At 36.5% G+C, this 72089-nt stretch overlaps 6 protein-coding genes and 1 long non-coding RNA gene across 8 annotated transcripts in view; 5 read left to right on the top strand and 2 right to left on the bottom strand.

The window, feature by feature from the left end:
• LOC131440729 (peroxiredoxin-2) overlaps positions 1-567 on the top strand; it is a 7099-nt gene extending 6532 nt beyond the window's left edge. The window contains exons 5-6 of the mRNA XM_058612258.1: positions 1-17; positions 77-567. The exon at positions 1-17 is cut by the window's left edge and continues 125 nt beyond it. Of these exons, the coding sequence (XP_058468241.1) occupies positions 1-17; positions 77-536 (477 nt within the window). The 3' untranslated portion in view covers positions 537-567. The remainder of the gene's footprint in view (positions 18-76) is intronic.
• An 8405-nt stretch (positions 568-8972) lies between these two features.
• Positions 8973-20022, bottom strand: LOC131440728 (nucleolar protein 14 homolog). The gene is made up of 2 exons (XM_058612257.1): positions 19468-20022; positions 8973-11044 (listed from the first exon to the last, which is right to left on the bottom strand). The coding sequence occupies exons 1-2, from the start codon at positions 19913-19915 to the stop codon at positions 8997-8999; spliced, it is 2496 nt and encodes an 831-aa protein (XP_058468240.1). The 5' UTR covers positions 19916-20022; the 3' UTR covers positions 8973-8996.
• Positions 20023-21396: 1374 nt separating this feature from the next.
• Positions 21397-22223, bottom strand: LOC131439456 (uncharacterized). Its single transcript, XR_009231133.1, has 2 exons — positions 21583-22223; positions 21397-21515 (listed from the first exon to the last, which is right to left on the bottom strand). It is a non-coding gene; the product is annotated as an uncharacterized LOC131439456 (long non-coding RNA).
• A 6760-nt stretch (positions 22224-28983) lies between these two features.
• LOC131440727 (uncharacterized) lies at positions 28984-33436 on the top strand. The gene is made up of 2 exons (XM_058612256.1): positions 28984-29967; positions 32910-33436. Exons 1-2 carry the CDS (start codon positions 28998-29000, stop codon positions 32954-32956), a joined length of 1017 nt encoding a protein of 338 aa, XP_058468239.1. The 5' UTR covers positions 28984-28997; the 3' UTR covers positions 32957-33436.
• A 2315-nt stretch (positions 33437-35751) lies between these two features.
• LOC131440726 (SOSS complex subunit C homolog B) lies at positions 35752-36539 on the top strand. Its single transcript, XM_058612255.1, has 3 exons — positions 35752-35907; positions 35963-36078; positions 36306-36539. Exons 1-3 carry the CDS (start codon positions 35880-35882, stop codon positions 36537-36539), a joined length of 378 nt encoding a protein of 125 aa, XP_058468238.1. The 5' UTR covers positions 35752-35879.
• Positions 36540-36548: 9 nt separating this feature from the next.
• LOC131440725 (rRNA N6-adenosine-methyltransferase Mettl5) lies at positions 36549-37344 on the top strand. Of its 2 annotated transcripts, XM_058612253.1 has the most exons (3): positions 36549-36812; positions 36870-37093; positions 37150-37344. In XM_058612253.1, exons 1-3 carry the CDS (start codon positions 36549-36551, stop codon positions 37301-37303), a joined length of 642 nt encoding a protein of 213 aa, XP_058468236.1. In that variant the 3' UTR covers positions 37304-37344. The 2 variants fall into 2 exon arrangements, with proteins under 2 accessions (XP_058468236.1, XP_058468237.1); XM_058612254.1 differs by lacking the exon at positions 36870-37093.
• Positions 37345-54396: 17052 nt separating this feature from the next.
• On the top strand, positions 54397-66449 carry LOC131440724 (transmembrane emp24 domain-containing protein 7). The gene is made up of 4 exons (XM_058612252.1): positions 54397-54758; positions 55165-55275; positions 55330-55549; positions 66214-66449. Exons 1-4 carry the CDS (start codon positions 54594-54596, stop codon positions 66369-66371), a joined length of 654 nt encoding a protein of 217 aa, XP_058468235.1. The 5' UTR covers positions 54397-54593; the 3' UTR covers positions 66372-66449.
• The last annotated feature ends 5640 nt before the right edge of the window (positions 66450-72089 follow it).

Genomic DNA, 72089 nt, shown 5'->3' with positions numbered 1-72089 from the left:
TTCTATCCTTTGGACTTGTAAGTGTGAATTATATGTTGCTTCAAATGAAAATTTCAACTCATTTTTTTTGTTTTAGTACATTTGTCTGTCCAACTGAAATTATAGCATTCAGTGAGCGCATTAAAGAATTTCATGATTTAAACGCTGCTGTTGTTGGCGTTTCTGTAGACTCGCATTTTTCACACTTGGCTTGGATAAACACTCCTCGTAAAAATGGAGGTCTTGGGAAAATTGAATATCCCTTGTTAGCAGATTTGACAAAAAAAATATCTGCTGATTATGGAGTCCTTTTACAGGATGGTATATCTCTGCGTGGACTTTTTTTAATTGATCCCAATAGCATCGTTCGTCAAATTACAATCAACGATTTGCCTGTTGGACGTTCAGTGGACGAAACACTTCGGCTTATCAAGGCATTCCAGTTTGTTGAGAAACACGGTGAAGTTTGTCCAGCCAATTGGGACCCGAAGACCAATGCAGATACAATTAAACCAGATACAAAAGGATCGCAAGATTATTTTCAGAAACATGGCTAATTGTTTAATATACATGTAGTTTCAATGAGTATTTATAGTTTTTTGCATTGTTATTGAAGAAAACAGTCTAACATCAAATTTTCCATTCCGTTATTGCATTCTTTCAATTCAGTTCTGTCTCTAGCACGTTATTAGCAACGTAGAAAAACGTTTCCGATAAACTGAGGAAAAGGGTCGGGACTCTCCTCCAGCAGCAAGTGGTTCTGCGGAGATGTTCTATAATTTCCCGAAAATTATTGAAGCGTAGATATAGATCCAACCAACGAAACCACGCAAGAGGAATTGAGATCCTGTTTGGTACACCAAGCTCCAACAAAAAACCTAAGCAGATCCAATAGGAGCGATTTTCAAAGATGACATGTATCTTGTTGATACTCCATTATACCGTCGTTATAACATAGTAATCAACCAAGATCAATTAAACTAGTTTGGCCACTCCTCGTCAACATTTCTTGATCCTGACAAGGAGCTTGAATCTATTGATTCTCAAAGTGATAGTATGACGAGTTTGCGAAAGAATTCTCATTTCCAGACATTTATTTCGGACATCCACGCACTTTCAGGACTGATCTTCGTGTTACACCATTTATGATGGCTGCCAAACCGAAACATCTGTTGTATATAGTGGCAAAAATTATGCGACTTCGTGTTTCAGGAGGTTTGCACAGCAGTTCATGCGAAATGTTAACTAGCGAAATGTTGAAGAACCGAAAGCGAAATGTTGAAGAGCTATTGGAGACTTGCATTGAGCGTAATTTATCGTTTCTCAAGTCTATCCCAAATTCAGTTCAATATTGGCAACAACGTAAGCATGATGTTTTCGCTTCAACTTGGAAGACCAACAATATTCATGACATTGAGCGCCAACGAAACTCGATGGCCCGAATTGTAAAAAAAAAATATATAGACTTTCTGATGAACATATCGCTAACTTAACTGAACAACTGACTGCTTTGCATCGAGCTACACTCGTTAGTGAGGATCCAGTCACTTGTTGCATTCATTTCAATAAACTCGTAGAGATAGTTTTATTTGAGAAATAGGTCTGATATAATAACCTCTCCTGTGTACTCTACAATACCTTTCAACATATTCACCCTCATTCTTGTTTACGTCCGTATCCGCAATACGACGAACGGGTGCTTTCGAACGAATACGAATAAGCCATTCTTGTTTTCACTCGAATGAATTCGAACGCGACTCGTTTGCCACAAAATATTCAAATATCAGTAAACTTATTAAAATAAATGCTAAGCCTTGATGTAATCAGTCCAATTCATGTGATTAATCATATGCGAAACGCTAGAATGTATACCATTTTAGTTTCAAACGAAACGTGTATTCGAACATCATTCGTACGAACGAAATGTCCCATTCCCGTTTACGGACGAATAGACGAAATGCCGTGGTTTCGATTCGTCAGTTTAATGTTGCGAATCAACCGTTCGAACACATTGAAAAAAGTTTAACCGATCTCTAACAAAATTATTTTCGAATCTAAAGGTGATTTGTAATCAAATCATAAATTTGTGTTTTGCATAAATCATTTAGAAAGCATAGCAGTATAGTAAAATGCTGTTTTTTGTGGGGAGCCCATATGCGAGGTTCAAAATTTTTACGCATCAATTTTGCATCTATTAAGTACTTTATGGAAAATGCGCCATGGGTAAACATGCTTTATTTTATATTAAATGCATGATTGTACCAATGAAATAAATATATAGGCTATCGAAAACATGACAAAATTGCAAGAAAAATGCAACATATTTTTCGCAGATACTACTGATCGGACTGCTATTTCAAATGCTTTTTTTTTACTTTGCACGAAGTTTAATAATTGGTCCTGAGTACGATATTTATTTATTATGTAGCATTCGTCACTTTCTTGATGCTTGGAATCTTCCTAAAAAAAACTACCTGCGCTGCTGATCCTTCTTTTGCACAGGAATCGCGTACGTACACGTTCGAGTGAAAACAATAATGGCTTGTTCGCATTCGTTCGAAAGCATGTGTTCGTCGTATGGTCGATACGGACGTAAGCAAACATGATGATACAAAATCAGTGAAAAAAACAAGTCAAATAACAAATGATGTCAAAGATTTTTATTTACAACTCAAATCTGTACCAGAACTGATAGTTTAAAGTTGGATGGGCGTTGTTTTTATGCATGTACGATGTTTAAAAGTGTGTTTGATTCGAACGTAAACGGGAATACGAATTTGCTATACTTTCGAACGTATCGCATACGGCCGTAAACAAGAATGAGGGTGATTATCTTCGTCAACATTTAGTCCCGTTGGCGAATATTATGTCGTCGATTTTTTCAAAAGAATAAAGTTTCAGCATCGTGGCAGTCCACATGCACACATTTTGCTGTGGTTGGACAATGATCCTAAAGAAACAATTTCAGAGGACATGCCCGCCACAGTTGTACTTATTAATAGACTTTGTTCCATCAATTCTAACAGAAATCAGGTACATACATTACCCGATCAGATGCACATAACAAAATCATAACACAAATATATCAACAGTTGATCTGTATAAAAATTTGTGTTGTTTTGAGGTATTTAACAAATAAAAACAGTTGAAAGTTAAAACTTATGATAACAATATAATAACAAAATCAGTTATGATGTTTTATTTCCATTTGCAAGACTCATGATAAAGTTCATTAATTGAAAAAAATACTTTTTCCGTTCCTTCATATCGAAATATAATGATCAGAATTTTAAAACACCCTTCTTAATCCACCTAGTGTTGTGATAATGCCTTTCTCTTCTTTCATAACAGTATCATGAAAATATATTTCAAACTTTTATTAAATAATTTCGAATAATTTTGATACCAATTAATTAATTAATTAATCCACCTAGTGGTGTGATAATGCCGTTCTCTTTCTTCAAAGCAGTCTCTGACACTAATTTTGGCTCATTTTTGACACCAATTAATTCAGATTGATTCGAGTGATATATAATTCAAGTAGTAGTAGTAGAAGATGTTGCACCAAAGATTAGTGCTTCACCGTTCCCTCTGGTCAATTCCGTTCGTCATCATCCTCCACTACATATTGTGCTCGATTCAAATCGCTTACAGAACGCCTGCATTCCAACGGACATCATCTGCTATAATTTTAGTAGAACCGACTACACCAATATGACCGACTTCTTGACGCAAATCGACTGGGATGAAGTTCCCGACAACGATGATGTCAATGCTGCTGTGCAGACGTTTTCTAATGTTATGAGCTACGCAATCGACTACTATGTACCGAAACGATCGAGACGGCAGACCCGGCATCCACCATGGCTGACTGCGGAAGTGAGACATCTGAAAACGACCAAAAGAGCCGCTCTAAAGAGGTATTCTAAACATGGAGGATTTTCCCTGCCGCAGCACTTAACGTTCCCGCTGCCGCAGCACTTAACGTTCCCCTGTCTAATAACTCATTGAACTGCATCAATATTGACGAAGACTCAATACGGACGGCAATTGTAGGAATGAAAGCCTCAAATTCTCCAGGCCCTGATGGAATACCGGCAGTTATTCTTAAAAAGTGCTCGCGTGGAGTAATCGCCCCCCTCTGCAAATTGTTTCGAATGTCTCTCGCTACAGAAGTTTTCCCCAATTTATGGAAAGCTTCCTTTATGTTCCCAGTCCACAAGAAAGGCGATAAAAAGGATATAAACAACTACCGCGGTATCACTTCCCTTAGCGCTATACCAAAGCTGTTCGAAAAGTTTATACCGACGACACGACCTGCCACTCGCTTTTAAAACTGTATCGCAAATCGAGCTACCCCTCAGTAACTGGTAATGTCAAAATGATATCTAATGAAAAATGTTTAAAATTGGGAACGCGGTCAGAGAAATTGTTGTTTTCAAAATAACAGTTACAGTAACCCTAGTTACCATTGTTTATCTTTTCAAGGTAATCGTTCTCGGTTTCATTATTGCATATGCCCAATCTAGAGCATCTCAGAAGTTCAGATGAACAGTATGACCGCGAATGTTGGTATTATGCTGCAATTTTGATGATGTTGCTACTTGTTAGAATCATTTCGATCGTGATTGCAATTATTTATATACTTTCAAATGTACTAATCAGCATTCACAAATTTTATATGACTTTTTCACCAATATTTCAATTATATAAAAGTCCTACACAAAATAAATGTTTAGTTACCGGTGAAATATGCTGCGATTACAATTTCAATCAACTGTGATCTGCGCTTCGCTGATATGAATTGCATTTAATGATATATGTACGTAATTACTCAACCGTAGGTCGAGTGGCCTACGCTAAAATGCGGAAACGGAGTGTCCCTTTTTAATTCTTCCCTTATATCGAATTCATATAATGAGGCCCTTATTACCAGTATCACTACACGGTGAAAACCCTTATTATAGGTATCACTTCACGGCGAAAATCAAGTGAAGTGAATGTAGGTATTTATCACGAAAGTCGCTTCAGAGGAAAAAGTAATTACTTTCATGAGCTTGTGGTTATTACGAACATCACATAATTTTTTTGGAAAAATGATTTTTTTCACTACAGTGACTACTTCAGTGTGCGTAACAGTTCAGTAACAGGGAAAATCAAGTGAAGTGATATAAGTGTGAAGTGAAAGTGGAAGTGAGAACGGTTATTAGGGCCTGAAACTCTTTTTAAACGCCAGTAGAAGACGAGACAATCAGTGGGAACGACTTGACAGGGTATTTTGATTATTAGAATGAAATGCAAAATCGCGGTTCTGCACGTTAAGGAAAAAACCAAAATCCCGAAACGACATTATCATTCCTGTTGTCATTCAAATATTTTTGATAGATACGTAGATAGCAAACGAAAAATTCAGTGGCAATATATATATATATACGGATATGTTCCATTTTGCTAGATCACCATTACATCGCCATATTGTTAGCGCCATGAAAACTGGTTTATTCCTGCAATCAATATAATTAGCCTAACTTGAAATAAACTGTTTTACTTATAATACATCTTTTAAAGTATTACCTGTTTGTTTATTATGCTGTGCATGGTGACTATTTCGTAGCAACCACAGCAGTGATGCTTGTAAAATATATTTTCATTATTACCTAGGGGTCTTTCAATACTTCGGTAACTGATAGTGATCGCGCATGAACACTTTTTATTGCGATTTTTCTTCGAAGTGCCTGGTCGTGTCGTCGGTTATACTGACACCAATTTTCAATCACTGCAAGCAATATATCGTCGATACTCAACACGGTTTCATGCCTAACCGCTCAACAACCACAAACTTACTATCGTTTTTGTCTTATGTGTTTGATGCAATGTCTAGCGGTTTACAAACGGACGTTATCTACACAGATCTTTCCTCCGCTTTCGATATAATCAACCACGACATCACGGTTGCTAAGTTGGACAGACTTGGATTCAGGAATCATCGTTTTGCAGTTAAAATTGACGATCATACTTCCGGAGAGTTCCTCGCATCATCCGGAATACCACAGGGTAGTCATCTAGGACCGTTAATATTTTTACTGTACTTCAATGATGTCAATTTTGCCTTGGAAGGTCCTCGCTTATCGTTTGCTGATGATGTCAAGATCTATCACATCATCCGCAACTTGGAAGACGTAGCCTTTCTCCAGCGGCAATTGTTAATCTTCGCAGATTGGTGTAAAGTTAACCGTATGATTGTAAATCCAGACAAATGCTCGGCCATTACGTTCACGAGGAGAAAAATGCCATTGCATGTCGAATACTTTCTGGATGGATCCTCGATTGGAAGATCTACTAGCGTTAAGGATCTTGGCGTCCATCTCGATGAGCAACTTACATTCAAGCATCACATCAGTTACATTGTAGCTAAAGCTTCCCGTAGCTTAGGATTCTTAATGAGAATAACTAAGCACTTCACAGACATACACTGTCTAAAATCGCTTTACTGCTCGCTTGTTCGTTCAACTCTCGAATATTGCTCGGCAGTTTGGAACCCATGCTACCTGAACGGTGCTCATAGAATTGAGGGAATGCAGCGTAGATTCGTTCGCTTCGCTCTTCGTCGATTGCCGTGGACCGATCCTCATCAACTACCTAGTTATGAAAGTCGCGGGTTATTAATGGGTCTCGACACATTACAAGTGCGACGAGAATTATCACGCGCTTTGATAATAGCAGATATATTCAACGGTAGGATCGACTGTCCCGTTTTGCTCAACGATATTAATATTAATGTGCGACCCAGAGCTCTCCGCAACAGTGCTTTTCTTCGACTTCCTATACGACGTACCAACTATGGCGCAAACGGTTCTATTATTGGTTTACAGAGATCGTTCAACCGCATTTCATCTGGGTATGATTTTAATGTGTCACGAAGCAGAATGCGTACAAATTTTCTGAATATTATTAGGAATTATCATTAGGACCAAAATGTGTCTGTTGATTGTAAATAAATAAATAAATAAATAAATAAATAAATAGCATACTATGGGTCCATTCAAACGTCGGTTTTTCCAGCAATTCTAATACCTTTCTATAGAGAAAGGCAAAACGACACCAATAGACTTCAAAGTTTCAATCAATAAAGTATTGATTCCTAACACTTATCCCCTACCGACAGCCCAGAATTTGTTCGCATCTTTGGCTGATTGTAAAATTGGCTGATTGACGCCTCTTTTACTGGTTCGGAATGAATGTTAATAAAAATAAATGTGATGTTTGTTGTAAAATGGCAATTATTCCAGGAAAAAGCATAACATATGAATGGGCGCAAACAACTCGTTCTTTCAGTAGGATACATGCCGACTTCTTTTATTTCGAAAGGCACGTTTTCTTACTAATTGTTGACAGTTTTTCGAATGGGCTTGAGGTGATTTGTATGAAGTTTGATACAGATGCTGAAAAAGTATTAAAACAGTTTCAAATTATTTTCGCACGATTTGGTCTTCCAGACGTAATTGTTACGGACAATGGTCCACCTTTTAGTTCTCAATGTTTCAGAACTTTTCTTGAGAGGCAAGGAATAATAATAATGAAGAGCCCTCCATATAACCCGCAAAGTAATGGACTGGCTGAGTGCTTAGTTCGGGTGGTTAAAGACGGTCTAAAAATTTTTTTCATTGATCCTGAAATGAAACATTTGAGCCTTCAAGATAGAATAGATTCCTTTCTTTTCAACTACCGCAACAGCTGTTTGACAGATGGAGGGGATTTTCATTCAGAGAGAGTCTTAAGCTATAAACAAAAAACATTGCTGGATTTAACTAATCCCAAAAATAACTATAAAAAGCAAATTTGATATAGAAACACAAATGAACAATAAAATTTGAAAAAGAAATGATGGATCCTTTTTCTAAGCTTGTTGCAGGAGACAAGGTTTTCTATAGAAAGCATAAAATTAATGAAACACAAAAATGGTTAGAAGCCAAATATATTGAAAGAATTTCTATAAATGTTTTCCAGATCGCGATCGACTCAGCATTGATCTCGGCCCACAGGTGGCAGATTAGAATCGCTGACAAAACGGAACACAGGCGCAATGTGGCGCTTCAGATGGAAGGATGCACATCTAGGCCTAATCAAGGCAAAAAGAGCCAATACGAGGACGCCAAAGACGACGAACCATTCCGGGGATTCTTCGTGGTACCGCCTCCGGCTAGAAGCGAGGCACATCCAGATGTTTTGCGGGAAAAAGACTCTGCGAGATCGAATCATGAAATTAATCCAATTGGAACAACTGGATAAATTCTGGAAAATCAGACCTGGGAATGGCAGATCAACCTTCAATGTGCAACTTCTGGTAACCCCGAAGTTTATTGATCAGTACCGGCGCCGGCCAGGTCCGGTTGTAGGTCCGCTTAGGGATAGGAAGGTATGTTAGTCCAACACTTGTTGTTACTAGAGGCCGTATATATTACTGCACACTCCACAAGTGTCACGGGAGAAGGATATCTGTTAGTAAAAAATTCAGTTATTGTATTCGCGCGCGACTCAGTATGTTCCGGTTTCAAGATGCTCGGGTGCACCACTAAACTCACTGACTTCCCGAGTGAACGATTCAACTATATTCGATACTGGAATCCCGGGAAGTCTTGATTCCTTGTTCTTATTCGTGAAAACTGATTATTTTTTCCGCCGGATTCTACACGGCATCTAGGCTGGTTCTGTCCGGAGAAAGCTAACAACACCACACAACTCCCGTTTCTTTCTCTTAAAAAGAAAAATAAAAATCCCTACGTGTGAAAGAAGAAATTTTTGCAGCGGCGAAAATTCTCAGGTTTCATCGCATTGTACGAAAGCAGGGTTGGTCGTTTGAACGATGACGATTTGCTCTGTACACGGAATGTGTCATCGGAATCTAATCGAGATAACACGATAATCTCGAACACAGAGATTGAAGCTTTTTGTAGTAAGGGACCATTTCTCATTGGATGATAATTTGTCGACAGTATTGGCTAAATATATATTTTGACTTATTTGTAATTAGCTTTCCTATCAAGTGTTTTGAGCTCTCCTTGCTGCAATGTAGCATCGGAGAAAATACGTTTGACTTTATCGAGCCGTATACGGTCATTGTTTGCCCGTTGTTTAAACTGCATTTTGGCGATGAATGTATTATCTTGCCGAATTTCACGAACAGCAGCACGGGATTCCTTTTTAACTTTCAATCGCAAATTTTTCTGTTGTTCTCTAGCAGTAAGTTTAGTTGTCGGTCGCCGCCGAATATCATCGTACGTTGACTCAATCTTAGGTTCCAGTAGTCTAAGAATTTTTGGTTTTCTCTCTACGTCGATTAGATAGTGCAAAGGGCGAGAACGAGCTAGCTTAACAACTTCAAATACTTGTTCTAATTTGGTCTTTAATTCCAATGGTAACAGGTAATCTTGAAGACTATGCAATTTTTGGAGAAAGTTATCGCAGATATAATGTACACCTGGTGAAACGGTGAGCTGATGGCAAACAAGTTTCACCAATCCCAGTACAGAATATAGAGCTCGTACCTTAAACGATTCGTCAATATGGTCCACGATAAAATCTTCCACTTGAAACTTGTAATCTACATTATTTGTTTCTTTTGTTACATCTAAAGCTAGCAAATCATTCCATGGTACTGATGTTTTGAACGGAGGTACTATTGACGTTAGTTGAATCGATCGTTTGGGAGAACACATGTAAATAATGCCCGAGAGAAAATTCAAAGTTGCTGGGAGAAAACGTTTCGACTGTTCACCACATTCAAGTACTGTTGTTACTACGAACAGCCCTGCAGTAATGTCTTTTCTTGTTCGAATTTGACAACGGGACAGTAATTCACTAGCAAACACTAACGCTGGAGAAACCACAGGATGACGAAAATCAGACGCCGAGAAAAAAACCGGGATTAGCTTAAGAAATACTAATGTATCAAGCTGTGGGTAGTATCGCGGCTTCTTACGAAATTCGTGTTGCTTTTCTTTCAAAACTTCCAAAAAACATTGCGATGTCTCTGATGGGTTGAGTTGCATTAAATCATGTAATGATGGTATTAATTTCTCGACAACTTGGAATCCAGTGGAGATACAATTTAACTGTTTTCCAAGAAAGAGGTCATTTACATATTGCATTATAAAAGCGAATAATGATATTAGCATTCGCCTTTTTTCTTGAGAGAATTGATTGCTGTTGAATCTTATCATTCTTTCTATAATTATGGATTGCTCATCAGGATTATATTTGGAAAGAAGTTCATGTAAATGTTCATATCTTGTTGGAATTTCGAAACTATGCGGCATTTCATCAATAGCTTCTTGACGTTTGTTTTGGTTTACTAAATTAAGCTTTTTTGGTTCACTCGTTTCTGGACTGTTCATTCTCTGTGCATTGTAAGTTATGCTGTCTATCTCCTCGCAGTCAGTGTCATTTTTTAGGTCAGACAATTCATCGTTGTCATCTGAAGTATCATTACTTCTATTCATTTCACTACTGCTTTCTTCGGAATCATATTCAGGTGCATCGCATGCTTCCTTAGAAACGGTTCTGGGGTTATAATTATTATATTCCGCTGTATCTGTTTTATTCCGCAATATTTCTTCGTCGTCCCCTACTGACAATAATATTTGCCCGTCATCCAAATCATCAGCTGATTTGTGGTTCATTTTACTAACTATTCCGCCTCCATTCATCCTTGCTAATCGCTCTTGTTCTTGTTTGGCGAACTTTTGCTGCTCAATTGCAATCAATTCGGCCTCTGATTTTAATCTGTCCGCTGGCTTACCCCTTCTTTCAAATATCATCTCCCGCATAATCACGTCATAATCCTCCAGTTTTGGTTTTTCATTGACACTTTTCATTTGACCGCCTACCACGGACACCAAATGCTGCCAATTTTTGTCCAGTTTCTGTGTCATCTCAAATATTTCATCATTTTCACGTTGTTTTTCCGCTTTTCTCCGTTTCGACTCAGCTATCATTTCATCAACTACTGTTTTCCTATCTTTCCTGTTCTCACTTCCACCAAAATGCATTTCTTCAACGAAGTCTTCTGTAATAAAAGAACACATAAAACAGGTGTTATATATATGAAGCAGCATAGTACTAAAGCGTTGTATTTTAATAACGTAGAAAAATAATAGTACTAATAGAAACCTGTTCTAATCCATATAAGGGTGCAATGATGCTTTTCTCATATTAATGATACCCTCATATATAATACGGGAGCGGGTCATTTCGCCGAAAGAGTCCCGTCGTCGGAAGCGCTTTAGTTAGCGGGAAGCGAACGAGCGGGAGCGAGGTCGGAAAGCACACTAATCAAATCGATGTTAAGACAATTGCAGGAATCGGCGAAATGATCCTTTCGGTGAAATGACATTTGGCGAAGTGGCCTATTCGGCGAAATGACCCTTTCGGCGAAATGACTTTCGGCGAAATGACCCTGATCCATATTATACTGTAGTATTCTATTCAAAATGTTTCTCTTCAATTCTTGAAAGAAACCGAAAAGATTGTTTGTGCATTAGCTATCTTTCTTTCAATTCCGATGAAGTACTCTTTCAAAGCACATATGCAGAAATGCTCAGAATTGTCATTGATTTCTCCCTCTCGAAACCGAAAACACTCCTTTTCAAATCTAGAGCCAGAGGAATCTGACTCTGATGAAAATAGTGAAGGTACATCGTTTGTTACTACTCAAGAGTCAGTTAAGAGAAAGAAGTCCTCACCCAAATTACCAAAAATGGTACCTAGATGTCACTATCAAAAAAGATCCCTGTGTACATCCAAAAACGTCAAATTTAGAACCAAAGACTGTGCCTCCTCGTTTGTCAAATTCACAAACCAATCCAGGAACTAGAACAAAAAAGACAATAATCCTGTGGACTCCGTTTCCCAACCACCAAACGGATTACTGAAGTTTTCGGAAATTGTAGACTGAATTTTTTCAGCATTCAATATGTCTGAATCTCTAAAGACCCTCATAACGGCATTCCTTCCCAATAGCTAGAAATTTTTTGAAACAGTTATCAGCTCAATGGCTAGTTCTCTCAGGTTTTGTATCATTTGATGGATAATTGCTTACATGGCTTACGTCAAAAATGGCTTTAAATTTTAATGACCTTAACATTATACGTCTCGATACCCGATCAGATGCACATAACAAAATCATAACATAAATATATCAACAGTTGATCTGTATAACAATTTGTGTTATTTTGAGGTATTCAACGAATGAAAACAGTTGAAAGTTAAAACTTATGATAACAATATAATAACAAAATCAGTTATGATATTTTATTTTCATTTGCAAGACTCATGATGAAGTTCATTAATAGTATAGAAGTCGTTGCTGGTCAAATAAACACTACAGGGAAAAACATTTATATAGCTTCGGTATATATTCCTCCAGGAGCTCAAGTTGAACAACGACAGCTTAATGAAATGTATTTGTAATCCAGTAAATATTCCATATGATTTGACAAAAAATATTGACTGGATTAAATGCCGAAATAATAACTCAAGTATCTTAAATTAATGGAAGAACTCCCCCCACTTGAAGAATATGACTTCCTCGTTTGTTTGATTCTGGACGCCGCATAACAAGCCCAAACCAGACGATTTCCTGGTTCAACGACTAACGGAAGGCCTCGCAACCCTTGGTGAGACAAGAAGTGCTCCGATGCGGAAAAAATGCTAGCAAGACACTGTTTAAACGGGTAGGAGGAACTCCTCAGAATTTTTAAAAATTCTCGACGGCTTGAAATTAGCAAAGTTACCCGGCAGATTTCAGTCATTTCAACAAGTTCAAATCCAGGATTTCAAAACGCGATCGAACATTTCAATTTAGCAGAAAAACGCTCTACCACCAGATAAGAAAACTGGAATTGTTTACCCCAGTTTAAGTCTCATGTTTATTTTACATAGTAATAAACCATTCCTTCAGAACAAGGATCAGCATATGCACACAGGCAGGATCGATTTTACAGAGCTGCGCGCTATGGACTTATAGACGATTCAATGTAGGAGGTAAACAAATGCCGGCCGAGATAAACAGGCAGAAATTATGTAAGCTAGACGCGCGCGTATGCATGAGCTAGGGAAGCGGGTAAACCGCCAGGACTCGTAAACCGCCAAGACTCGGTAATATGTTGCGTAATATGTTGCGCAACATTTTCATTCGACGAAACACTTTTCCCATTATAAATAAGTCTTGTCCACCCTGAACGTATCTCGTGTGTAGTAAATATCACCTTCATTCTTCAATTTGATGCTAAACAGCGGTTGTCTTTTGTCTCCAGCTGAGAGAATCATCACTTGCTGATTTTAGTGTCGGATGGATTTGGTTGGAAGCGCCTTTCTCATTCTCTGTTCACTAAAATAGGCGAAATTTAGTTACAAGCCATTTTCCACAAGCTGGACTCTGGCCGAGAAGCCGTGGAAGACCAGATTTATACGGCCTGCAATCGGCTCCGACGCGCACCCTCTTATAATCTCTTGTCACAAGCTGGCATTAGTGGAGAGGCTGGTAGCAAGAGTTTACTCTAGCTGATTCGAAGTGGCCACTTCTGTTAGTCTCAAACTGTCGATAGAAATACAGAACTGAGCTGATCTGCCAACAGGTAGAGCTTGGCGTGCAAGAGCAGCACGCTAAGATATACCTGCCGGACCGAAGGATTACGCCGCAGTTCGAACACTGAGTATGTTTTGTCGTGAATACGACTTACTTTACTATGGGGCGCCTTTTCCAAATTAGCCATATGAAAGAATGGGCAGAACTTAATCGTGAATATCTCGACTTGTATTAATGGCAGCAACATAATTATTTCACTATTTCATCAAAAATATGATTTAGGAGTTTAGGATAATATTTTGAACAGTGTGAGATAACCACAAACAACTCAAAAATTAAGTTTTCTGTAAAAATTAACAAGCGGTAGGTTTATTGGATTTTATGTGATGTAATCAAACTTGTAACCGAAAACATCAAAACATTCTTGGCCACCCGGCCACATCGAGTCATTTTACACATTTACGAAAGAGCATGGAGAGAAATGTAATACGCACAGCGAGCCACACGATTTTACGCTAACATCGATTGACCAATCAGAGCGATGCTCTCTCTTTGATACATCGCTTACTCCTTCAAAACCGCCGTCTATGGCAGGAAGATCCGGTATGCCAAAGAATTTTATCAGCCAAATAGGACACTGCTCGCTACTAATCAAAATTTTAATCATATATAATTGAAAATACGTGGCTTGATACATTCAAGTTGACTGTTCGCAATTGCTACCAGGGCAGTTTTAACCGAGCGCACCATGCGTTCCCATGCACCACCCATATGCGGCGTAGCCGGCGGATTGAAGAACCATTTTGTCCGGGCATTCGTAAAGGATTGTACGCATCCTGCGTTTATAACACGCATTTGTTCCATTAGTAGACGACTGGCACCTATAAAATTTGTTCCGTTGTCAGAGTATATTTTCTGTGGTGTTCCTCGTCGGATCATGAACCTGCCAATTGCTTTAATGCACGACGAAGTCGAGAGGCCGCACCGTAAGGCATGTGAAAAGTGCAATCCACGGTTTGGCCAAACTGCGTCCTACTTTAACTTGAATTGGTCCGAAGTAGTCAACACCCGTGAAAGTAAACGGCCTTATAAACGGTTTTAGTCCTACTTTTGGCAACGGTCCCATTTGCGGTTGCTGGGGTACCGCTTTATAGACTCTACAGTATTGACAATCTTTTGTTACACGTCGAACGATCGATCGAAGGCTAGGGATCCAAAAACATTGCCTAATTTCATTCACAATTGTCTCGTGTTTTGCATGAAGAAACTGTTTATGATATGTAGAAATGATAAGACTGGTCACTGTATGGGTCTTGGGTAGGATGATAGGGTACTTAGCTTCGTAGGGGATGTGAGGTGCAGCCCCTATACGACCTCCCAACCTTATCACTCCATCGCCATCCAAAAACACTGTGAGCTTGTATAGAGGGCTGCACCTCGAAAGCTTTCCACGGTAGACTCCTGAATCCTCGAGTTTCTGCAAAATTCGATACTCGTCGGAAATGAATCCGTCTGCGCCAAACGCCATAAAATATTTCGACCTTCTGGAACTCCTCTTGTGTTATTAGTCCAGTTGGATTGGTTCGATGACGTTTACCTTACCGTAGAATTCCAGTGAAGCGATATACGAAACAAACCGTTCGCAACAATCGCTCCCACGATGAGAACCGAGAGAGATCGATGATCGGTACAATTTCTTCGTGCAGAAAAATCTTTTTCAATTCAATTTTCTCTTCCTCCAAAATCAGGCATTTTGGCCAACTTTGTTCGCAGTTATACAAAAACGTCGGTCCCACGAACCAACTGCTTATCGGATTTATATCGGCTTCGCCTTTCCACTCCGTTACTTCCGACAATGAAAGGATCTCACCTACTCTGAATCCCACGAACTGATGATAACGTCGGCTATCAGAGTGCAACCACGATAGCACCGTCGTCGAGTTTGTCCAGAAGAACTTCCGTTTAATGGGCAACGTGAGAGCATCTCGTACACTGCTTGTCAGGCGTACACCAATCAGTGCGGCCTGTAATTCAAGTTTGGGAATGCTTAAAGGTTTCAGTGGAGCAACCTTTGTCTTCGATGCTACTAGACTGCAGTTTGGATGACCTTTGAAGACACATCGCAAATACACCACACAAGCATAGGCTGCTTCACTGGCGTCGACGAACGTATGAAGTTCACAGTACTCCAGCTTTTGGTAGAAAGCATCGTGAAACGAATATTTGATCAAGAGACTGCATAACTTCTACCCATCTTTGTCATTTACTTATCAAGTTATCGCTGATTAGCACTTGACGTTTTGTAGGTGTTGTGTCACTGTTCACCAAAGATTCGATGTCCAATCTAAAAGTCATAGAGAATGTAAGAGCATCACGTAGTGCGCACCAGAGAAGACCCAACACTGCTTCACTTGTGGCAGCTTCGTTGGGTTTCAAACTTTTGTTTTTCACGTTTGAAGATTCGTCGATCCTTCGTATAACCTATTCAGAGTTAGAAAGAAAATTTCGGATTTCGAATCCGCCTGCCTCGTGTATGAGTTTCACTTCCTTAATCAACTTCACCGCCTCTTCAGGTGTATCTACGCTGTCAAACAGGCCGTCCACGTAATGGCTTTTTAAAAACCCTTCGACGGCACGGGGATACTGTTCAAAAAACTCAAGAGCAATAACATTTTTAATATATTGTGCTGTGTACGGCGAGCAGGCAGACCCAAAGGTGGCCACGTCCATAATGTATACAGTAGGTTTCAGAAATGGACTATTCCGCCACAAGAAACGCTGCGATTGTTCATCCGGATGTCGGAATCGTATCAAGACGGGCGTCAATGACGTCAATAAATCCGGTCCTATTAAAAGTTTATTGTTGAACGACACTCCATTAGTTTCAGCCGCAGCGTCCCAAATCATATGGATTTTCCTGACTGTTGGTGTCGATAGAACACAATTCATCACTCGTAGCACGGTGAGCATACCCTTTTGTCTCGTAATCGCGAATTTGTTCTTCTAATCTACAGCGTAAGTACGGATCCCGTTGTAATCGTTTTTCTAGTCCTTGCAAGCGGTTAACGGCCATTGAATAACTGTCAGGAAAATGTACAAAGCCCTGATTCAAACCCACGACCAACTCTTCTTGTCGTTCTTTTGAGGATGTCTAATACGCCCTTGTCGGCGTCCGATTCCATATTTTTTGTGATTGTAGCACCTTCGATGGCGAAGTATACCTTTACTAACTGATAGAGATCTTCATCTCCGGGTTGCAGTAAATCGTGCAAGTTGTTAAATGCACTACCATCGGGAGAACGTTTTGTCGTAGCACGTCCATAGATGCAACACCCCAAACGTGTTTTTGCAGCGATCGGTTCATTTTCTCTAGCTTCACGAACTTTCAACGACACATCCACTCGCAGATTATCAATGCCCATCAGGATACGAGGTCGAACGGATTCATAACTATCTACAGGGATACCTCTCAAGTAAGGATATACTTGAGACAATTTTTTGTAACAGAGCGTTTGACACACTTATTTATTTATTTATTTACAATCAACAGACACAATTTGGTTCTAATGATAATTCCTAATAATATTTGTACGCATTCTGCTTCGTGACACATTAAAATCATACCCAGATGAAATGCGGTTGAACGATCTCTGTAAACCAATAATAGAACCGTTTGCGCCATAGTTGGTACGTCGTATAGGAAGTCGAAGAAAAGCACTGTTGCGGAGAGTTCTGGGTCGCAAATTATTATTAATTTCGTTGAGCAAAACGGGACAGTCGATCTTACCGTTGAATATATCTGCTATTATCAAAGCGCGTGATAATTCTCGTCGCACTTGTAATGTGTCGAGACCCATTAATAACCCGCGACTTTCATAAGTAGGTAGTTGATGAGGATCGGTCCACGGCAATCGGCGAAGAGCGAAGCGAACAAATCTGCGCTGTATTGCCTCAATTCAATCGGCGAAGAGCGAAGCGAACAAATCTGCGCTGTATTGCCTCAATTCTATGAGCACCGTTCAGGTAGCATGGGTTCCAAACTCATGAGCTATATTCGAGAGTTGAACGAACAAGCGAGCAGTAAAGCGATTTTAGACAGTGTACGTCTGTAAAGTGCTTAGTTATTCTCATTAGGAATCCTAAGCTACGGGAAGCTTTAGCTACAATGTAACTGATGTGATGCTTGAATGTAAGTTGTTCATCGAGATGGACGCCAAGATCATTAACGCTAGTAGATGTTCCAATCAAGGATTCATCCAGAAAGTATTCGACATGCAATGGCGTTTTTCTCCTCGTGAACGTAATGGCCGAGCACTTGTCTGGATTTACAATCATACGGTTAACTTTACACCAATCTGCGAAGATTAACAATTGCCGCTGGAGAAAGGCTGCGTCTTCTAAGTTGCGGATGATGTGATAGATCTTGACATCATCAGCAAACAATAAGCGAGGACCTTCCAAGGCAAAATTGACATCATTGGAGTACAGTAAAAATATTAACGGTCCTAGATGACTTCCTGTGGTATTCCGGATGATGCGAGGAACTCTCCAGAAGTATGATCGTCAATTTTAACTGCTAAACGACGATTTCTAAGATACGACTGCAACCAACGAAGAATGTTCGAACTGAATCCAAGTCTGTCCAACTTAGCAACCGTGATGTCGTGGTTGATTATATCGAAAGCGGAGGAAAGACCTTTGTAGATAACGTCCGTTTGTAAACCGTTAGACATTGCATCAAACACATAAGACAAAACGATAGTAAGTTTGTGGTTGTTGAGCGGTTAGGCATGAAACCGTGCTGAGTATCGACGATATATTGCTTGCAGTGATTGAAAATTGGTGTCAGTATAACCTTTTCGATAAGCTTTGGTATAGCGCTGAGGGATCTTAAAATCTGAATTCGAATTAACTGCGAATCGGGCTCTGTCCGCTCTATCTGACCCGTCCAGCCTAAACATAACGATGTGCGAGGGCCTTATGCTCCCAGATCAAAGGTTAGTGTATCCTCGATCATGGTGAGAGACGAACCATCGTCAAGGAAAGCGAACGTATCCACATGTCTCTTGTTCCCATACAACCGTACGGGGACAATGCGAAACAAATTGACAATGTGACACACAAAGGAAACGTGCACCAGAATAACCTCAATCGATCAGCGTGAATATTACATTTGGGCGAAATTTAGTTTATCTGAACACCGAAATTGTAAGATTAATTTATGATGAATTCCTAATATTAATAAAATATTATTTCAGCTTTGAAGCTTACCGTAAAGGTCTGCTATGAAGAACGTGTATGATTTTCGACAAAAAATAAATTCGTTACAATATGTATATATTAAATGCTAATTCTGTACGGGATTTGTATGTGCAAATACAAATCTGTACATTACGGATAAATCTGAGTAAATGGCAATTCTGTTGATGAATGAAAAAACTCAGTCTAAAATACGAAATACAGGACATAATCATAGGCAAGCATAATATGAGATGTTGAGAAATGAAATATTAAATGTTGTATCAAATAAAGCTATAGCTAGACGCCCAAACCTAAATAAAAAAAATTTTCAAGAAAAAAAAATGCGGAAAATAGATGTATAACACTAGAATTTTGTACCTGAAAGCAACAAAGGAGAAACCTATTCAAGGAATATCTATTTTTGCAGCCATGTACCGCTTTGCGACATTTCGTTTGATTGGGTCAACAAATGAAAAAAATACTGCAGTAACTGTTTGGAAATTGAAATATAAATTATATGTATTACAACTTTGCAAAGGTATTAGGGGATCCTTAAATTCTTTATACGGGTATAAAACACTCCGGTTTTAGCCTGACATTGTACCAAACGATTTTTTTTTTAATATGCAACATTATATTGTTAGTGAACAAATTTCTCTTACCATTCAGGTTACCATTATCCGAATCACTATCGCTATTCACAACATCATCTAGGTCTGTTGTTTCCAACGTTTGACCTTTATGAGTAAGTTTGACCGAATCGTTCAAGTTGAACAAATCCTTTCGGCGAGATAAACCGGACTTGCGGGTTATTAGATTGTTTGGTTGAATACTACTTTTGTTTGTCGTATGCATTCGTAGATCCAAAAATTTATTGTTTTTATTCTTCAAGAGAAATTCCTGACCGAGCGACTGCTTACGGCTGCTGACGGCTTTCGCTCTTTGCATACCTCGAATACCGGTGCATCGACCATTTGTTTCTCGATTTAGAATAGTAAATTTTTCTTTTGTTCTTTGGATTTCAAAGGGATTTGATTTTTTTTTAATTTGAGATGCTTGCTTTCTTAAAAGTACTTCGAAACACACACGTTTTCTTTTCTCTTTTCCCATCACTTTTAAAAAATCGCTCTTGCGAGTTACGGTACTAAAAACACAATTTCCAAAAAATAAACACGATATAACAATATACTCCACAAATCCGCGTGTTTCGATATACACGCTCGTTCAATGTTACTCTAAAGTGAGTACAATTTCACCCACTTTCGTTAAAAGTGGAACTACTCTATAGTGAGTAAAGCTTGTTCACTCACTTTTGAGAAAATATGGTATTTGTCAAATTCTGAGTAACATTTACTCAGTGCTACAAATGGTAAAATTAGCTCGAGTGAGTAAATATTACTCAATATCATGCGAATTAAATAAGGGATTCGAATATGGAATTCTTTGCTTTAAACAAATACTGACTTACTTCTATCCTACGAATGAAGGAAGCCGCTACCTGTTCATCGGTCATTGTAAAGGATCCGTCAGCCTTCCTCCGTTCCACCTCCGACAAAGGGAGAAGTTCCGCTCCGACAAAGGGAGAAGTTCCGCTCCGACAAAGTTTAGTGCAAGTAAATTTTCACACAACGTTTTCAAAGCTTTGTGAGTAGAACTTATTGTCAATTTAGAAACTGAGTCGAAGTTACTCATTCTTCTAAATCAATATTACTCACTTTTTGACATTTAGACTAAATAAGCAAAAGTGAGTACAAACTACTCACTTGAGAGTACACTCAGTAAAATAAAATGGTAACTGTTACTATATAGAGGGCCAACTTGACCATGATAGAGATGGGCAATTCGCTCCTGAGCTGTTCCAGTGAATCGAATCATTGAAGTGAGCTGACAGCTCACAGCTCTTTTCAAAAGAACCGCAGCTCACCAGCTCACTCATTTGCTACCCAGTTCACTGCATTATGACGCAGGGAACACGCTACGAGCTGATCGGATCTTCGGCTCTTTAAGAGATTCAATTTAGTCGACATCAATTAAAGATAAATTATTTCGCATTGCATTCATTGCATCATTGCAAATCAATTTCGATCATGCATTTGAAAGAAAACCGGTGATAAGAAAAACGGACCACAAAATGAACCTTAAGTTCAAAATAAAAGAGCTGATGAGCTGATACATCGAATCGATTCACTTTGGTGAGCTGATCGGTTCGGAGCTGTTCACCAAAATGAGCTGTTTTGCACGCCTCTAGACCATGAGCGTATAGTGGTTTTCAGCCGACTATGAAATCAGATGATTTCAACAATGGTCATGTTCATGTTTACTATGAATGGTATCGGCTCTAGAATAGTAATATTGAACTGTGTATTGTATGAATAACTAATACGATTGAGATGGTTAGACTAACCATGACCGAATATTTTTTTACATTATAGTTCTTGCTATAACCAGTCATGGTATTTTTGACATTTCACTTCTAGTTATTTCGAAACTAAAGGCAGTGGTTGATTCAACAATGCTGAAGATCAGCAAAACATGAGCTAATGTTAAAAAGTTTTATGAATTTAAATTCTAAAATAAGAACAACAAAATAATTTCATTAAACTCTATTTTATTTTCGCATCAAATCAAATGATAATATACCTGGTGGAATATTGCTTAGCATTGCTTGATAGCATCAGTTGATTCAAGGTTCTGTCCGGTGGAGTTTTTCCTGAAGCAGGAATTGGCAGCAGGAAAGAAATTATTAGCCAAGTCCAGATGCAAACCTCGATACTCACCTTGTGATACGAGCGAATTGAATCCGGGAATCAAATGATAATCTTCCTTTTCATCAATCGCTTGATGTTGTTTCTACAGCGTCCGATAATGAATAATAAACCGTATACGAGATGTTGATTTCACTGGAAAACATAACAGTTGCCGGAAAAACTGTTGAAAAATTGAATTTCAACCTCGGAAACTAGTAAGGCTACAAACTTTACCTACCTGCAAGACCTACCAAAGTACACAGTCACAATATAGAATATTTTGTTCAAATCCATCACTGATGTGTTACCCAGGTACGAAATTTTCTGCTAAATTAGATTAACTTTATGTGACAATAACAGTACACCCGTTCATTGACAATTTGTATAGTCAGCACAAATGTAATACATAGTAGGTTGAAAAACACTATACGATAATGTGCTTACTACATAAATTCTGTTGATATGGACTACATGAATAGTGTTTTCAAACTTCATAATCGTCTTTTAAACTATGTATCTAATTATGGTAACATTATTAAACTGTGGACATATTTACATGGTAGCGATAACTATTTAGCTCCTCATATATACAAGGCTCGAGAGCAATTTCACCTTACTAAAAATTGTGATTTTAACTATCTGTTCTTATATTTGAGATGACTACCATTGTCAGGATGACCATGCCAGAAAAGTCATAAATACAAATAGTTTAGTCAAGTCGTAGTCTTTGTTGTCTAGTAATTTATACAATACAGATGGTGAATAGTCATATATCATGGTTGTTGCTAATATTTAAGCGTATAGTTGAAATGACAATGGAAAACAGTTTACGGTTACTGTGGTATTTTGCTCAGTGTAGCATTGAATGAGCGTTTAAGGCATGGTGCAAGACCTGAAAACCACACTCTCATTAAACATAACTCAAAATTGAGTAACACATCACTCAAATTCATAAAAAGTGCACATACTCTGACCTGGAGTTATCACCCTTCTACTCATTTTTGCGTTAAGGGACGAAATTGTCAAAACTTGAGTAATTTTTACTCAAACTAAGAAAAATATATTTTGTTCAAAATTTGAGTAAGTTCAACTCAAAATTTGAGTTCTTTGCTCTCAAAATGAAGAAATTTTTCTTCGTTAATTTTCATATACAAAGTTATTCTTCTTTCTATGATTGACGTTGATTCATGTTTTCAAAACAGGATCTAGAAACGGAAATGCAAAACGAATATTCCGAGAATGAAAACGCACTGAACTGCAAGAAGTATTTTTTTCACTCAAATGTTTAAAATCTCAACGCTTGCTCTAATGTATGAATAAATGCGAGAGAACTCATGGCAACGAGTTTATTTTACTCAAATCCATACTCAAATTTTGACATATTGTTCCAGTTTACACGCTTAAAAATAGTTACTCAAAAATGAGTAAGATCTCACTCATTTATAGAAAAAGTGGAACAGCTCTAATTTAGAGTAATTCCTTAGTTACTCAAATTTGAGTTCTTCCACTGGAAACGATTTTTGGTTAAAAACTACTCATATACTGAGTAATGCTTTATTTGTCATGTGCCAAAAATAAAGTAATTAGTTAAATTCTGAATGAAATTTTATTCCACATATACCAAATTTGCGTACAATTGCTCCTTTATTTTAATTGTATTATATTAATATATTAACTAATTGACACGCAATACATAAAATAATCATACTGTGTTTATTTATTATTCCGTTTACAACTGATTTCTACGATCTACGCGGTCTCGCTAACAAAAAATAGAACCTGTTGCTACAAAAGGTTATAACAACTTTTAGACTGATCTTGCGAATAGTAACATAAAAACGAATTTTTGCGTTAAACTCAAATTTAGAGTTAGTAACTCATTATTATTGATGGTAACTACTCAATTTTTGACGTTTCCATGTATCATTTGAAAATGAGTAACTAGAACTCAAATTCTGAGTAACTTTTTCTAAGCGTGTATAAATTTGAGTAATCGCAACTCAAACCCTAGGACAGGACCTGACAATTGTTAATCCACTTTTAAGACCAATTTCGGACCAGCTCGTGATTAGCGGCCCTTACACGAGTCATTAAAAATGTCATTAGTAAAAAAAAATATCATTTTAATGAACGTGTAGTGGTGCACTAATGACGAAATTTCTAACAAATTTGAATTACATCATTTAAATGACATCATTTAAAATGACATTTTTAATGCCCGTGTAAGGGCCGCTATTGGTTGAAATTGACATAAGCAAGTACACACGCTTAAAAATAGTTACTCAAAAATGAGTAAGATCTCACTCATCTACAGAAAAAGTGGAACAACTCTAATATAGAGTAACTCCGAATTTACTCAAATTTGAGTTGTTCCACTGGAAACGATATTTGGGTAAAATCTACTCATTTACTGAGTAATACTTTATTTATACATGTACCAAAAATAGAGTAACTATCACTGAAATTTTGAGTGAAATTTTATTTCACATATACCAAATTTGCAAAAAAGTTGCTCCTTTTCTGATTGTATTGTCTTAAAATATTAAGTAATTAAATTCAATACTATATCAAGTGGTGGTTGCTTGGAGTAGTGTGTCAATCGCAAATTAACATACATGTCAGTTATGCTCAGGCACCAATCATACACTTATTCCTCATAAATGACATTTGAGCATATTCGGTTCCATTCTAAAGCAAAACACGGAGTTTATCATTCCGGTTTTTGCAGACACAACACCGTTTGTGTTGAGCGACTCACCCTCGAAATACGCGATCTCACTAACAAAATATACTATCTGTTGCTACAAATGGTTATTACAACTTTTAGACTGATCTTGCGAATAGTAACAAAAAAACGAGTTATTGCGTTAAACTCAAATTTAGAGTAAGAGTTACTCAATATCATTGATGATAACTACACGCTTACTTGTGGCTACCCAGTGAGTGAATCGAAAGTACTCATTTTCAACAACTGTGAACAGATGTCAAAAATGAGTAGAATTTAAAACTGTCACTGTGTCAAAGTAACTTAACCGCGCCATCCGACATTTTTAAGTTTTTCCGGATGGATAAAATTAAAAGTGATATAGACAGCGAGTCGTGTCAGGCTCTAGCTGGTAAGTAAAATACATTAAAATGCATTTTTACATTATGCAATAAAAATACATTTGAACTACGAATAGATTTCAAACGTCCCGTTTGTGGTTGCTTGGTGGATTGATGCCGAGAGAAGCAGAACTGTTCCGGATACATGTTTGAAAAAAAAAACCTTGAATTAAACCTATTGCACATGTGGGTATTGCAATAAAACGTAGTTGTTTTTTTAAAGTTTTTAAAGCAATTTATTTAAACATCATTGGGTTGGATAATAATGGGTACTTTCCACATATTTACAAATGTCAACAAAAGTGAGTAAGTTCTACTCAAATTTTGCGAAAAGCATATTTACCCAAAATTGCGTAATACTTACTGTACTCAATTTTGGGTAGGTATAGTTTTTGCGAAATTGAGTGACTTTTGACTCAATTTTGGGTAGCCACAAGTAAGCGTGTACTCAATTTTTGACGTTTCCATGTATCATTTGAAAATGAGTAACTAGTACTCAAACTCTGAGTAACTTTTTCTAAGCGTGCAAGTTGTTGAAATCAAGATTACTGCAGGGTGGTAGAAAAAGTGTTGTCAGTATCGTCGGTAACAATGTAGCTTGATATTGGATATTTTATTTTTCGGGTCATCTTTTCAAAATTAATAATTTCAATAGGATTTAAGTTCAATTTGTTTTTGAATCCTGTCAATGCGGAAAGTATACGAGTACATTTAACAATCACTGGATGATACAAGGAGAAAGCCTGAAATCACGAAGTGTGATATGGACGAGAATATTGATTATGTTGGTTGAGAATAGCACCGAATCTTTGGATACTTCTGTATGTTATTATTTTTCTCAAATAGAATATGTTGAATACTTTTGTTAATAAAGCTGCAAAAATTAATTACCCAAAATTGAGTGTTTTAGAAAAAAATTATTTAGCTGTTTCAACTAAACGTTTTCTTCAAAACAAACATCTGATCAAAATGAATCCAGAGCTATATTTTTGACCGATATAACATTTGTCTAAGTGTTTTCAAATGATAAATAATTGCATGTTATCAGTGGAGAAAGTTTTCAGAATGAATAATTATCTCTACTGGCAACAGTGATCGCGAGGCATTTATTATTTACAGCAGGGAGCAACCGGAATAAGAAGAGAAGCATTTTTCTGGAAAAAGAAGCCAGTTGTCTGGTCCTGTCCTAGCTCAAACCATGAGTTATGTCAAATACATCATATTAACAAGATATCCAGCTCTCACATTTCCGGAACAAATCATTGGCAACATCCTTTTTTGCGAACATGGTGCCCTCAGGCGAGTTCGCATCGAATCTTGTACTTAGAAGTAGGGAAGAGAAATGTCAAATTCGTGCGCGCCAAAACAGCAGCACTGCGCACCCATACAATTGACATGATATGTTGAATGTGATGCCATGCAATAGCGTTGCTGAACTGAAGATTGAGATCGCTCCAAGCTGACAGGGTCTGGTTATGTTCAAAGAGCGTGGACGGAACCGCAAATCAACCTAATTTTAAGTACATTCCACCCAATTTGGGGGTTTCGTTCAATAACCTAATTTTAGGTAAAGTGGCTCTGGGTAGTTTTCGTAAGACACGTGCAAAAAAATACTCAAAGATGAGTTATATTTACTCTATAGTTGAGTCATATTGACTCAATTTCAAGTTAATACGGTTTACTTAATTTTAGCTTATTGAACGAAACTCTCGCTGTTGGGTGGTTTTGCTCTTTGTATTTTGACAACAATTGAAGGAGCGAATGAAAGGAACACGCTTAGAAAAAGTTACTCAAAGTTTGAGTACTACACGCAGGGAAATAGAACACATTAGATTCTAATATATTGAGTCTTTAAGTCAACTTCAAACAATTTTTTGAATCAAATAAAACAATTTTTGAACTAAAATTTAAATCTAATAAAACACTTTTTGAATCAAATTTAGTGTGGCAAAGTATATTAGATTCAAATATATTGAGATATGGATTCAAATTTCCAAATTTTATTGAAACAAATCAAAAATGTATTTGATTCAAATGCTTGTTACAGTACATTAAATGTATTTGAATCAAATATGTCGTTGAATAGATTCGAATAAGATAATATGTTGACGCTTGAGTTTAATTGAATTAAATGTACTGAGTCTTAGATTCAAATTCTTGGATTGAAATTTTTCGTCCTTGAATCAAATGCCAGAGATTATTGATTCTAAAACATTTTCATTGAATCAAACATTTGTACTGGCTGATTTTATGAAATTTAACACAACTTTGGCTAAGATTGAAATCGATCGAATTGTGCGATACTATAGTGAGTGCTTTCATAGGATAGGTAGGTTATGAATTCTTATCTAACATTTGTATTCATTCCAGACAGCGGTTTCACAGTAGAGCTTTTGGAAATTATTGAACGAAAGGAATCAGAGGAGTCAATACCGCAACCGTACTCAACTGAGCGCACAAAATGCATTCAATAATAAATAAAAATTAAATTTACAATAATTAGTATTTAATTTACAATAATTAGTCAAAAATTCCTTTCAAATAACAATTTATTGAATTAAAAAAAACATCATTGAATCTACACACAGTCGCCCGAAAGCCTGATTTTAGAAACAAAACTAATTTGCTTTGAATCAAATAACAATTGTATTTAAATCCAAGTGAAATGATTTTAGAAACAAAATTATTTTGTTTGAATCAAATAACAATTGTATTTGATTCTAAGTGAAATGAAATTCAGGTGGAAATAAAATATATTTGAATTCAAAACACAATATATTTGAATTTAATGTTTATTTTGTTTATTTCTGTGTGCGTAGAAATAAAAATAATTTGCTTTGAAGTAAATATCAAATGTATTTGAATCAAAGGAAAATGAAAATAAGCGCTGATTCAAAATAAAATATCTTTGAATTCAAAGTGTAATATATTAAAATTTAAAATAAATTTTTCTGCGTGTAGTTACTCATTTTCAAATGATACATGGAAACGTCAAAAATTGAGTAGTTCTCATCAATGATATTGAGTAATTCCTACTCTAAATTTGAGTTTAACGCAATAACTCGTTTTTTTTGTTACTATTCGCAAGATCAGTCTAAAAGTTGTAATAACTGTTATGTAACACTTCTCCAAATGTGTCCACCTTGTACATTACATGTTCGAAAAAATCCAATCTAATTGCACGTATTGTGTTTAGTGTGTATTGATCGAAAAGTCGATCAATACACAATATAAAAACATCAATAAACAGAGGCAGGTCCTCTTTCAGTGTTAAACTTTCAACAAGTGTGTTTCGCTATTGAGAACAATCCGAAATAGCCAGTAGGGAAAGTGATATAAAAGGAAATATTTTACAAGTGGCGACGAGGGATAATTTGGAACCGGCGTGGCTAAAGACACGGTGTAATACGGATTTCCGGGAGCAGTAAAACGTCTCCGGCAGAGATTTTCTGGCGTTTTTTTTTTTTCTCAACAATACTACCGGCTACGGGGAAATTGAAAATTGTGAGTACAGTAAGCGAAAAGCACATTTTTTACGCCATTTTGAAAGCAAAATTGCTTCCAATTTTTTTTACAAAAGCGATCATTCGTTTTGTTCTAATACACTAACACAAAAGGTTTTTTGTTTTAATTGTTAAAAAAAAAAAAAAAAAAAAAAAACTTTTGTTTTAATTGTTTTCTAATACTTTTGTTTTATGATTCTTTTCATGCTGGAGTTTCTTTCTCTTCGGTTGGAGTAATTCGACCATCCAATTATATCTTGGCACGCGCAAAAAAAAAAAAAAAATTGTGGAAATTCATCATTTCTAGTGAAAAGGAATTACCAAAGAAAAGGAATTACCAAGGAAAAGGAATTACCAAGGAAAAGGAATTATCAAGGCAAAGGAGTTATTAGGGAAAAGTTCTACTGGTTCGATTGCAATCAATCGGTGAGTCGTTTTGTTTTCTTTTTATTTAAAAAAAAAAAAAATTACATAAACTATATTTCAATTTCGGGCTGACATATTTTTTTTTAATTTTATTTATTTTTGCCCATTATATATACAACAAACGATCCGAAAGTAGTGCAAATATATAAATTTTATTAAAGTGCAAATTATTAATACGTGAACAGAAAAATTGTTGTGGTGGTAATTGCTTTTTCAAGTTTATTTCGAGGTTAGTGAACTGTTTGGTTAAAAAAAATTGTTCTAATATTTTTTTTTCTTGTGGATTTTTACATTTTTTTCTCGCGGTTGTTTTTTATTGAATTTTTTTTAAATTTTTGGGGATATTTCTGTGATAAATTTTTGATTTTACGCTTCAATTTTGAAAAGATGTCTCAAGGTTTTGCTTCCACAATGGAACCTTTTAGAAAAGGTACATCGTTCACTCATTGGGTGGAACGATTAGAATTTGTATTCATTGCAAATAAGATTCCAGAAGATGACCGTAAGGCCCATTTTATTACATTGGTGGGACCGTACGTGTACTCGGAACTCAAGCTTTTGTTTCCGACTGGTAGTTTGGCAGCTGTACCGTTAGCTACCATGATAGAAAAATTGAAAATGAGATTAGACAAAACTGCCTCTGGTGTTTGCCAAAGAATTTCTTTTAACCAGCGTACTCAGAACGCTGATGAGTCGGCGGAAGATTTTTTATTAGCATTGAAACTTCAGGCTGAGCTGTGTGCCTATGGTGCGTTTAAGGACACGGCAATACGAGATCGTTTGCTGGCTGGTTTGAAAGACGTTATGCTTAAGCAGAGAATTCTAAGCGAAGCTGATCAAACCCTTGAGTCTGCTGAGAAAATTATACAGACCTGGGAAGCGGCAAAAAACAATGTTAAAACTTTATCTTCTGAACCATTTTCTATTCACAATGTCGTTTCTATGGCTTCAAATGGTAATACAATGGGAAAAGCTATGGGTAAACTGGCAGCGGCATATAATGCTGCAAATAATCCAATTCCTCAGAAACAAAATAGCAGATTACCTGTAAAAGATAGACTAGGGTTCAGGCCATATGGAAATCCTCGATATCAAAAGCATTTTGGATATAATAGATATCAACAGAAAAATACTTGGAAACCAAATAGCAATTTTAAACCGGCAGACTTTCGAGAGAGCTTTGAAACTAGAATTTGCGATTTTTGTGGGGTAAAAGGACATTTGAAGAAACGATGCTTTAGGTTGAAAAATATGAAGAAAGAGGCCGTTAAGCTGGTGGAACAAATGAAACCCGGAACGTCAGGTACGAGCACGCAGAATATTTCAGAATTGATGAACCGTATGAGGACTGAGGAGTCTGACAACGATGATTCAGACGAAGGTAATTTGGAATGCATGAATGTGACATCGATTAACAAAATAAATGAACCATGTTTGGTAAAGGTGAAAGTTGAGAATAAACAACTGGAAATGGAGGTTGACTGTGGTTCCTCCGTTTCTGTAATTAGTAAAACACAGTATTTTTCTCTTTTTAATAAACCTCTACAAAAATCCTCTAAACAATTGATTGTTGTCAATGGCGCGAAGCTGATAATAGCTGGAGAGGTTAAAGTCAAAGTTGACTTTAGGGAAAAACATGAGAATTTGAAACTTTTAGTACTAAATTGCAAAAATTGTTTCATTCCTCTTTTTGGCAGACCATGGTTGGATGCCTTCATTCCAAACTGGAGAACATTTTTCTCAAATTTTTCAAAAGTTAATAATCTTTCTGAAATTAGCAGTGACACAATTGTCTCTGAAATAAAACAAAAGTTTGGAAATTTATTTAAAAAAGATTTTTCTTTACCAATTCTTGGTTATGAAGCTGATTTGGAGCTGAAATCAGATATACCAATTTTTAAAAAAGCATATGACGTTCCCTATCGTTTAAGGGATAAATTTTTAGAGTATTTAAATAAGCTGGAGAGAGAGAAAGTAATTACTCCTATTCAAACCAGTCAATGGGCTTCTCCAGTAGTAGTGGTAGCAAAGAAAAATAACGAAATCAGACTTGTAATAGATTGCAAGGTATCTGTTAATAAAGTTATAATTCCAAATACTTACCCATTGCCTACAGCTCAAGATTTATTTGCTGGTTTAGCAGGTTGTAAGGTTTTTTGCGCATTAGATTTAGAAGGCGCATATACCCAGTTATCACTCTCTAAGAAATCAAGAAAATTCATGGTAATAAATACTATAAAGGGTTTATTTTCTTACAATAGACTGCCACAAGGCGCATCATCTAGTGCGTCCATCTTCCAGCAAGTAATGGACCAAGTATTAAAGGGTTTAGAATATGTTTTTTGTTATTTGGACGATGTGCTTATTGCAGGAGATAGTGTGGAAGATTGCAAACAAAAACTTTTCGTTGTTTTAAAAAGACTTGCTGAAGCTAATATTAAAGTTAATTTTGAAAAGTGTAAATTTTTTGTTACAGAACTTCAATATCTAGGCCATATAATAAGTAAGGACGGGTTAATGCCTTGTCCGGAAAAGATTACTACTATACAGAAGGCTAAAATTCCAAAGAATGTTACAGAATTAAAGTCCTTTTTAGGACTTATAAATTATTATAATAAATTTATTCCACATCTGTCTTCAAAGCTGTACCATTTATACAATCTTTTGAAGAATAATGTTAAATATATTTGGGATAGTAATTGTGACAAAGCTTTTGAGGAAAGTAAACAGTCTTTGTTAAAGGCTAATATTTTGGAGTTTTATGACCCTTTGAAGCCCATAGCAGTAGTTTCTGATGCTTCAGGGTATGGTTTAGGAGGAGTAATTGCTCATATTATTGACGAAGTTGAGAAACCGATTTGTTTCACTTCATTTTCTTTAAATTCAGCACAAAAGAACTATCCAATTTTACATTTAGAAGCTTTAGCTTTGGTGTCCACAATTAAAAAGTTTCATAAATACCTTTATGGGAAATTTTTTTATGTTTATACTGATCATAAGCCTTTAGTAGGAATATTTGGGAAGGAAGGTAAACATTCAATTTATGTTACTAGATTACAGAGATACATTTTAGAACTTTCCATTTATAACTTTGAAATTAAATATAGACCCTCTGCCCAAATAGGAAACGCGGATTTTTGCTCCAGATTCCCATTAGAGCAATTGGTTCCAAGTGATTATGATAAAGAAATTATCAAAAGTATTAATTTTGGGCAAGAATTGCCAATTGATCATAGCAAGATTGCTTCTCAGACAAAGAACGATAAATTTCTGCAACAAATTATTGATTATATGAAACGTGGTTGGCCAAAACGAATTGACAAGCGCTTTGCAAACATATTTTCAAATCAGCATGATTTAGAATTGTTTGACGAGTGCTTACTTTATCAAGACAGGGTAATGGTGCCACAATCGCTGCAAAGCGAGCTTTTAAAACTATTACATGCTAACCACGGGGGTGTAGTTAAAATGAAGCAACTTGCAAGACGATTTATTTATTGGGTTGGTATAAATGGAGACATTGAAAAGTTTGTCTCAAATTGTGATGCATGCAACGGCATGGCGATAATACCAAAACAAAAGATACAATCCAAATGGATTCCTACAACTAGACCTTTTAGTCGTATACACATAGATTTCTTTCATTTTCAACATCACACCTTTCTACTTTTGGTAGATAGTTTCTCAAAGTGGGTGGAAATTGAGTGGATGAAGAGAGGCACAGATACAGGCCAGGTTTTGAAAAAGATAGTAGCATATTTTGCTCGCTATGGATTGCCTGATGTTTTAGTTTCAGACGGTGGTCCTCCATTCAACTCAGCAGTCTTTACACATTTTCTTGAAAAGCAAGGTATTAAAGTATTTAAAAGTCCTCCATATAATCCTGCAAGCAATGGCCAAGCGGAGAGACTGGTAAGGACGGTTAAAGAGGTTTTGAAAAAGTTTCTGCTTGAACCAGATATAAGTGAGTTGGATCTGGAAGACCAGATCAATTTATTTCTATTTAACTTTCGTAACTGCATGACTAGTGATGGGCGATTCCCATCAGAGAAAATTTTCTCTTTCACGCCTAAAACTCTAATTGATCTAATCCATCCGAGAAAAACATATAAAAACTTTTTAACAACACTAACATCGCATGTACCACAGGAAAAACCAAATGATGTGGTTATGTCAAAGGAAAATTCTGCTATTCATGTAGCAAGTCCTTTGGATAATCTGATGGCTGGAGATGAGGTGTGGTACAAAAACCACAATCCTCATAACCACGCCCGATGGATTAAGGCAACATTTCTAAGACAAGTTTCTAAAACTATTTCACAGGTGGAAATTGGAAACGTAAGGGTCAACGCACACAGAAGTCAGCTTAGAGTGACTAATTCGGACTCAATGGTCCGGCCGAACATATTTTGTCCTGGGACGATGGCAGGATCGGCAAACGCAAGAGATGAAGCGGAAGAAGATTTCCGAGGTTTTCCAAGTGAAGAATTAAGGAAGACTCGAAAAAGGAAGAAAACTGAAGTTAATATTTCGCCAATCAGGCGCTCGAAAAGATTGAAGACAAAGAAATATGATAATGATTTTATATATAGCTGATAAATTTGTATTAAACAGAATTGATAAATGTCAATTCTTCTCTGTTTGTAATATACTTCGAGATCTTTAGGGGGAAGAGCTGTTATGTAACACTTCTCCAAATGTGTCCACCTTGTACATTACATGTTCGAAAAAATCCAATCTAATTGCACGTATTGTGTTTAGTGTGTATTGATCGAAAAGTCGATCAATACACAATATAAAAACATCAATAAACAGAGGCAGGTCCTCTTTCAGTGTTAAACTTTCAACAAGTGTGTTTCGCTATTGAGAACAATCCGAAATAGCCAGTAGGGAAAGTGATATAAAAGGAAATATTTTACAATAACCATTTGTAGCAACAGGTTGTATATTTTGTTAGTGAGATCGCGTATTTCGAGGATGAGTCGTTCAACACAAACGGTGTTGTATCTGCAAAAACCGGAATGATAAACTCCGTGTTGTCCTTTAGAATGAAACCGAATATGCTCAAATGTCATTTATGAGGAATAAGTGTATGATTGGTGCCTGAGCATAACTGACATGTATGATAATTTGCGATTGACACACTACTCCAAGCAACCACCACTTGATATAGTGTTGAGTTCAATTACTTAATATTTTAATACAATACACTCAGAAAAGGAGCATTTTTTTTGCAAATTTGGTATATGTAAAATAAAATTTCACTCAAAATTTGAGTGATAGTTACTCTATTTTCGGTACATGTACAAATAAAGTATTACTCAGTAAATGAGTAGATTTTACCCAAATATAGTTTCCAGTGGAAAAACTCAAATTTGAGTAACTTCGGAGTTACTCTAAATTAGAGTTGTTCCACTTTTTCTGTAGATGAGTGAGATCTTACTCATTTTTAAGTAACTATTTTTAAGCGTGAAGTACTCAAAATTAAGTAAAAAGAAGTCAAATAATAGGTAGTTTTTACTTTCCGTGTGTGCATTCTTATCATGATGTAAAAATTCCCTGGTGATCACGTTTCGAATTAGAGAAAATGATCTGTCTATTTCATACAGCCCGGTGGCAAAGATAGGGCGCTCCAGCAAGTGCTAGCGTGGCCAACATCTGGGGCATTTGGTGGGCAATCAGAGCGCTCAAAGTACGGTAAACAAATATTCGAGCATTTCAATTCGAGTAAAATCTTAATTTCCTTATCGTAGTGATGATATTCTGATCGATAATTTGCGGGGAAGTGTTTTAAAGGGTACTGAATAAACAAGTAGTTTGTAATATCCAGATTTTTGTTAGCCATTCTTCTTCACTGTTTTGGTTTTTGCAGAATGATGCTGGCCACAGTTTCATGACGTCATAGGAGGGGGTTGATTTCATACCATCGAGCATGAAAGAACCCGGTTATTAGAAAAAACTGCACGCTCATTCACGCTCATTTTATGTTCTGCACATTTCGAGATCAAAGATTATCAGTCGTGCGAAATGCAGCATAAATTTTGTGGTTTTCAACGTCGGGTCTTAGGAAAGCATGGTAAGTTCAATATTTTCAATCATCACACGTAATGAGTACACTGATTTTAGCTTAACCTTCAATTCAAAGACAAATTTTTCGAAACAGATTTGGTAGAAGCAAATGGCATTGATCTAGCCAGACTTAGTGGTCACAGCACCTTCCTTCTGTAAAAAAAACTAACAAGATCAGAAACCCGTCGACCATCATTAAAAAAGCACTTACGTACTACGGATAGAAACTTGAAATGAAACGTTCGTTCTGTGTGTGAAATAACGGGCGTACTGAAGCCTAAATCATAGAGTAGAGTAGCGTATGACCAACTCGTTCGTAGTTAACCTCGAACGGATGTACCCAGTAAACATTCGAAATCTCAAACTTCGACTGGTGACATTCTCCACCAACTGATTTCAGTGTAATTTGAGCGAACAATCGATTCGCTCGACCTCCATATGAACATCGATAGTCTGAAGTGATTTCATTTTGTCATCTTTGGTGCTTCATGATGGATTGGTGTTTCCTCGCGGTGTTGATATAACAATAAATTGCGTCAGAAAAAAATATAAGTCAAATAAAACCATACTTAAGAGTATGAAGAGCTACAGGCAGATATTGTTTGATCGATTAGGAACTGTAAAACCAAGATGTAATCATTATCGGTTAACCGATCGGTTAAGCGACAATCAACATGTGGTCTTCATTGTGTATCAAATAAAATTATCGACAAGTGCAACATTTTATTCATCCAATTCGGAATCATTTAGAGCATCACCAGCGTTTGAAATGCCACCCACAGTACAATCACTCCATTATCCATGTTAACTGTAATAGATTCCACAGTGCAATCCGCCAAATCCTTCCTCGAACGAAATGAATAGAATCGGAAGTGTGTACAAATTTCTATATTTCGACGTTACCTCGCAAGTCCCTAAAGAAAAAATGTCTAGATTTTCAATTAGTGCCAAAGGTTCGCCAAGCTGAGTAATTTAGTAGTGAGATCCCGATCTGAACTGGTCGTTTGTTGATGTTTACATGCTTGAATCCCGGTGCGCCATACCTAATTTCGAAAATTACCAACACAACCAAAACTGTCTTATCACGTCACCAGTGTATTTTACATCGTGGTTATCAAATTTCAATTTGTCATTTTTGGAAAAGTTCTCCTTTCGGAAATATTGAAAGTTGTATTGGAATAATTCGTGTAAACCTGTGAACAGTAACCCAGTTCATAAAGCTTAATGGCTTTTCCAAATACCAATGCGCAAAGTATTATATTTAGTTAATTTTTTTAACAGAATTGTACTATTTTTAATCATTTAAGCCGATGTGACCAAAAAGATTCTGGAGGATATACAAATAAAAAAACAGCTTTTGCAGAAAGGAGTTAGTCCAGTTGCGTCTACCATCAATTCATCGGCAGGCCTTACAATTCCGCAGGTTAGATTCTTTATATAAGTTTGTTTCTAATATTTGATTCGTTAGTCACAGTATTAGTTTAGGTTACCGAATTTTAAACCTTCATGCCCCTAAAGTAAGAAAACAGCGATTGAAGGATAAAAAAATGCAAGAATAGTTTTTTTATATATGATCCATTTCGAAAAACATCAATTATATAGCTACTGTATTATTAATTCCAACAATCTAATAAGACTATTCTTTCGCAGTACATCCAAGCAAACAGTCTAGCCCAGACTACTCAACAAACTGAAAGTTCAATCAACGCAACTGCTAAAGCTGTGTGGAATCAAGCTCTCAGTCAGTCAAACGGATTTTTTATTCCTCAAGACTCTTTGTTTGGGAACAGTATTATTCCAGTAATACCCCGATTTGAAAATACAACCACAACAGGTAGTGGTAGTGGAACTGCATCAAGTAGTCCCACATCATCGCATAAATAATTGATTACCATGGCCTCCTTGAAATTGAAAAAATTGGAAGAATTTCTGCAAACGGTTGATGGCTTCGAGAATCCCAAACTAACATTAGAGCAGTATGTAACACCATCACACATTGCCAGTCACATGTTGTACACGATACAAACGAACTACTTGGATATAGAAAACAAATTCGTTCTAGACTTAGGATGTGGAGCTGGTATGTTGAGTATTGGAGCATCCCTTCTGGGAGCTGCACACGTTATAGGTGTTGAAATCGATTCGGACGCAATTGAGGTAATTTTTGACGGTGGAAATTTCAACCAATTGTTTTTATGGTATATATTTTCAAAGGTTTTCAAAAGCAATGTCAAAGGTTTTGATTTAGAAAATGTAGACTGTGTACAATGGGACGTTTTATGTAAAGAAGGTTTTAGAATGGAAAGAAAGTTTGACACTGTTCTTATTAATCCCCCATTTGGAACTAAACAGAACAGTGGTATAGATATGAAATTTCTGCGTAGTGGTTTAAATTGTGCGCAATTTAGTGTTTACTCGCTTCACAAAACATCAACCAGGTTGCAAACCAATTATGTTTTTCAAATCGATTCCTAATAAACATATTTTATTTCAGGGATCACATAAGGAAAAAGGCACTTGAGTGGCATGTTAAATCGTTCATCATTGCGGAATTAAGATATAACATTCTGCAAACCTATAAATTTCATAAACGTTCGTCTGTGGATATAGCCGTTGATTTGTGGCGCTTTGAAAATACTAAGTATTGAACATTTTTATTGAAAATATATGCTTTGTGCTTAAAATGTGACTTTGCGTAACCTTGACTTATCGCCACAAACTAGCTCAATTAAATTTGATAACTACAGATTCTTTGTTTACATGTCTCATTTAAATTTATATCAATGTGAACATAGCGTAATGAGGTAAGACCAGTAAGACAAATTCTCTCCACACAGCCTATAGATACACACAGAGTTTTTGTCACTATTTTCAAAGGGCACTTCGTTTTCGGACTTACCCAAATAAACCAATTTCTAAATCAGTACACTTACTTTGATCAGTATTTTTTATTCAAATTAAATAAACAGCTTCCGTTTCCAGTCGTTCTTCCAATTTGTATGTTTACTACCAAAATGTAGGTGGCGTTAATACATGCATTGACGATTACCGATTGGCATGCGCGGATGATTGTTACGACATCATTGCTCTTTCGGAAACGTGGCTCAAAGAAAATACGATATCCGTCCTGGGATATGGGTCAAATTATGAAGTTTTCCATACCGATCGCAGCTCCCATAACAGTTCGAAGAGCATAGGAGGTAGAGTGCTCATCGCGGTTCACAGTCGTTTAAAAGCTCAACTGGTTGAGAGCCCACCGGGACGTTGTGTCGAGCAGGTGTGGGTTCGTGTTAAGCTGGCTGATTTCTCGTTTTTTATTTGCGTGTTTTACATTCCTCCGGATCGATGTCGTGATGTGCCGCTGATTACGGCTCATATCGAGTCATTGCATAAAATTGCATCCAATCAAGCGATGCCCATCGACGAACTCCGCGGTTGTTGGCGACGTTAACTGAATTGGTGTGCCACTTCTGATGGATTTTTATTCGCTGATCTCACACTTTCAGCATTTCACGCTAGCATTTTTGGGGACAGTTCGAGCGTGAAAAACAACGAAAAAGGTCTTTAACGATTAGCGGCCCTTACACGAGTCATTAAAAATGTCATTACTGAATTATTAATGAACGTGTAATGGTGCAGTAATGACGAGATTTCTAACAAATTTGAAATACATCATTACTTAGTCATCATTTAAAATGACATTTTTAATGCTCGTGTAAGGGCCGCTATTAGGAAACATTTTTATTCGTCTGTATCGTTACAAGAATATTTCAAAGAAGAAAAAGGAAGGAAATAAAAAAGGGGAATATTGTCAGTTGTACAGCAAGTGTTGCCAGCTTTATCACTCCTCAACAGTTGCCTTCTCTACAATCGATAATTATGGTAGCAACCCTATCTTTTTCAAAAGATGTTGAGTTTTAAACGTTCCCAGCGGCTTTGTAAGTATGTCAGTGGCCATATCAAAGACTAACAAACAGGACACTCAAATTAGATTCTTCAATCATTTTAACGATCATTTCGAATATTCCTTTATTTGGGACAGTACTCACATGTGTCATGATGGCGCCACTTACCCTATTAAAAACATCCTGTCTGTCATCTAGACTGTGTTTATTTTTTTCATTTACCGACAGGGTTGCCATTCATACAGAATTACCTGGAATGTATTGATTTGTATACGTCCATGCGAATTTCATGCAGGATACAGATTTAATACATATTGCCAAAACTATATACATAATTGTGCCTATTTCTCATCCTCCAACGCAAGACAAAATCGAACCCGTTTTGTTACAATATTTACTTGCTTCTGGTCTGCCGCCACTTAATTTCGGGTGAAAACTACCAACACAATAAAAATAGTCTAGATGAACAACGTTGAGTCAAATAAATGATTACCTTCCAACATCGCGAAAAAGTTCCCTCCGTGGTTGATGGGCTTGACGGTATTGCAAACATCATCAGATACTATTAATTATTGTTACAATTTAATATAAATATGTGTTATAACTTTTAGTTTAATTATTGAGTTTATTGAGTGAGGCATGAAACGATTTGAATAAGATGTTGATTGCAATACGCTCCAACATCCGGGGTTGGAGAGGCCGGTAGGGCTTAACTGAGCTCTTTTTTATGTTTCATTTTCATACTACCGGCCCTTATTACCGATGTGAAGTGGAAATTAAGCGAAATGAACGTACCCCACTTAGGTTTCACACGATAACGGAATAGTTGAATGGTGATTTAAGTTCATCTTTGACGTTTATTCTGTGAGGTTGTGTCGTGCTCGTGTGGGATCTGATGGATGAGGTGATATGTGAGTGAAGTATAAGTGAAGTGGAATGCAAGAACGGTAATAAAGGCCACCGTTTCAGCTCAGGACTAACGATCGACCAATAAAAGAGATAGAAAATGGGTGACGGCACCCCTATTCATCTCAAATCCATTAGTCATTTCATATATGAAAACCATTGGTTAGAGCGAGATCTGTTGTGTCTGTTCGATAGATTGACTTCGAGAGTGAGATGAGGTTAGGAGTATTTCGCGTCGCTATAACAGCGATGTCGTACATTTTCTGAACTACTTTTATGCGGTATTGCTTGTCAGAGATGAAGCAAAGATTTTGTATTTGATTTCATCACAATTCATTTATTGAAAGTCGAGTAATCGGTAGGATAATATGGTGACTCTATTAATGAAATGACTATTGGCACAATGAATTTAGTTAAAATCTATTCGAATTTATCTATTAGAATTATTATCTATTAGAATTTACTATTTAATCAATGTTACAATATTTGCGTGTGAAATACATATTTGTAAATATGTATATGTATGTACACATGTGTGTATATGTATGTATATATGTGTGTACGTCAGTATGCCTTGGTGCCTGTATATATTTATACATGTATGTATGTATGCGTTGTATCAAACCGTATATTATGAAACCTTTCGATTGTGAGTGAAATGTTGATTGCATTACGCTCCAACATCCGGGGTTGGAGAGGCCGGTAGGGCTTAACTGAGCTCTTTTTATGTTTTATTTTCATACTACCGGTTCCTATAACCAGTGTTATAGTAGAAGTTAAGTGGAGTGAACGTATCCCAATTGGGTTTCACACGATGACAACAGATGAACGGTGAATCGAATCCATATTTGACGTTTATTGGTGGTTTGTGTACAATGGATTACTGTGGTATGAGATAGAATATTGTAAAATAGAACGGTATAATAATGACAACCAATGGGCAAACCACTGATTGCTGTCAAACGATGTTCATCCAGTTTGTATTGTGAGGATGTATCGTTTGGGACCTGATGGGTGAGATGATGTGTGAGTGAAATGTAAGAGTAAGTGCATGCAAGAATGGTAATAAAGGCCACCGTTTCAGCTCAGGACTAACGATTGATCATTAGAAGAGATAGAAATTGGGTAACGGTACCTCCATTCATCTCAAATCCATTAGTCATTTCATATACGAGACCCATTAGTTATAGTGAGCTCTGTTATCTCTGTTTGATAGATTAATTTCAGAAGTAACATGAATTTTGGAGCATTTTGCTTCGCTAAAACAGCAGTATTGAACCACTTCCGAACTACTGCTATGCGTTATTGCTTCTTAGAGACAAGGCAAAGACTGTATTTATCACAATTCATTTATTAAAAGTCGAGTGATCGCTAAAATAACATGGTGACTCTACTAATGAGATGACTATTGGCACACTAGTTTTAGTTAGGATCTATCAGAGTAGAAATAGTAACTCAATGTTGTAATGCTTGCGTGTGGAATACATGTGGGTATGTACGCATGTGTGTATGTGTGTGACTGTGTGTGTATGTATGTGTTTTTGTGTGTATGTACAATATACATTTTACCGTGCCTTTGAATGCGTTGTACCAAACTGGTAGATGCATTTCGATTGTGGGTCAGGAATCAGGAATCAGAACAAATTGGCTCAAATGGCACGTTCCCCTTGATATTTGGAGATTTGTGCCTTGCCACTGTCAAGGATCAACTGAAGACAACTAAATGTGAACATGCTGTAGCAATACTTATGGGACCCAAGGGTCAATATAATTTAAATAAAAATGCATGTTCTCAGTTTTTTTCCCGTCAAACCATCATGACCGGCCGTACAAAGAGGTCATTAAAAAACACTAATCCTTTTTTGTCTCTCTTTTTTTTCGGAAATGGATGACTGAGCATAACCAAGAAATTCGGAATAAAGAATAAGATACTCAAGAAAAGCAGGAACAAATGTGATAAATGTGGAGCTGAAAAATTGGAAAATAATTTAATTAACACTCTTAGGAAATCTTAGATACAAAATGGAACATCGGTAAGAATAAAAAGACCATTGCATACAACTAACTTTTACATTTCAGGGAATAAAATAACATCAGCAAAAGTACGGAATGAAAATAAAATAGAAGGACAACAAAAGACACTTACGAAACACAATTGAATAGAACACTGGAATTAAGGTAAAACAGAATATGAACTATGACCAAAGGTAAGAAAGCCAACATGAATAAATAATAGAAACTGTTGGGTAATAATATAATTTCCTCATATTGAAAGAGGCGTTTATATGGCGCGCATGCGCTAATTCGGCCTGATACAAATTAACGGGGAGGGCAATACATTTTGGACAGGGCTGTAAAAAGCTGATTGGAACCCTTTCCCCACCAAAATGTAATATAAGGAAACTATAAGGAAACCTTCCAACATCGCGAAAAAGTTAAATATATTATCAACGTTATCCAATAATTTATTGTGACGATTCATTTTCAAATATTTTGATGAAATCAGGCATCCCTGCAAGCAGCTGATCGGTGTTGACAAACGAGGGGAAACCAACTAGTAAAAAAAACTTGTACATAACACAAGGGGTGTACAGATAGTAAATAGTTCGCGCAGTACAATATAGGTGGAACTAGTGCATAACGAAAAATTATTTTTATAAGAATTTACTGTCATGTCTGTTAGTCTGTGGTAATGGTATATAAGAAGCATATATAAACTATCCCGACTCACCAACACATACCGAACCGGAACTTCAGGCGGTCTACCTCGGGCCCTAAGGGATTCCAGTAGCTTCGACCTGGCGTCGCGATACTCTACGCACGACCGCACGACATGCTCGATGTCCTGATAAGTCCAACACGACGGAGATGTGCGTTGAAAGTGTAGTGATTTGACATGAGCCGCGACATAACAAGAATTAAGGCCATCGTCCAAGTACCATGCGCGCGGGTGGTTTTAGGAAATTTTCGATGGAAATTTCGAAAAATTTGCCAAAACCAAAAACATACAGACCTTTGAAATACATTTATCTATCTACAGGGTGCAAATAGCTGGAAAATTCGGAGGATTTTCCGAGTCTTATCAAAAATAGCTCTGAAAAATGAGTGTTTTTGTGATCTTTCACAATTATCTGGAAAAATAAAGCGATGACATAAACTTTTTTTTTCAAATAAACTTTATTATGGATACACAGATTACATTCGGACACATTTTTGGAAAACCTTTTCACGCTTTTCATAGAAAATCCACGAATTTCAAAAATTTTCACGAAATCGGTTATATGAAATTTGTTGATTTTCCATGAAAAGCGTGAAAAGGTTTTCCAAAAATGTTTTCGAATGTGATCCTTGTTGCCAGCATGAGGTTTTTTTTTGAAAAAAAATTTCATTCCATCGAATTATTTTTTCAAATAATTGTGAAAAATTACAAAAAAAGCTCGTTTTTTCAGCACTATTTTTGATAAGACTCGTAAAATCCTCCGAATTTTCCAGTCATTTTCACCCTGTAGATAGATAAATGTATTTCAAAGGTCTGTATGTTTTTGGTTTTGGCAAATTTTTCGAAATTTCCATCGAAAATTTCCTAAAACCACCCGCGCGCATGGTACTTGGACGATGGCCTTAAATCGCGACTCACGTTCATCCCCCTGAACCAAGGTTTCGTCGATACCTTAGGAATAATGGAATGTAGCCATCGTCCCAGTTCGCCATTGCTCCATGAAGTTTGCCAACTTTCGAGAGTTTTCTGACGAGAGATACTGAAAAATTCATTGAAGCAGATTGGTCTTTCATGAATGTCACCTTCTAATGCGCCCACCTTAACCAATCCCAAGTAACATTTTTAATAATAATAAATACTTGTAGCTATCTTCAATGCTACATAATAAATCTTGCATTAAAACTTTAAACTCCACGGAAGCCTACTGAAAACCTCTATAAGAGCATGTTCCTGCCAAGTGGACCATTCTTCATAAGGTTTATAAAGCAAAGTGAAGAATCATCATAAAGCTGCGTTAAAACTTCAAATTCAAGAAAATTTTGAAACCAGATTTACGATCAACATTAAATTTATTTGGATGGAATAAATTCCACTATGAATAAACTGTCGTTTTGGTAATACTTTTCTTGATTATATGTGTGTCATATCTGCTTTGAATGCAATCAGTAACAATTTATTGGATATTATTTACAAGTTTGAGTCTTTTACCGAACGTAAAAACTTCATGCGCTTTTATTTTTATCGTGAATGTAAGGATAAAAATAAGAATTATAACTAATCGCCTTGAAATAAATACGGTTTTTGCGAAAGTCGCCATGATTTATGAAAATTATTTTCTGTGATTTATCTTTATTTTGGTATAAAACTATTTCGTGGCGATAAAACTTGTGCATACGTTTTGAAAATGAATCATAAAAGTCCATCATACTTCCTCGTTTTTGCATTTCGAAGTTTATTTGATGTCAATAAAGGCTACGGTATAGAACATCATAATGGCGGCCATGAAAATTTCTTTAATGCAAATTACACTTAATCTAAGAAGCAATAAATCAAATAGCCCACAACAGGAGTGTCATAAATGTACTTTAGAACCCTCAAATTTGCTCTGAGTGAAACTGTCATTCAATTAACACGCACACACACAAATCTAGATTTATGATAGAATTTTACTGACAATAATGTTTTAAAGAAAATTTTTCAAAGCAATATTAAGAGCGTTTGCATGGTTTTATTCTAGTACAAATTGATTTATTTTTAGTCCAGTTGTTAGTCTAGGTAAAAGGTTTTATAGAAGCTTTAAAAACTATGATATTACTTGTCAAAAGCGACACTTATTATAGTTGTTATAAAACAAGTAGTGATTAAACAAACAATTATAAAACTCCTATAAATTATAATCAAAACCATAAGGCATTTGAATTGTTACTTGGGATGAGTCTGCCTTTTCATTGCCCGGAATGCACTCATATCATAATTACGTGAAAAGTTATGTGAATATTTTCCACCCTACTTTTCACGTAGATTTTAATGGACAGGCATTTAAAAGCTGTTTAATGCATAATCCAGTAAAAGTTACGTGTTTCATAGGTAAAATGTAATGTACTGTTCATATCACATTTACCTATCAGTTCATATCAAATTTAGATACCAGAGAATTACTATTTTATATATTGGTTGAAGTCAAAAGAGAGATTTCAGATTTTTATATAAATCTATGAAATGAAAAATGCCATGAAATATAAAACATTTATTTCAGAAAATTATCACATAATTCCAATGGCTTAAAAGCAACTAATAACGTCGTGGTATCTCAAACCTCCAGAAATCGTTTTTGTTGTCACTGCCATCCAACCGAAGCCGAAGTTGAGATCCAAGAACTCCCACAACCTCGCCCACAACACTTCCGATGCTAGTTGAAGTCGCATTACATGGTTCCAGTGTCTCTAGCTTCATACCGACGGCCTGTTTGAAGCATTCGGCAGGAGCGGGTAAACTTCCGGACTCACGCAGGCACTCGGTCCAGTTGAACACCTGGAAACTTTCATACTGGAATGGTCCGGTCGATGGAGTAAAAAATTGTAGTTAAATAACTTTTTTCGCAAATATTTACACTACTTACACTTCGAGGGCCACTGCTCGCCATTTTCAAAATCGAGTTTTTCACACTGGAAATTCACGTAGATTGTTTGACGTTTGGACAATTCACGTAAACCTTATGTGATGACTCTATTCATTTTAGGGGATGTTCGTATAACATTCATTTTCGTCACGTAAAATATTCAATTTGACATTCGAAACCATTTTACGTGATTTTTCAAATGAAACGAACGTGAATTTTTATTTGAGTGTGGAATAATGCGAAGAGGCCCAGACTAACGATATTGAATAAGACCGTTCAGATAAAGTTCGCAAGTGTTCCCGTAGTTTCCCCAGGAAATATGGGGGATACTTTCCTGGCTTCATTGCCCGGAGAGCTTCTATTGAGCTTAGACTGTCCGTGACAATGAAGTAATGGTCTTTGGGCAAGGTTTCAATGATCTCGAAGGGTGTACTGAATAGCAGCTAATTCTGCGACGTAAACTAGAGCCGGATCACTGAGTTTGTAAGAAGCGGTGATGTTATGATTGAAGATGCCGAAACCTGTGGACCTGTTGATGTTTGATCCGTCAGTGTAGAACACCTTTTCACAGTTGACTGATCTAAATTAATTATTAAAAATATTTGGGGCCACTTGAGGGCGTATGTAATCCGGAATTTCACGAATATCTTCTCTCATGGATGTGTCGAAAAACACAGTAGAATCAGAAGTATCCGAGAAATGAGCACGGTTGGAAGCAAACGAAGAAAGAATAATATTCTGAGCCAAGTAATCAAAATACAAGGACTAAGGACTTAAGCTCGACGAGCCTTTCGAAATTTTCAATCACTATCGGATTCAAGATATCGCATCGGATAAGCAATCGATATGAGAGATCCCAGTTAGGTCTTTTGAAAGTCCGAGGAGCTTCATTTTTGTCGTGAAGACGACTTACTTTACTATGGGGCGCCTTTTCGAAATTAGTAATATGAAAGAATGGGCAGAACTTAATCGTGAATAGACCTGCATTAATGGCAGCAACATAATTCTTTCACTATTTCATCAAAAATATGATCAGGAATTTAGGATATTTGGTAGAACTGTTCGAATAAATAAAACTAAAACGGCTTGCTGGGGATTGGCATATTTTCGCAAACTGAAATGTAGAGGCACTGCTTGTTTAGAGCAAGAGCTGTCAAATCGGTAGGACAATTTCTAATTACTCTACCTTTTCAACGATTTCTTATGAAAACGGGCAAATTCATTTGAAAAGCCAAAGTAGAAGTTGAAAAAAAAGTTTTTACTCTGAGGTGGTAATGTTGAATTCATGTTCATTGGTAATGTTGAATTAATGTTCATTGTGCGAAATCTACCGTTTATTCAGAATAGAGCATTAAACTTGGTTTGATACCATTTTTCAAATGCCTGGAAATAACAAATAAAGTATCCAAAATAAATAGTACTCGATCGCTATACATTCTTGTACTCGAGAAATCAACATTACACTGGTTTCTGTTTAAAAAAATGTTGATCCGAAAAAAACCTAATCTTACCCAAACTCACACATTTCTGAAGATTTTCCATGTTTAATCGTACACTGAGAAAAATACTATAGTAGCCGTAACCTGTTTGTCATGGTTATTTCAACTATATGCTTAAATAGTAACAACGACCATGATATGAGATTATTCACTATCTGTATTGTATAAAGTACTAGATAACAAAGACTATAACTTGAGAAGACTGTTTGTATTTATGACTTCTATGGTATGGTCATTCTAACAATGGTTGTCATCTCAAAACTAAGAACAAATAGATAAAATAACCATCACAAGGAAGGTGAAATCGCTCATGATAAATTTGAGAAGCGAAGTAGTTATTGCTACCATGTCAGTATGTTCTTCTTTACAATGTACAAATGTTACCATGAGTACATATATAGTTGGCTAGAAGATTGTGAAGTTTGAAAACACTATTCATATTGTTCATATGAACAGAATCCATGTGATAACTACATGACCGTATAGTTTTTTTTCAACTATGTAATTCGTTTGAGATGACTATACAAATGATCAAATCCTCATTTCATTGGAACGCCAAATCTCATGTACGTGGTACAATGAAACTGTAAAGGAATGCAAAATGTGTTGGAATTAAGCTCGTAATTGTTCATTGATGTTGGTTTTTCAAGTAAGCTAAGTAAGTTGCATTGAGTATTGTTCAATAATTGTGTCGGCAACGGCTTTGATTTTCAAGGAAGCCGTTTAATTTTCAGGCCATTATGAATATAGACGTGTCGCATACGGACTGCCACCGGTTTCGGAGGAAACAACAAGCGGATCGTGAAGGATACGACGACCCACATTCACTTAACGGATTCGAATCTGACGGAGAAAAGCAGCTTGGTAGCATAGTCCGTTAGTTTATAGAGTATCGAGAGGACACGTACGATGGTTCGTACTTCGACTCCGCTTATGATTTTGTCAAGCTTTCCTTTCGCTTATGATTTTGTCAAGTAGTAGTTATTACTTCGAAATCGATTTTCTTCTACTCCGAGTTTACTTTTATTACTGATATCTATTTGTATAGTACGATAAACGATAAAAATGTAGCAAATCGCTACTGCCGACAGCGTTGTTTTTTCTCACTTCGACAGACACTCAAACTAACCAGATCTTTTGCCAGATTTTCAAAAATTTCCCAAATTTTCCAAATTTTATAAGATTTTCCAAATATTCCTAGATTTTGTCAGATCTCGCTAGATCTTTACGGGTTTGGCCTCTATACGGTGGGGAGACCTTTTGTTTATTTTTGCTCACCGAAAAATGAAACCTACACGCTCATTCAATGTTACTCTCAAGTGAGCTATTTGTACTCACTTTTGTTTATTTAGTGCAAATGTCAAAAAGTGAGTAATATTGATGTACAAGACTGAGTAACTTTTACTCAGTTTCTAAATTGACAACAAGTTTTACTCACAGGACTTTGAAAACGTTGCGTGAAAATTTACGTTCAATGATTTTTGAAGAAAGGAAATTTGAAAAAAATGGAGCAGGTTGGAGCCAAGGTAAATTAATACTATCGAAAATTAAAAGGTAATATTATTGTACCTCCTAATCGACGACACGACCAGGCACTTCGAAGAAAAATCGCAATAAAAAGTGTTCATGCGCGATCACTATCAGTTACCGAAGTATTGAAAGACCCCTAGGTAATAATGAAAATAAATTTTACAAGCATCACTGCTGTGGTTGCTACGAAATAGTCACCATGCACAGCATAATAAACAAACAGGTAATACTTTAAAAGATGTATTATAAGTAAAACAGTTTATTTCAAGTTAGGCTAATTATATTGATTGCAGGAATAAACCAGTTTTCATGGCGCTAACAATATGGCGATGTAATGGTGATCTAGCAAAATGGAACATATCCGTATATATATATATATATATATATATATATATATATATATATATATATATATATATATATATATATATATATATATATATATATATATATATATATATATATATATATATATATATATATATATATATATATATATATATATATATAGATATATATATATATATATATATATATATATATATATATATATATATATATATATATATATATATATATATATATATATATATATATATATATATATATATATATATATTACCACTGAATTTTTCGTTTGCTATCTACGTATCTATCAAAAATATTTGAATGACAACAGGAATGATAATGTCGTTTCGGGATTTTGTTTTTTTCCTTAACGTGAAGAACCGCGATTTTGCATTTCATTCTAATAATCAAAATACCCTGTCAAGTCGTTCCCACTGATTGTCTCGTCTTCTACTGGCGTTTAAAAAGAGTTTCAGGCCCTAATAACCGTTCTCACTTCCACTTTCACTTCCCACTTATATCACTTCACTTGATTTTCCCTGTTACTGAACTGTTACGCACACTGAAGTAGTCACTGTAGTGAAAAAAATCATTTTTCCAAAAAAATTATGTGATGTTCGTAATAACCACAAGCTCATAAAAGTAATTACTTTTTCCTCTGAAGCGACTTTCGTGATAAATACCTACATTCACTTCACTTGATTTTCACCGTGAAGTGATACCTATAATAAGGGTTTTCACCGTGTAGTGATACTGGTAATAAGGGCCTCATTATATGAATTCGATATAAGGGAAGAATTAAAAAGGGACACTCCGTTTCCGCATTTTAGCGTAGGCCACTCGACCTACGGTTGAGTAGTTACGTACATATATCATTAAATGCAATTCATATCAGCGAAGCGCAGATCACAGTTGATTGAAATTGTAATCGCAGCATATTTCACCGGTAACTAAACATTTATTTTGTGTAGGACTTTTATATAATTGAAATATTGGTGAAAAGTCATATAAAATTTGTGAATGCTGATTAGTACATTTGAAAGCATATAAATAATTGCAATCACAATCGAAATGATTCTAACAAGTAGCAACATCATCAAAATTGCAGCATAACACCAACATTCGCGGTCATACTGTTCATCTGAGTACTACAATGCAATTGGTTGAAGATCATTCTGGTCTCACGATGAGATTTTCTTCACCCTCTGAGCATCACGCCGTAGATAAACGCAAAAGGGTTAGTTTCGGGTCTTTACGCACTTTGAAAAGAGGCTACAAGAATACATATTATTAGTGAACAGAATATATAATTAAATACAAAATTAGCAAGCCATAAAAACTCTCAATTCCGATTTAGATCCGCAGTCGACGATGAGAACTTCTGAGATGCTCTAGATTGGGCATATGCAATAATGAAACCGAGAACGATTACCTTGAAAAGATAAACAATGGTAACCAGGGTTACTGTATCTGTTATTTTGAAAACAACAATTTCTCTGACCGCGTTCCCAATTTTAAACATTTTTCATTAGATATCATTTTGACATTACCAGTTACTGAGGGGTAGCTCGATTTGCGATACAGTTTTAAAAGCGAGTGGCAGGTCGTGTCGTCGTCCTAATCCTTATAATGATTGAAGTTTTTCGTTGCCACATTTGTGCAATCTTCGTTCCAGGATACGTGAGGGAATTTAGAGAACATTTTCAACTTTCTATGAAAAAACTACAAAATGTAAATGAGGGAATTGAGAAAATATTTAAAAAATGTTGCATTTTTTTATTTTACACGCAGTATCGATTATAATAAAGAATTCTTTAGATAATTCGAATGATAGTGTTTAACATTTACTCACCCGAGCTAATTTTCCCATTTATAGCACTGAGTAAATGTTACTCAGATTTTGACAACTACAGTATTCACTCAAAAGTGAGTAAAGAAGCTTCACTCACTATAGAGTAGTTCCACTTTTAACGAAAGTGAGTGAAATTGTACTCACTTTAGAGTAACATTGAACGAGCGTGTAGCAAAAATTTGCTTGTATATAGTAGACCCAGACAAATCCAGATAAATTTTTGAGTTTTGACAGATTTTTGAAAAAATAACCTGGCAACTCTGGTCACCATCGTGACCAGAGATGCCAGATATTTTCAGAGAAAATCTGTATTACCCTGTATCAGAGATGCCATTTATACAGATTTATCTGTATTATACAGATTTTCACAACCTCACACAGATCTAATACAGAGTACAGATTTTATACAGATTCCCTAAATTTAATACAGATTTATACAGATTTCACAAGAAGTTAGAAAAATAAACTGTTTTTGTCTGAGCTATCCTTTAGTACATGATTGCAATGACGAGATGAAAGTTTATTAATCAACGGACAAATCACAAATTGAAGTAAAAAACGATGTGCAGATATTTGATGATCAACACAAAAAAACATTTAGACAGAGTGAGCACGAGAAAGCAGAGCCAAACTTGGTACTGATCAAAGCGAGTAATGCACATACAGTAAATTGAAGGACCTTGTCAGATGGAAGGCTGAGCAGATAACAGGGCCCCTTTGGTTTGCTGAATTAGCAGGGCCCTTTGGCTTGCTGACATTAGCAGACCAAAAGAGGGAAGCATATACCTCTTTTGGTCTGCTAATGCCATCCACCAGCTCGATTCAGCTTTTCGTGTTTATTCTGTCTGCGGCCTGAGAGTTGTATGACTTGACTTGAAGTTGCATATTATGTCAACTTGTAAATCTAGAAAAGTATATGGAATTGAAATTTGATTGTGGTTGAAAAAACATTCATATTAAATTTCGTCTTTACATATTTTTGTGAACTAAGAAGATATTAAAAATTAAATGCTCATTGAAAATCTCATTGTTTAACCATAATCTGTTGAGATAGCCTTCAACATCATTTCACTGTAGAAATTTCATTTCATTAGTGAATACAGATAAATACAGATTTTTTATACAGGGCAGAGATGCCAGATATTTTCCTAGAAAATCTGTATTGATTCGTATAAAATATCTGTATTTATCTGTATTCGCTAATAAAATGAAATTTCTACAATACAATTATGTTAAAAGGTGTTATTCCAATAGATTATGGTTATAGAGTGGTAGAATAAATTCCATATGTTATATTATATTCATCGACGAAATTTTAGAGTTTTTTCAGACCCCGTCAGCTTGGAGCGATCTCAATCTTCAGTTCAGCAACGCCATCGCACGGCGTCTCATTCAACATGTCATGTCAATTGTATGGGTGCGCAGCCCTGCTATTTTGGCGCGTACGAATTTGACATGTCTCTCCCCTACTTCTATGTATGAGATTCGATGCGGACTCACCTGAGGGCGACATGCTCGCAAAAAAGGATGTTGCCAATTATTTGTTCGGGAAATGTGAGAGCTGGATATCTTGTTAATATGATGTCTTTGGTTTTTTCCTATCAACAACAATTGAATTATGGTGCCATATACTTGTCTAATTTGAAAATGTTCACTTCATAAGTTGAGATGGATTTCCAAAACCCAATATGCAACGTCGAGTCAGGTAATACAACTGTCAGTCTGGCAATAATGTTTCATGCTGCCAAGAGTTGTCTAACTTGTAAGTTCAATTTAGTTACAAATTTTAATATAAATGGATTTCAGTGTTCTTCATTGAATATCTGCTAAAAAAACATATATTTTAAAAAGTGATTTGTACGTTGATTCCTAAACGTTTATCTCGTCATTGCAATCAAATACTAATAGATAGCTCAAATACTAATAGATAGTTTAATTTTTCCTTAATACTTTTGGTGAAATCTGTTTAAATCTGTATTAAATTTAAGAAATTTGTACTCTGTATTAAATCTGTATGCGCATGTAAAAATCTGTATAATACAGATAAATCTGTATAAATGGCATCTCTGGTTACCACCTATCTACTCATCTTTGCATTAAGGAACGAAATTGTCAAAACTTAAGTAATATTTATTCAAAATAAGAAAAAAATATTTTGTTCAAAATTTGAGTAAGTTCAACTCCAAATTTGAGTTTCTTGTTCTCAAAATGAAGAAATCTTCTTCGTTAACTTTCATATACAAAGTTATTCTTCTTTCTTTTGAATGCGCAAAATAGTGATTCAAACCCGTTTCCTTTTGAACGGTTGATTCATGTTTTCAAAACCGGATCTAGAAACGATAATGGAAAACGACGTATTCTTGCATTCCTCATTTCGATAAAAATATTCCGAGAATGAAAAAGCACTGAACAGCAAGTATTTTTTTCACTCAAATATTTAAAAACTCAACGCTTACTCTAATGTATGAATAAATGCGAGAGAACTCATGGCAACGAGTTAATTTACTAAAATTTTGACATATTTTTCCAGTTTATAAATTTGAGTAGTCGCAACTCAAATCATGAGTTATGTTCAAAGAGCGTGTACATTTTAACGTTAAAATTTCAAAAGGGCCTAAAACAATTGACAGATTCTCTTTGTTTACTTCTTTTTCGACTATATCTACAAATGTTCGTTACATATTTGGTACTGTTAGAAAGATGGGAATATTGTTTTTGATTTTATACGAATATTTTGTAAGTACACGTGAAAATTAATAAGGTATTAACATAAGAGATAGTACTCAAAGAGAAACTCTCATTGGTTTATGTGACCTTATAAAAATTGACGTCGATTTACCTAAATATAGAGGCATGACTCGTTACCTAAACATCCCAAGTAACAATTCAAATGCCTTATGGTTTTGATTATAATTTATAGGAGTTTTATAATTGTTTGTTTAATCACTACTTGTTTTATAACAACTATAATAAGTGTCGCTTTTGACAAGTAATATCATAGTTTTTAAAGCTTCTATAAAACCTTTTACCTAGACTAACAACTGGACTAAAAATAAATCAATTTGTACTAGAATAAAACCATGCAAACGCTCTTAATATTGCTTTGAAAAATTTTCTTTAAAACATTATTGTCAGTAAAATTCTATCATAAATCTAGATTTGTGTGTGTGCGTGTTAATTGAATGACAGTTTCACTCAGAGCAAATTTGAGGGTTCTAAAGTACATTTATGACACTCCTGTTGTGGGCTATTTGATTTATTGCTTCTTAGATTAAGTGTAATTTGCATTAAAGAAATTTTCATGGCCGCCATTATGATGTTCTATACCGTAGCCTTTATTGACATCAAATAAACTTCGAAATGCAAAAACGAGGAAGTATGATGGACTTTTATGATTCATTTTCAAAACGTATGCACAAGTTTTATCGCCACGAAATAGTTTTATACCAAAATAAAGATAAATCACAGAAAATAATTTTCATAAATCATGGCGACTTTCGCAAAAACCGTATTTATTTCAAGGCGATTAGTTATAATTCTTATTTTTATCCTTACATTCACGATAAAAATAAAAGCGCATGAAGTTTTTACGTTCGGTAAAAGCCTCAAACTTGTAAATAATATCCAATAAATTGTTACTGATTGCATTCAAAGCAGATATGACACACATATAATCAAGAAAAGTATTACCAAAACGACAGTTTATTCATAGTGGAATTTATTCCATCCAAATAAATTTAATGTTGATCGTAAATCTGGTTTCAAAATTTTCTTGAATTTGAAGTTTTAACGCAGCTTTATGATGATTCTTCACTTTGCTTTATAAACCTTATGAAGAATGGTCCACTTGGCAGGAACATGCTCTTATAGAGGTTTTCAGTAGGCTTCCGTGGAGTTTAAAGTTTTAATGCAAGATTTATTATGTAGCATTGAAGATAGCTACAAGTATTTATTATTATTAAAAATGTTACTTGGGATGTGGCGTTGCGCTTTAGTTGATTTTGGGTAGGTTTCGACCCGAAATTAGGTAGCGGCTAATAAGTGTGTACGGTGACGAAAAGCTGAACAAGGAATGAATAATAAGAAGCCAGTTGTCAAAAACTGATTACGGAAATACAATAATTTTGTATTTTTTCTTTATAATTTTAATGTTAACAGTATTCTTATAACACGATATAATTGAATAAAATAAGTCGTGGTGAATTGACTCACCAGAAAGAAACCAAGAATTTTTGAAGAGTTCATTATCACAGATCGCTGTAAATACTACGATTAAAAAAATGGATTATCAGAAAATACTAGGCTGTGGATTAATTCTACTAGCGTTCGTTGGACATTCCATAGTGGTCCACAGTGTAGAATTAACCTTCGAACTTTCTGATAATGCACGTGAATGCTTCTACGAAGAAATAAAAAAAAATCAGACAGCGACGTTAGAATTTCAGGTGATTTTATTTGTGTTTAAATAGGATAACGTGTCATTGTTACTGTGTCATAGATAGTTTTGTCAATATGTGATGTATTAGTTTCATATACTCCATAAATTTTTAACAAAACTAAATTGAAGTTGCACGCATTTGTGCGGAAGAACTCAATTGCGTAATGGATCACATTCCAATTATTGAATTTTATATGTTGAATATAATTTTGTTACATTTAATGAAGCCAGTTGTCCCAGTACTTGATTAAAGTTTAAATACAAAAAATATTTACTGATGTGATAAGTATTGTGACGAAAACTGTAGTTTCACATTCTATACACGCAATAACAAGTATTTTTTTTCTTTGCTGTGTCACTAACGTGACAGGCCAATCCAGTGATCTTGCCTAACTAGTATTTATATTCCCTAGGTTGTAACAGGTGGACAATACGATGTTGATGTTTCATTGGAGAGCCCTACAAAAGAGATCCTATACCGACAAGTGAAAACTCAATTCGATTCGCATCAATTCACTGCACAGGTAGTACAATTTCGTTTCCATTAAGCCTATGTATTCTAATGTTGATATAAATAGGTAACTGGCATCTACGCAGCGTGTTTCAGCAATGAATTTTCAACTTTCTCACACAAACTCATTTACATGGACTTCCAAGTTGGAGACGAGCAGGCTCTTCCGGGAATCGACGAGCATGCTACTGTTTTGACACAGCTTGAAACATCATCACAGGAAATACATAAAAGTTTGAATGCAATTCTAGACTACCAGACACACCATCGCCTACGAGAAGCACAAGGTACATAGTCAGATTTCAAAATGGTAAAATTCGACATGTGTATAAGGAACAGGGTTTCATATTTTTCGATGAACATTAGAAAAGGTCCCAAGTTTCACTTTGTTTACTTTTTTTTTGTTTCAAGTTTCTCTTTGTTTACTTTCTCCTTCAATTTTTACGGCATTTCCAGTAATTTTCAATAAATTCTACAGAGCATATCGAATGATGATTGTCTTCGTCATAATCACATGTGAAGTGATAAATGATGATAGAAGACCTTTCTAATACTCGTCTTCATAGTAAATTGAATAAAAGACGCAACTTTTAGTAGAAGATTTTTTATACTACCTGGTTCAATAGTTATGTAAGATTTTAACAATAAAATACTCCTTTTTTAAATAACGGCTTCTAATTTTTTTCTGATTGCATTTGATAGCTAGTACTTTTTTTACATAATATGAGAAAAAATTGGAAAACAGTTATTTTTCTATCTTATTTAAATCAAAATTTCATGCAAGTATTTTTGTACGTTATCATATAGCATAATAGTGAAGAATATTTTATTTGAACAATTTTAACAAGTCATTTAGGGGTTAGCCTAAGTTTGTGCTTAGGGCACATAACCGTTTTCACTTTTCCTTACGTTTCGCCTTAGACTCGTCAGTGCAGAACAGTTCAAATTGAACAGCTTAATGCAAACTTAAACAGTTCAACTAGAACCGCTATGCAGGCGTAAAGTTAATGCTTTTTGCAAAACACTTATTAATTGGCACCGAATGACCATACATGAATCGGCCAGTATTAGCCGAAAATCACGTTTCCGTTCGGCACGTCAGCAAAGACATGGCACTTCGGTGCCGATTAATAAGTGTTTTGCAAATAGCATTAACTTTATGTCTGCTTAACAGTTCAAGTTGAACTGTTTAAGTTTGCATTAAGCAGTTCAATTTGAACTGCTCTGCACTGACGGGTCTAAGACGAAACGATTCAGGTATGGTCATTCGGTGCCAATTAATAAGTGTTTTGCAAATAGCATTAACTTTACGTCTGCATAGCGGTTCTAGTTGAACTGTTTAAGTTTGCATTAAGCTGTTCAATTTTAACTGTTCTGCACTGACGAGTCTAAGACGAAACATAAGGAAAAGTGAAAACGGTTATGTGCCCTAAGCACAAACTTATGTTAACCCCTAAATGACTTGTTAAAATTTTTCAAATAAAATATTCTTCACTATTATGCTATATGATAACGTACAAAAATACTCGCATGAAATTTTGATTTAAATGAGATAGAAAAAAACTGTTTTCCAATTTTTTCTCATATTATATAAAAAAGTACAAGCTATCAAATGCAATCAAAAAAATTTTTTTTTCGGATTGCCCCATTTGTAGAAACCGTTATTTAAAAAAGGCGTATTTTATTGTTAAAATCTTACATAACTATTGAACCAGGTAGTATAAAAAATTTTTCTTCCACTAAAAGTTGCGTCTTTTTAGGCTCCTGAATTTCTTAGAATGTTCTAAGAAATTCAGAAGCCTTAAAAGACATAACTTTTAGTGGAAGAAGATTTTTTTATACTACCTGCTTCAATAGTTATGTAAGATGTAATGTTACTTTATTGAGAAAATTCAAATGAAAAAGTTATTGAATATTAACCGTTCTAATATAAAAACGGTTAAAGATACACAACTAACATCTTCGACAAAGTTGCCTTAAATTGATTATTCTAAATTATTGTGGAAGGATGCATTGTTCTATCTCATCCAGATTTTGAAATAATTTTTTAATTCATAGTTTGTTTTAGGACCACCCTAAAACCACTATGGCCGAAAAACGCAGTTTATTAAGTGGAACTAATGTGCCGAAGACTTCAAATCTCTGAGGCCAATAATAAAAGCGTAAACAATTGTTTCCTGCTAATTTTGCTTCCCGGACCACTGTGGATTGGTTAAATTGATCTTTCACATGCATAAGTATTATTTTTGCGTATAGACGAATTGTTTAACATATCTATTTGAACAACTGATTATATTTTATCTAACTATTGGTTCGTTGATATTTTTGATAACCAATAAACAAATTATGATAAAATCGGATGAAATATGTTTGTTTCGGCTCTGAGAAACCAAATTACGGCATAATACTGGTGTTATTACCTTAGCGAATGCATTTGGAATGCACAATATTTCATCTTATTGAGATACGGGGGGGGGGGGGTGAGGGAGGTTACCGTTACCCTACTAAGAATAACTTCAAGTTTTCTAAAGCGGGCAATTTCATTTTTTCTTTGCATTTCTCTTCAACGGAAACATAGAAGCATCTAGCTATATATACCATATATTTAGGCTGTATTTACACAACCAATGGAAGTTAGGATTAATAAAATAAGTACAAAAAGTAATTTGATTGCCTCTTTGAACCTTTTGTCGATGTTACTATGTTTAAAGAAGTATTTTTATTGAACGATTGCTTGTTCAACTCCCTAACAACTAGAAAAATGAAAAGTCGAGTTTAAAGAAATCGTTAAGTATTTCGCTTCGTTTGGAATTTGTGTTTCGAAGTGTAATTTAATTGATTTCGGTAAACATGAGAATAACCAATATTCATTGTTTTCAAATGGTAAACTTTTGTTTTACTAATATACGTAGGATGCTTTCTAGCGATAATCATCAGCACAAATAAAATTTCGGATTATTACATAATTTACGGAAATGGGAAAGCTAATAACGATTTCAAAAAGATATAGTCGTCGATATCTGATTATATTTTATGTTGTGGGCAGTAAGTCCAATTTTTTTCGAGCACACTTAAATAAATCGATTTTGTGGGACCAAAGATAATATTTTATCAGGTTATTATCCAAATCGACCAAAATAAAAGTAACATTCTACAGCTTACCAATCTCGTGTATTTACATTTTTTTGGTGATAAATAACTCAGTTAGCTTAACTCTACTGATCAATCGGTAAAAGATACTTTTTACTGATCTTATTGTTGAGCTGTTCGAAAGTCAGTAATATTTTAGCGATTTGGTGGCCTAAACTTCTCACTGTGGTATAAGTCGCCACTCCTGCGTTTCTCAGATATAACCTAACCTAACAATTATCATAAGAAACCCGCTTGACAGAATCAGTGCAGTTGAAATTATTTGTGTAGTACGACGGCGATCATACCAATGGAAATAAACACAGGGCAATACTTTTTTTCAAATGCATATGATTTACGATAGTACAAATAGAGTATAACTATTAGAGTATAATTAATAAGGTTTTATTGCTATATAATTATCATTCCAAGTATTGTTTTCCAATAAAAATAATATCAATTTTCAGAAAATTCTCCTGTTTTGATAAACGGTACTTAGCGACCATAAAAACTTTAAAAACCGCTCCGAATGGTCTAGAATCGTTGGCAAAGATTTTTCTAACGTGATTTAACACCGAAAATCTCTAAAAATACAGTTCATTATTTTCCGTGAGACATAAACCATAATATGGCGATTTAAGCTACGATTTGAATCTTTGTCTGTAGTACTGTCTTTGATTATTGATTATATTTTATTGTGAACCGCACTCATTAATTCGTTTAATTTGTTCTTAAGATATCAAAACCTTCAAACAGGCAGAGTTCCGAGCATTACTAATTCAACATTACTAATTCAAAAGAGGGAGGGGGTTTTAAAAGGTGGGGAAGGCGCAAAAATTTAAAGAAAAAATCAGGTTATTTGCACTTTTATATAATAAGTACTGTTCATGGAACTTAATGTTAAAAAATCTTATATGGAAGGGGGAGGAGAGTTAGGATAAAATGTTGATTGCATTACGCTCCAACATTCGGGGTTGGAGAGAGCTCTTTTTTATGTTTCATATTCATACTAACGGTTCTTATAACCAGTATGAAGTGGAAATTAAGTAAAATGAACGTACCCAAGTCAGGTTTCACAAGACAACGGAGCAGTTGAACAGTGAATCAGGTTCATCTTTGACGTTTGTTGGTGGTGCACAGGCCATATGCATGCGCGCTCTTTATTATGCGCTGAGACAAATTTATTCTCATTCTCATTAGACAACCACGCGCATGCGACGTGTTTATGCCGCTCTCAAGAGAACTCTTTGGCATATTTACGTACCGCACCAGAAACTGACATGAATGCCCAGGTAGGAAGGGAGGCAATGTACCCACCGGTAATCGGGTCGAACAGCCTGCATGCCGCATCGAATAACTACGGCCAACGATGTGTCAACTTTACGGCCTCCCGAGGAATGGTAGTCAGAGATCACCTGACCAGCAGACCGAAAACCAAATCCACCACGTTTAAATCGACGGAAAATTTTTCTCGGACATCAACAATGTTCGCACCTACCGCAGTGCGAATATAGATTCGGACCACTACTTGGTTGCTGTATGCATGCGCTCAAAACTTTCGACGGTGGCTACCCAACGTCGAAACCGAACGTCGCGGTTTAACATCGCGCGGCTCCGGGATGCTGGAGTAGCCCAAGATTACGGGCAGCAGTTGGCAGTGGCACTACCAACGGAAAAGCAGCTTGGTGCAGCTACTCTTGAAGATGGAGAGACATCCGTTCTGGCATAGGTAGCACTGCATCAGCAACGCTAGGTACGGCGGCTCCGAACGTAAGGAACGACTGGTTCGACGACAAATGTGAACAGTTAGTGGCCGAGAAGAATGCAGCTTGGGCGAGCAAGCTGCAACACCGGACGAGAGCAAACGAGGAGCGATACAGACAGGCGCGGAACAGACTAAACTCGGTATCCCATAGAAAAAAGCGCCAACAGGAAGAGCGAGATCGCGAAGCGATGGAACAGCTGTTCCGTGCTAATGACACAAGTTCTACGAGAAGGTGAACCGTTCGCGCAGAGGCCATGTGCCACAGGCCGATATGTGCAAGGACACCAACCGGGATCTTCTCACGAACGACTGTGAGGTGATCGAGAGGTGGCGCAGTACTTTGACGAGCACCTCAATGGCGATGTGGCGGAATACGAAAGTGGCGGCGCGGTAACGAACTTGGGAACGCGTGCGGAGGACGATAGACTGCCGGTCCCAGACCTCCAAGAAGTGGAGGAGGTGGTAAGCCGGTTTAAAAATAATAAGGGCGCTGGTCCTGACCAACTACCAAGCGAGCTACTAAAACACGGTGGTAATGCACTAGTGAAAGCACTGGGTCGTTACCAAGATCTGGGAGGACGAGCTTTTACCGGAGGAATGGATGGAAGGAATCGTGTGTCCCATCTACAAAAAGGTTGCTGCAATTATCGCGCGATAACTCTGCTGAACGCCGCCTACAAGGTACTCTCCCAAATCTTATGCCGTCGACTTTCACCGATTGCAAACGAATTCGTGGGACAATATCAGGCAGGATTTATGGGCGAACGCACTACCACGGACCAAGTGTTCGCCACGCGCCAGGTGTTGCAAAAGTGCCGAGAATACAATGTGCCCAAACACCACTTATTCATCGATTTTAAATCAGCCTACGACACAATCGATCGAGAACAGCTATGGAAAATCATGCACGACTACGGATTCCCGGACAAACTGATACGATTGGTCAAGGCTACGATGGATCGAGTGATGTGCGTTGTTCGAGTATCGGGGATAAACTCGAGTCCCTTCGAAATTCGCAGAAGGCTACGGCAAGGCGATGGCCTTTCGTGTCTGCTATTCAACATTGCTTTGGAGGGTGTGATAAGAAGAGCGAGGATAGACACGAGTGGCACGATTTTCAGAAAGTCCGTCCAACTACTTGGTTTCGCTGATGATATAGATATTATAGCGCACAACTTTGAGAAGATGGAAGATACGTACATCAAACTAAAAGCTGAGGCCAAGCGGATCGGACTAGACATCAATGTGTCAAAGACAAAGTACATGAAAGGCAGGGGATCGAGAGAAGATAACGTCAGCCACCCATTGCGAGTTCTGATTGGTGGTGATGAAATCGTAACGGTCGACGAGTTCGTGTACTTGGGCTCACTGGTGACTGCCGATAATGACACCAGGAGAGAAATTCAGAGACGCATATTGTCAGGAAATCGTGCTTACTTTGGACTGCGCAGGACGCTTCGATCGAGCAAAATTTGCCGTCGTACGAAGTTAACTATCTACAAAACGCTGATTAGACCGATTATCCTCTACGGGCACGAATCCTGGACAATGCTTGCGGAGGATCAACGCGCACTAGGTGTTTTTGAACGAAAGGTGTTGCGAACTATCTTCGGCGGAGTGCGGATGAGATGGAGAAGGCGAATGAACCATGAACTGCACCAGTTACTCGGAGGACCAACCCTCGTTTAAACGGCCAAGGTCGGCGGTTACGGTGGGCCGGGCATGTTAGAATGTCGGAGAACAACCCGGTTAAAGTGATTCTCGATAATGATCCGACCGGTATAAGAAGAAGAGGCGCGCAGCGGGCAAGATGGATCGATCAAATTGAGGACGACTTGCGGACCCTTCGCAGCTACTGAGGCTGGCGGCGAACAGCCATGAACCGAGTTAAATGGAGACGCCTCATGTATACAGCAGAGACCCGCGTGGTTTACGACTGAAAGAGTAAGAGTAAGTAAGTAATTAATCTTGCAGCTCAAACATTTTCACACGTTCTGATGTATGCTATTGACCAATATGTCCCTACACAAATTAGTAAGCCACCCGAACAAGTACCGTGGCAAACCGTAGAACTACGACGACTGAAAAGTTTAAAAAGGACAGCACTAAAGAAATATTCTAAGAACGGAGGTTTGTTGCTCCGGCGAAACTACGTAGAAATCAACAAAGTTTACAAAAAGACAGCTGAACGTTGCTATGCCAACTATTTACGCAGTGTACAGAGGAGATTAAAGTCTAATCAAAAATCATTCTGGAAGCACGTTAACGAGCAAAGGAAGGAATCAGATCTTCCTTCATCTATGTTTTACAATAAACAGACAAGTTCTAGCATGCAGGAAATTTGCGAAATGTTCATGAAAAAATTCTCTGAGATATTTTCTAGAGAAGTCTTAGCACCTTCCCAAATCACCCAGGCGGCACTTAACGTTCCCGTTTTGGGACAGTCAATGAATTCAATGAACATAAGCGCAAGTTCCGTAAAAACAGCAATCGCAAAAATGAAGTCTTCATACTCTGCTGGACCCGACGGTATCCCGGCAGTTATTTTGAAGCGATGCTCTAGTGGTATTATAGTACCGCTATGTCTTCTGTTCCGACTGTCACTCATGACTGGAGTATTTCCTGATATCTGGAAATCTGCTTATATGTTTCCTGTGCACAAAAAAGGAAACAAGAAGAACGTCGACAATTATCACCACTCTTAGCGCCATTCCTAAATTGTTTGAGCTTATCGTTTTGGAACCTATTTTTAATCACTGCAAGCAGTACATCGTTGAAACTCAACACGGGTTCATGCCGAAACGCTCAACGGCCACTAACTTACTAACTTTCACGACGTTTATAACGGATGCTATGTCTAAAGGTCATCAAACGGACGTTGTCTACACGGATCTTGGAATTGGACAGACTGGGCTTCGGTTCCAACATTCTTCGGTGGATTCAATCGTATCTTTGCAATCGACGGCTGGCGGTTAAGATCAATGAAAAATGTTTCCAAGGAGTTTTTTGCTTTTTCTGGTATTCCACAAGGCAGTCATCTCGGACCACTGATATTTCTACTGTATTTCAACGACGTGAACTTTTCATTGAAAGGTTCACGATTATCTTTCGCGGACGACCTAAAGTTATTCCAAATTATCAAGACTCTTGAAGATGCCTGTCTCCTTCTAAGTGAGCTTGAAAATTTCTCCGAGTGGTGTGAAATTAATAAAATGACGCTAAATATCAGCAAATGCTCGATTATTATTGTCTTCGAGGATCAGTGATTGATAGAGTCAATTGTGTCAAAGATCTTGGCGTTCTTCTCGACGAACAATTGAATTACAAGCAGCATATTTCGTACATCGTGGCAAAAGCTTCTCGTTGTCTAGGATTTGTCATGAGAACCGCCAAGCAATTCACAGATATATATTGTTTGAAATCTCTCTACTGCTCGCTTGTACGGTCAACACTCGAATATTGTTCGTCAGTATGGAACCCTCACTTTCATAATGGAGCTTTAAGACTTGAATCAATACAGCGCAGATTCGTTCGTTTCGCTCTTCGTCGTTTGCCCTGGAATAACCCTCACCAGCTGCCTAGTTATGAAAGCCGTGCGATGCTCATCGGACTCGATACTCTACAAGTACGCCGAGATCTGTTCCGTGCAATGCTGATTGCCGATATTTTGACGAACAATATTGATTGCCCTGCACTACTTAGTGAAATCAACATCAACGTTCGTTCTAGAGCTCTTCGCAACAACAACCTCCTCAGAATGCCTCTACGTCGTACTAACTACGGAATCAACGGTGCCGTTATTGGATTGCAGCGAACCTTCAATGGCGTATCGATGGGATTCGATTTCCATTTTCCTCGTAGCAGAATAAAAGCGAATTTTTTGAATATTCTTAGAAATAATCATTAGGACTTTAGTTTGGCTGTTGATTAAAATATATAAATAAATAAATAAATAAATAAGTACGGTCCTCCGAAATCCTCAGCTATTGGTGATAGACGACGGCAAAGGATTTTGGGATAGTACCTGACCTGACTTCGCGATACTCACGACATGCTCGATGTACTATTAACCGTCGCCACAGGTACAGAGACCACTCTCCGTGAGCCCAATACGCCGGAGATGTGCGTTGAATGTGTAGTGGTTTTACATCAACCGAGACGTAACACGAATGAAATCGTGACTCACGTTCATCTCTCTTAACCGAGGCTTCGTCGATACCATAGAGTGTAGCCATTGTCCCAGTTCGTCAGTGTTCCATGAAGTTTGTCAACTTTCGAGAGTTTTCTGACGAGAGATACTGAAAAATTCATTGAAACATATTGGTCTTTCATAAATATCACCTTCTGATGCGCTTACATTAGCTAACGAGTCTGCCTTTTCATTAATCGGAATGAAACAATGCGATGGGACTAAGATTAAAGATATTAAATAAGACCGTTCAGATAAAGCTCTGAAATGTTCCCGTATTTTCTCCAGGATATATGGGGGAGTCTTGTATCGCTTCAACGCCGCTAATGCGTAACCGCTACGTGCTGGTACGGAAAAAGAAAACACTACAACCTTTCGGACGAAGCACACAACGTGCTTTGTTCAATTTTGTATAGCATGCATGGTTGCCCAATTTAAATTTATATTTTCTAGTAGAAAAATCTGTAAATTTGTTTCGGTGGATCAAAATTCTCTGAAACCCTGTATATAAAAAATGATAAATTAAAGTGCATGAAATGAAAATGACAGCTACTTTTGTTCAAAGGTAGCGTTTATTTTAATGGGATTGGTCTCTGTCTGTGCGTTGGTATGTGTGTACATTGTTGAGTTTCATCCGGGTCCAACTTCCAATTCCGGAACTATTGGGTAGTGTTTAAAATTGCAAACCGTCATTTATTGCGACGATGCGAAATTAAGAAAAAAAGTCTTATTAACTTGACATAACTATTTACGAATGGAAAAGGTTATGTTAGTTTATGTCCTAAGAAACTTTCTAATTTTATTCAAGTTTGAAAATAAACTTCTTTACAGAATTTTATAGCATCATTACACCACTTGGTGGATTAAAACTGATTTTTAATTATAAGTATATAATTAGGCATCATGATTTCATTTTATTTTCCTATAAATTATACAAAAAACTATAAATTACATTAGAACGAAGGGTGTGGAAGATGCAATCTATAAATAACAATAATTTGTAGTTATTATACTTACTGAATAGATCGCAGAATCTCACGTTTTTCTTTTGGACTAATTACAAGTGTCCTCTTGAAAATTTCTTCGAAATATATCACCAGAAAATAACAGTGTCAAACGAAAACGTTAATCACAGCTGTTCGAAATTTCAACAAACGCATTTTCTGATTTCAGGATAGTTGTTAATCACTGATGAAATTTTTCCAAATCTCGGCAAAAATATACACTTTGCCGAAAAAACAGTAAATTTACTAAACGAATCTCGGAAAACATAACACTGATTACTGAGCAATCTGCAAAATTGTGTATTACCGAATTGCCTCGGCATTTTACTTATACCGAGCTCGGTTTTAAGTGTGTATGACATCATGTAGCACATCGCTTGATATCTCACACAATTTTATGTCGAGGCATATCACCATTTCGGCATGATATCCGGGATACCATGAACGATATCATGTCGATTTGGCAATTAGCAACGCAGATAATATTATTGAACACATTTATCCATGAATGTTCCTTCAAGGGTGGCAATAAACAATCATTATAATTAGAATGTTTCAACGAACACAGACGTTCGGAGACCAATAATTGCGAAAATTCAATAATTGATAGAATTTTAAGAAAGAAGGTAATATTTTTGATTTCCAATGAGAACAGTCGATATCATTTCATTCATATGTGAACGCTTCGTCGTGATTTGCATATTATCTCGGTATATCAAGTGATATCAACGCTAATGAGAACATAGTATTATGCATTGAAGAATCGGAGACGAAACTTGAAGAAAAACAAAAAAATCATGTTGATTGCCATATTATGAGAAATTAAACTAAATCAGAGTTTAACAGATTTTTTTTTATTTCTAGGTCGAAAACGCGCAGAAGATCTTAATGAGCGAGTTCTTTGGTGGTCTTTAACAGAAACGGTGGCTATCCTTGTTATAGCTGTTGGACAGGTCATTGTATTACGAAATTTCTTTTCGGAAAAAAAACCTAGTCAAATGAGTTATCAGCAGTTCAAATAAATTGAATGATTCAGCTATCAGCAAAACACATCTAGATGATAATAAATTCATTATCCTAGAATCTGTTTAGGGTTGCCAGTCCATATCGTAATGATTTCTCCGTAAGGATATCACAGGATGGCAAGTTACCGGGAAAAACCGGGAATTTTAGTGCAAAACCGTGATAAATATGACTAGCCCAAACCTGAGTAACGACTTTCAGTACCATGATTTGTTTTATTCAACAAGTGAAAAGTAGGAGGCAATAGCCAATTTTGCGTTTGAGAAGTTCAGAGAAACTGTTGAATTTTTTGTCCCATACTGGTTCTATGTTGAACAATCCTTTGGCAATTAGACCAACACCCCAAACCTCGTTAAATGATTTTTGTAAGGGTTTGACAGAATACTTAGAAGCCTTCGTGTTTTTAGGTTTGCTAATAATAGCCAAATTTCGCTATAATTTGTCTCAGTCATCTGATCTCATCTTGAGACAATACGTGTGTTTTAATATTGATTCCATAGGACTCAAAAAATTGAAAAAGTTGTCGACTTTCATCATATCCACTGTTTACAAAAAGTATTTGATTTCCTCATGTGAGAGGTGAAATTGGAAGATGGTTTGGTTTGATCAGTGCATCTATGTTTAATTTCCTTTCCAATGGAAAATGGATAATTGAAATCTATGTATTTCATAGTGGAATCAAAGTGGATATTGATGTCGATGAAGGAGCAGCCGAAGATTGTCGATTTAGGAGAATCCAATTCAAAGATATTTTGTCGTGAATACGACTTACTACACATTGGGTGCCTTTTCAAAATTAGCCATATGGAAGAATGGGCAGAACCTAATCGTGAATATCTCGACTTGTATTAACGGCAGCAACATAATTCTTTTACCATTTCATCAAAAATATGATCAGGAATTTAGAATAATATTTTGAACAGTGCGAGATAACCACAAACAACTCAAAAATGAAGTTTTCTAAAACTTTGAAAACAACGCGGAAAATTCTTTACTTTTGCTTGGATTTTTCGCGCAAGGACGACGATTTTGAGGTAGTCAGGCACATATCTTCATCTGAATGCGTATAAAAGGGGAAACGTGATTGAAAATCGATCATTTCTCCTTGTGTGTTGGATGGAAGCAGACATCGTGAGAATGATTCATCATTTGCTTTCCAGTCATCGAGGGAGCGATATCATCAACCAATAGCGACGGAGAGTGCCCATTCTACGTGGTTAAAACCTCAAACGCTCCGGTAGCTCATTCTCATTCACTTTCCGGTCATCAAGCCGGGAGGACGCATTCCACCAGCAGCGGCAGAGAGTGCACCTTCTGTGTGGTTAAAATCTCAAATGCTCAGGTAGCAACTTTCATTCGCATTGTGAAACTGGATTCGGAACTATATTCTGAAACTGAATTCAGTTTCGAAATTGTAGTTCTAGAATTGCAACTGAACTCTAAGTCTGTTCTTAGTTCTAAATTTAGTTCTTGAACTCAGGTACAAGAATGGGCAGAACTTTACCACGAATATCTTTTGATGTACTTAATCCAACAACATATTTTTTTCTACAAGCTATCGGTAATATGATCAGGAATTCGTGATTAAATTTTCAACAGCGTGAAAAAACCCTAAAAATAATCGAAAAACAAAGAGGCTCTTATCACAGACTAACAGACATGACAGTATGAGTAAATTCTTATAAAAATAATTTTTCGTGATGCACTAGTTCCATATATATTGTACTGCGCGAACTATTTACTATCTGTACACCCCTTGTGTTATGTAAAAGTTTTATTTACTAGTTGGTTTCCCCTCGTTTGTCAACACCGATCAGCTGCTTGCAGGGATGCCTGATTTCATCAAAATATTGGAAAATGAATCGTCACTATAAATTAATGGATTACGTTGATAATATATTTAACTTTTTCGCGATGTTTTGAGGTAACCATTTATTTGACTCAACGTTGTTCATCTAGACTATTTTTTATTGTGTTGGTAGTTTTCACCCGAAATTAAGTGGCGGCAGACCAGAAGCAAGTAAATATTGTAACAAAACGGGTTCGATTTTTTATTGCGTTAGAGGATGAGAAGTAGGCACAATTATGTATTTAGTTTTGGCAATATGTATTAAATCTGTATTCTGCATGAAATTCGCATGGAAGTATACAAATCAATACATTACAGGTAATTCTGTATGCTTCACGCTTTCACGCTTACTTCACTTACATGTCACTTCACTTGATTTCACCTATTACCGGTATCACGCATAGTGAAGTGATCACTGTGGTGGAAAAAAACTAATTTTTTCAACAAAATGTTGGTGGCGTGATATTCATAATGACATCAAGTTCATTCAAGTAATTATTTTTGCTGCATATTATTCTCGAGACTAAACGTTTGTCCAGCAACCGTGACGCACCTGCCATCATCAGCTATAATTTTAAAAGAGCCGACTATACTAGCATGACTGACTTCCTATCGAACATCGACTGGGATGAAATTCTTGACAACGATGATGTCAACGCCGCTGTTCAGACCTTTTGTAATGTTTTGATGTATGCGATTGATTACTTCGTACCAAAACGGTCCAGACGAAATTCTCGGCATCCGCCGTGGCAAACTGTGGAATTAAGACATTTGAAAACTTCCAAAAAAGCTGCTCTGAAACAATACTCCAAACATGGTGGATATGTTCTGCGAAATCGTTATGTGAAGATAAATCAGATATACAAAAAAACCGCGAAGCGTTGCCATGCATGTTATTTAAATAATATACAACGTACAATGAAATCTAACCCGAGAGCTTTCTGGAAGCATGTTAATGAGCAAAGGAAAGAATTCGGTTTGCCATCACAAATGCAATTCGGAGATCGTATTGGTTCGTCTACTCAAGAAATTTGCCAGCTGTTCTCGGAAAGGTTCGCAAGTGTTTTCTCTTGCGATTTTCTATCTCCGCAGGAAATAGCACGCGCCGCGAATAATGTTCCTGTATCCAATTATGCTTTGCACTCGATCAATATAGACGAGGAATCGATACAAACGGCAATCGTTGGTATGAAGGCTTCCACCTCTGCAGGCCCAGACGCCATACCAGCAGTCATCTTAAAGAAATGTTCAACCGGGTTAATTGCCTCCCTTTGCCGTTTATTTAATATGTCACTAGCTACGGGAGTATTCCCCAACTTATGGAAAGCTTCATTCATGTTTCCGGTCTACAAGAAAGGAGACAAAAGAGATATAAACAACTACCGTGGTATAACTTGTATAAGCGCTATCCCCAAGCTGTTCGAAAAAGTAATACTGACTCCAATTTTCAATCATTGCAAACAGTATATCGATGATTCCCAACATGGGTTTATGCCTAAGCGTTACACAACCACCAATCTATTATCCTTTACATCTTACGTGACCAACGCTATGTAAAATGGTTTTCAGACGGACGTAATCTATACCGATCTTTCCCTCGCCTTCGACAAAATTAACCATGACATCACAATAGCAAAACTGGATCGACTTGGTTTTGGTACAAACGTCCTTCGATGGATACAATCATATCTCAGGAATCGTCATCTTGTGGTTAAAATTGATGATTGTACTTCGGAAGAATTTGTTGCAACATCTGGAATTCCGCAGAGGAGCCATCTCGGCCCTTTGATCTTCTTGCTTTACTTTAACGACGTTAATTTTTCTCTGGAAGAACCGCGCATATCTTTTGCAGATGACCTCAAGATCTACCGTGTTATTCGCACCTTAGAGGATGCGACGTTTCTTCAGCGACAGTTGGCAATCTTTTCGGATTGGTGCAAATTGAATCACATGACCGTTAATCCAGAAAAATGTTCGATCATAACGTTTACGAGAAAAAAAGTGCCTTTGAAATTCGAATACTTTATTGAGCGATTCATGATTGGTAGATCGACGTGCATCAAGGACCTCGGCGTTTTTCTTGACGAGCAGTTAACATTCAGGCAACACACCAACTACATTGTGGCTAAAGCTTCTCGCTGCCTTGGATTCGTGATGAGAATGGCTAAGCATTTTACGGATGTTTACTGCTTGAAATCCCTATACTGTTCACTCGTTTGCTCTACTCTGGAATATTGTTCAGCTGTTTGGAACCCTCACTACCTCAATGGCGTTAATAGAATCGAGTCGATTCAACGTAGATTCGTTCGATTCGCTCTTCGCCGTTTACCTTGGACCAATCCTCATCAACTACCGAGCTATGAAAGTCGCGGATTGCTAATCGGTCTAGACACACTGCAAGTAAGACGGGAGCTATCGCGTGCTTTAATGATAGCAGACGTTTTGAATGATAGAATCGACTGCCCCACTTTGCTCCGTGAAATCAACATCAATGTTCGTCCTCGAGCTCTCCGCAATAACGCTTTTCTTCGACTTCCTTTACACCGCACTAACTACGGGATAAACGGTGCGATTATCGGCTTACAACGGTCATTCAATCGAGTGTCATCTGAGTTCGACTTCAATCTTTCACGGCATAAAACAAGGACCAAATTCTTACATAGTGTTAGAATTAATCATTAGGACCACATCATGTCTGTTGATTTTACAATAAATAAATAAATAAATAAATAAGTGTCGTGTCTCAGAAGCGACTTTCGTAATAAGGACCTACATTCACTTCACTTGATTTTCACCGTGAAGTGATACCCATAATTAGGGTCACAGTTACTTCACTTGGTTTTCACCGTGTAGTGACACCGGTAATACGGACCAGAAAGTTTTCGAAAAACTTTTGGAAATAATGAGGAAAATTCATCACGCTTGCTTGCCTTTTTCGCATCTGTACGACGGACTGAGTTAGTCAGGAACATATCAGAATCTACTGAACAAATAGAAAAGGTAATCTTTGAATAAAAACTGTTCATTTCTCTTAGTGCTACAGACGAAACTGGACGTCGAAGTGAGGCTCTCCCACCAACGTCAGTAAGAACAAACCAAGTATAAAGCGTGAAACACTCAGGTCGTCCTCTCATTTGGACTTCGGTCGTCAGAAGGAGTAGTCGGGAATGAAAGCAGACCTTTTGCGTGGTGTAATGCCTCAAATGCTCAAATCACAGAGCCAGTTTTCAGGATAATTTGATAAGCTTTGTGCAATTTTCGCAGTGCAAAATTCGCAACAGTGTTTAATATCTTAGAGAATTACACAATTTGGCCCTTCTGAACTGAATATGAAATATTTAAATCCGAAACGAAATAATTGACATCAAAATACTGTATATTTCTATTTAGAACAATAATTGTATACCCAAAGAATTACGCAAAATTTGCTTCACTATACTGTATACGGCCCATTTTTCAACCACTTGTAGTTTGTAGTAGAACTTTCTGCTGATTTGCTATATAAAATGCATAGCACCGACTTAGAAGCCATTAATTAAAGGTTCCTTTATTCGTATTCACGACATCCAGTTATGTCTCTGACCTTACACACCCGTACTTTTTTTTCTAGTTACTCCACGAGAGATGCTTAGCATTTAGAACCGCTATCTAGTACGTTTTTGTAATTCGCATTTAAGGAGATTTATTTGCTCATTAATCTCATTTTAAAAATGAGATGACATGATGGATGTACATACTTTATGTTTCGTCTTCGACTCGTCAGTACATAACAGTTTAACTGAGTATTCATTCTTCAGCACTATCCAACTTCATGACGACAGTTGCTTGGTATGAGTTATTTTGTGATAGGAAGGACGTTCAGACCATG

This window comes from Malaya genurostris, chromosome 1 (genome assembly GCF_030247185.1).
Source record: "Malaya genurostris strain Urasoe2022 chromosome 1, Malgen_1.1, whole genome shotgun sequence".
In the NCBI taxonomy this organism is placed as follows: Eukaryota; Metazoa; Arthropoda; class Insecta; order Diptera; family Culicidae; genus Malaya; species Malaya genurostris.
Note: the sequence above shows the minus strand (reverse complement) of the source record. Positions and strands in the feature narration are given on the sequence as shown.

What these genes read in the sequence shown, in the direction of transcription:
- LOC131440724 (XM_058612252.1), top strand. Translation starts at nt 54,594, where the DNA reads ATGGATTATCAGAAAATACTAGGCTGTGGATTAATTCTACTAGCGTTC. An exon ending in CGCATCAATTCACTGCACAG is followed by an intron (nt 55,276 to 55,329) that starts GTAGTACAATTT and finishes TGATATAAATAG; the next exon opens with GTAACTGGCATCTACGCAGC. An exon ending in TCGCCTACGAGAAGCACAAG is followed by an intron (nt 55,550 to 66,213) that starts GTACATAGTCAG and finishes TTTTATTTCTAG; the next exon opens with GTCGAAAACGCGCAGAAGAT.
- LOC131440727 (XM_058612256.1), top strand. Translation starts at nt 28,998, where the DNA reads ATGGAACCTTTTAGAAAAGGTACATCGTTCACTCATTGGGTGGAACGA. An exon ending in CAACGATGATTCAGACGAAG is followed by an intron (nt 29,968 to 32,909) that starts GTAATTTGGAAT and finishes ACTATTTCACAG; the next exon opens with GTGGAAATTGGAAACGTAAG.
- LOC131440726 (XM_058612255.1), top strand. Translation starts at nt 35,880, where the DNA reads ATGGCTTTTCCAAATACCAATGCGCAAA. An exon ending in TCCAAATACCAATGCGCAAA is followed by an intron (nt 35,908 to 35,962) that starts GTATTATATTTA and finishes TAATCATTTAAG; the next exon opens with CCGATGTGACCAAAAAGATT. An exon ending in CAGGCCTTACAATTCCGCAG is followed by an intron (nt 36,079 to 36,305) that starts GTTAGATTCTTT and finishes ATTCTTTCGCAG; the next exon opens with TACATCCAAGCAAACAGTCT.
- LOC131440725 (XM_058612253.1), top strand. Translation starts at nt 36,549, where the DNA reads ATGGCCTCCTTGAAATTGAAAAAATTGGAAGAATTTCTGCAAACGGTT. An exon ending in TCGATTCGGACGCAATTGAG is followed by an intron (nt 36,813 to 36,869) that starts GTAATTTTTGAC and finishes ATATTTTCAAAG; the next exon opens with GTTTTCAAAAGCAATGTCAA. An exon ending in CTTCACAAAACATCAACCAG is followed by an intron (nt 37,094 to 37,149) that starts GTTGCAAACCAA and finishes ATTTTATTTCAG; the next exon opens with GGATCACATAAGGAAAAAGG.
- LOC131440728 (XM_058612257.1), bottom strand. Translation starts at nt 19,915, where the DNA reads ATGGGAAAAGAGAAAAGAAAACGTGTGTGTTTCGAAGTACTTTTAAGA. An exon ending in GGATAATGGTAACCTGAATG is followed by an intron (nt 11,045 to 19,467) that starts GTAAGAGAAATT and finishes CTTTTATTACAG; the next exon opens with AAGACTTCGTTGAAGAAATG.